Below are 72,089 nucleotides of genomic sequence, written 5' to 3' on the forward strand. Positions count from 1 at the left end.
TCTGAGTGCTTGACTTCTTGGTGATGCCGGCTTCCGGATGTTTAGCCATCTCTCACTCATAGCTTGACACTTGGATTCCGAGAAGGATGGGTCGATATGCTTAACTCAATTTGAATTCCTAGCATATGTTGAGTAAAGAAGGATGCTCGGATTTTTCTTCACGGACACACTACTAGAGAAAAGCTTACTAGTGGCGTTGGTTTTTTACATACTAGTAGCGCGGCCACCCACGCTACTGCTAGGGCGCTACAGCTATTATTTAATAGTAGCGCGTTTCTGAACAAGCGCTGCAGCTAAAATACTTATTAGTAGCGCTGCTTCCTCCACCAGCGCTACTACTATCATCACGTAGTAGTAGCGCCCTATTTTCTCCCCACGCTACAAGTAGGCAAATAGAAATAAAAATAAAAAAAGCAGTCAGGTGCAATATTCATGGAAATCAAGACAAGTCCAGTGCAAATAAACTAAGTTCACAGAACCATCTCACAAACATTAACGACAGTACCACATTTAATATAACCACACAATCTCACAAACTCATATAGTAGCCAACAATGCATGGATAGATCATAGTTGATAAGTCTACTAGGTAGTCATACTAGCATATATATGGTTCAACAGCCACACGCATGCATATGAAGTTCTAGATGATGTCAATGACGACCATCATCCTCAAGCCTGGGTGGTGGGTGTTCCTTATAGTAATTAGGATTGCCTGTCCAACATGAAGATTCTTGCCGACGAGGAAGCTCTTCCACCCAACCGAGTTGAAGTGTGTGCGACCGTTCGTGTCCATGCCGTACGCACAAGTGGTGACGGAGCCCCTTGCGGTAAGGCGTATTCCAGCAGAGCCTTCTTCATCAGGCTTGATACCACAACTCTCAGATAGGCTCTTTGGCAATTTCTGAATAAGAAAAACATATCAATTAATAAGTAGCCTCACACATTCTACACGAAGCATATATATCATCGGACTCTACACTAAGTATATATATCATCGGACTCTACACTAAGTATAACAATAAAGCATATAAGATTCACTAAGCATATATATCATCGGACTCTACACTAAGTATAACAATAAAGCATATAAGATTCACTAAGCATATAAGATTCACTAAGCATATATATCATCGGACTCTACACTAAGTATAACAATAAAGCATATAAGATTCACTAAGCATATATATCATCGGACTCTACACTAAGTATAACAATAAAGCATATAAGATTCACTAAGCATAGATTCACTAAGCATATAAGATTCAGTAAGCATATAAGATTCACTAAGCATATATATGATCGGACTCTACACTAAAGTATAACAATAAAGCATATAAGATTCACTATGCATATATATCATCAGACTCTACACTAAGTATGACAATAAAGCATATCATCAAATTACTCTAAAAACTATGGTAAATGCAACATACCATCATATGCCGATCAACCATGGTACTTGTCAGGCGGGTCACGAATGGCACCCCGACGAAGTCAGCACGTGGTGGAATGATGTCCCATAGGTTGCACACCTCCTCCTCGCTCAACTTCATTCTTTGAGCTACGATGGCATCACCGAGTGGGTCGTCATCATCCTCATCATCCTCATCATCCTCATAATCTTCTGATTTGTTGATATAAATCACGACCAGCTTGGGTCTTTCAGCTCTGAAGGAGAAGCTGATCAACTCACCACCGGTGATACACATGTTGTCGATGAAACGGACCCATCCATCTCCTCCCACCCGCGTCATCTTTCGTCCTTTCTCGATCTCCATAGTGTAGGGGCCCCCAGGAGCCTCAAATGTCACAGAGTCTCTAGTCAGATTGTTGAATTCTGACCTCACATTGCATGGGACAATCTGTGTACAAAAAGCAAAATGATATATACACGATGCATTAATGCCAATAACACTAAAAACAAAATAGTAGTTACTAGTTTCATATAACTTATTACCGCCGCATGAAGAAAACTAGACTCTTAGATGCCAAACAGCGTGCCAGTTGCAAGGCTGCTGGCGCACCTTGACTTGCACCGTCGACATGGTGGTGGTGGTGGTGGTGGCGCCATTTCCCTAAAACAATATGATTAAAGGATTAGCGATCCAAAAAGTAAAGATAAAGTTTTCATAGCTAGAGTTCACATGGCAAGCAAAATAACAACTAAAAAGTAAACATAAAGCTAGCAATCTAGTAAACTAATGTCCCCAACTCTTCAGATGAAGCGTCGCTATCAGCATGAAATTTGCACTAAACACAAGGTTAAACAATACTAGTAGCTCAATAATCTAGAGATGTAACAAACAAATATATGGCAAAACATAACAATACTTTGATCTCATCTCATCTTCGTTAATCACAACAAAGCACACTAAATAAACTACCCCCTTCTCATATCAGTAATCCTAAATCTTGATGATTTCTGAGTATAGCACTTACAAATTAACTATTTTTCTATGATAGGAACATGAGCTTGTAGCTTTGTCTCTCACATGAACAGCACCTAGTGGCCAAGCCCATACTTTTTTGGCCATGAACATCACCTCAAAAAAATCTACATTTGTTAACCAAACTGAACACTAACCCATCTGACCATCAATATTCATTAGGGTTAATTTGAGAAACAACAAGGAAAACACTTGATACAACCCGAACCGAGCACTTACACTCCTATAGAAGCAATATCCATAACATCACATCAGAAAAGTCCAAACCGCCCAACCACAAAGCAAAAAATCAAACATGAGCCAGCCCAATCCAATGCCAAATCGGCAACACCATGGTAACAATAAGCACACATCAAACAACCAACCCAAACCCCAACATGAAAACCACCAAAATCCTTTACTCTCTCCCCTATGAGCCAGCACGTAAAGAGAGGAAAAGGCGCCAATCATGTCAGCAACAACCAACCAAAATCCTCTACTCTCTCCCCTATGTGATACTAATTAACAGTAGGATCTAGAGATGCATATGTGATACTAATTAACCGTAGGATCGATTGGAGCCATGCATCGAAGCGGGGAGCCACCGTGCAATCCCTAAATCCCAAAACATGGCGAGCCGCCGCGGCAAATCGATTGGAGCCCCTACGACGAACCCTAACTGAGAGATCGAGAGGAGCTACTGTGGCGCGCGCAGGGAGGAGGAGATCGAGAGGGGGACTTACGGGGCTGGAGCGTTGGAGGAGGTGAGAGGCGACTGCGCGTGGTGGCGGCGCACAGCACCGTCGACGGGGGTGAGGCGGCCGGGGACGAACCCTAACCACGGCGGCGGCGGCGTCGGGTGGAGGGGGTCGATTGTGAGAGGGGGGTACGGGGGTGCTCGATCGGGCCGGTTTTCTTTAGCTATAGTAGTAGCGCTGGTTGGAGCACCACGCTACTGCTAAGCCCACCAGCTGTAGCGCCCTTTCAGAACAAACGCTACAGCTAAGTGGGCTACAGATGCTGCCCTACGGCCCATGTAACAGTAGCGCTGCCCAAGCAAACAAACGTTGTTGTTATATGTTAGTAGTAGTGTGTTTTCTACACAGCGCTACTGGTAATTACTAGTAGCGTGGGGTCACAAAAACTCACTATTGGTAAACTTCTATCTACAAGCATTTTCCTAGTAGTGACACACACAAAATATGGTGTTTACACAGTGGGATCAGCATATAATTTTCTAAGAACACTAATTTTCTGGAGAGACAGAAGGACAGATGGCAAGGCGGCTACTTCAGATAGAAAGATCACGGAGAAACATTGGAGGAAACTACTTGCAGTTCACTGCCCAAATAAAAATGAACTTAATTTTGTGGAGGTTGGACCATAATTGTCTCTCAATGGGTGCTCAACTCCAACTGAGATCAATCCCCACAAGGTATGATTGCTATTTCTGCAATAAGGAGGAAACCACTAAACATTGCTTTTTGTAGTGCTATTATATATGTTAAAAATCTGGAAAGAACTTAAGATTATGGTATTTGCCTGGAAAGTTTTGATCACATTAGGCAATGGGTTTTAGAGTGGATACAAAATGGTAAATATTTTCACTCTGGCATTATGGTAGTGGCAATATGGCATGTATGCAAAAATAGAAATTTATGTCATAATGGCGAGGCTTTAATTCATCTTCTTCATGTAGTGGGAAAGATCAAAGCTTATGTTGAACTTATCAATCTACACTCTTTCAGTTCGGTCATTTCCATTGGACGTGAGACCTTCAAGTCGAACCAAAACTTATCTCTGCCGCCGGATGGGTCAGTGCTCGTCAATATAGATGAAGTGATATTCTCCCAATCCTCAAGAGCGGGCTTTGGTGTAGTGATACATGGTCACCAAGGAAGAGTGCAGGTAGCAAACAAAGGTTACTTTGAACGAGTTCAAATTTCTAAAGTAGCAGAAGCCATGGCACTTCATCAAGCCTCCTTGCCGATAACTCTGGCATACAAAACATCATGGTAGCATCAGATTGCCTATCGCTGATCAACAAAATCAAGCGTCTAGGTTTTGATAGGTCCCCTATTGGAGCCACGGGCCACAAAGTTTGTAGCTTGTACTTTCATCTAGGTCAATCGTTCTTGTAATGAGGCAGCACATGTTCAGGCTAAATCGCCAGAGCATGATGTTTGGTCCTGTTGGCTATGTAATCAAGAGCATTATCCATAATGAACTAGTTATTAACGAATAAAAGGATGCAGCTACCCATTACCTAAAAAACTCCATTTATAAGCATGCAAATTTGCCGGCAACTAATCATGCATGTGAAGAAATCCAACATAAATACTATATAAAAGTAAAGCAAATTAAAGTTCCTTTTAAATAAATCCAATGAAAGATATTAGCTATTATGAGGATTAATAGCCTAAATATCCAAGTGGTGAGAAAAACAAGTGAGAAAAGAGAGAGTGAATGGAAAAAACCGAAAGATGGGTTTATTCCGATCAACATCAACATTGCTTTTGACTATGAGTTGTGCACATGCGGTATTGGAGTGGTGGCTTGAGATGAGATGGGAAGGTTCAAGGTTGACTGCATTGAAGAAGATACTTATTCCATTGACGTTGTGACAATGGAAGCTCAAGCCATACAAAGAGGACTAGCTTTGCTGAATGAATTGGGGTTTAACAAGATCATCATCCAGTCAGATTTCCTCCAAGCAATTGAAACTCTCGAAGAAGGGAATTGTCTGCCACAACAGTCACTCCTTATTTCACCGATATTTGTATGTAGGCATCTACCTTTGCTAAAGTTGACTTTAGCTTTTTTAATAGAGATGCTAATTATGTTGCTCGTTATTTAGATAGGGAGGCTTAGAACAACCCAAATGTTTAGGTTGACGACCCCCAGGTTTCTTGCTAAAGCTTCTTGCATAGGGATGCTAATTATGGTGGTGTTCCGTTTGATGGCAAGGCTAGGTTGGCTGAGGATAGCCACGTTTCGTTGTTTTGGTTTGGTGGGATTGGCTGTGGTTGATAACCACTTTTTATTGTTTGGTTGGAAGGATGAGAATTGGATAGGTTGTCATGATGACCTCTTCACCATGAGAAGATGAGATTACCCATACGCATGCATTTTTAGCACATTTTTGTGGTATCTCATTATACCATATTCTTGTACTCGTTTTTTTTACCATCCGTAAACTAGTATACAAATAATTGTTCATAGGAAACCGTAAAATAATAATAATAGTTGTTGTACTATATGAACTACTTTGAAACACAAAATTGGTGCCAGAAATAGCTCAATCGCACAGCATATCACATAGATTGTGACAATCAGAAGCTTTTCTAGCTTTTCCAAACCAAAATTGCACATATGAACCACATTCAGAAAATTAACTACATTAAATTTTATAAAGTACATATGACAACCGTTTTTAAGGGAGCTCTCCATGTACCTTGAAAATGCTGAGAAAGAGACATGAGTTAGTATATGATCTAAAGTTGCAAATAGAATTCCTTGAGAAAAGTTGACAGTAAAAACCAAAATAGACTAAATATAGCATGAGCGATCCTAAAAATCCCTCAAAGGAGATAATAAAGAACCCAAAGCAGATGTTATCCTACTGCAAGGGTGGTCTTAAGTTCTGCTCCTTTTTTCTGGAATTGATTTCTTTTAAAGATTACTTCCGGATTTAGGTGTTTTTAGTGAGTCCCCATAAAGCTCCCAGACGGTGTATTTTGTTTAAATGAGGTCCTCAATAACGGGACATGAATATAGTGAATAAAGCCATTGCGATCCCCATAAAAGGAGTAGTGGCCCAAGATTATTCTCGGTTAGCTACTAGTATTACTTCCCAATCCATCGAAAACGTCAATTTACGGGTTACAAAAGGAAATTTCCGAGCTCGACAGCACCCCTAAGTGATGTGAGCTAACAGCTCAAATACAACTCCTTTTTTCGAAGCATGCAGGAGAACTACGTGTAATCAGTATAGGAATAGAGAGAGAAAAAAGTACAAAGTCTTAAAAAACATACAGAAAAAACGACCAAAAACAAAAGGAAGACCAGGGGCGCAACACACAGAACTATACAGACAAGGCTTCAAAGCACTTAGTTGCCTTAAACCACTCAAAAGCATCACCCCTGATGAAGTTGGCCAGTGTATCAATCGAGGCCGACTTGTCCTCAGAGACTCTTATTACGCTCTTTCCAAACGGACCAAGCAACCAATACGATAGCAGTAGCAGTTCGTACAACGGAGAACATTGCAAAGGGGGATTGGAAAGAAGGGGAGGAAGGGCGCCACCCCGGTGGGTATTCAGTGGGGTGGGGGGGGGGGGAGGATTAGGGAAGGGGTCTGCATTTTCGTAGGAACTGCACTCATGTAGACGTTTCTCAACTTCTCACATACGGTGGAGAAGCGTCATGCCCCGATAATCGCCATCGGAGGCGAGGTCGAGCGCAGACGGCCTGTTCCACTTTGCGGCAGTGATCAACCTCGACCTCAACCCCGCGGCAATAAACCTGTTGCCGGCGTTGGACGGCAGAACATTGGCGCTGATCCTTCTTGTGGCGGCCCACGGCGGGCTGAAGATTCCCCACGAAATTGAGCGGAGGATAATGTCGCCGGGAACGTTCCTTGGTGTGCGCCACAATGAGAGTATGGAGTCACAATGCACAAATGCCACCTGATTGTTTTTGCAGTAAATATAGTGCTGTTTGTAAGAAGTCATGTGTATCTCTTGCGCAACTTCTTACAAAAAGCAACGGAGATAGTACTAGAACCGATTTGTAACTGTATATACTCTGCCTCAAGCCATACCCTGCTTTTTGTCACATTTGCATATCTGGTACGAACAAAGGTTCCGTAAACAGAAAATGTCTATTCATATTTTATTTGTAAATCATTTGGTAGATTATCACAGCTATTCTCCAGTAACATATCTGAAAGTAAGCACCAAGCTGCACAACAGTCAGCACCGCAAACATTGCGTATCTCGTAGTAAATTCCAACTTGGTTTGCGAACAAATTGCTAGATTATCACAAATATTTGAAAAATAAGCACAGAACTGTTCCTGTTTGTAAGACGAAGCCATGTAGCTCTTACACAACTTACAAAAACAAAGAAGATGGTAGAACCAATTTGTATATCTCCGATTTGTACCACTTACACAAAAACAAAAACAAAGAAGATGGTATATATCACCCTGCTTCTAGTCACATTGCATATCTGATAAAAACAAAGGTTCCAAAAATAGAAATTATCTAGTAATATTTGATTTGTGAATCTAATTTGGTAGATTATCACAACTATTCACCCATGACATATCTGAAAATAAGCACCGAGCCGCACAACAGTCAGCACCGCAAACAAGCCTGCGTCCGTCTCAAAAGGAAAGCCTGATGATTCCATCCAGTACATAATGCTCCAAGTTGCTGCTCCATACCTCCAGACGTCAAGGTTTCATCTCCCAGCGGCATCAATATCAGATATCTGAATTAGAAATGCAGGCATCAGTCATATCTGAATCAACATTAAGAAAAATACTGAGTGCTTTAAGCAATATAATTTATTAGTACAAATATAGTAAGAAATGCAATCAATTGGAAATGACAATGAACACAGTACAAACATGCAAAGGTACAGGGCAATATAACTTCAAAAAAAGTAGCTAATCCAAGTCTAATCCGGCATGATAGAACATTGTTTTCCTTTATTCTTACGATGGTCTCAAAAATAATGACGAGTATATCCCCAAGATGAGAAACATATGACCTGAGTTTATGCCTGGCTAACATACTACACTTATCAAACAAAGACTGAGCTATCCACATCTGCTGTCCCTCCTCCATCTCTGCTCCGTCGCCTCTGTCACGGCCTAACCCACACTACACCTTCCACGGCGACCTGTATGGAAGGTGGTGGTGCTGAGCCCCGTGCGCTGGAGACAGCGACAAGAGCTCCACAAGCAGTAGCAGTGTGATGCCACCGACGCTAGCAACAATACCTGCAGGGTCGGCTTGGATGGTTCCCATCACCTCCGTGGCCCTTCCTGTTCACCATCCTCCATCCATCCCCACCAGACCAGGAGGAGGAGCAGTGTGACAGCCACTCCGCTGCCCGGTCTGAGCCGGCAAGCAGAGAGAGCTCTTCCAGCGCCATGATGAGAAGTAGCTCCACAGACGCCGGCAGCGACACCGCTAATCTGACTTGAACCGCTTCGGTTTCTGTCACCTCCCTCTCCTTTTCCTGCCTGCCCGCCTCCCTGGCGCCATCCCCACAACCGCCTCGCTCGTCTGCCCATAATATGCCAGGGTTTGAGTCTTGCAACAATGGCCCTCTGTGTGATCGTCGAGATCAGGGATCAGAGAGAGCACCTTTTAGTTGTTCGAACAGGGGCTAAACCACTCACAGCTTCTTGCGGCTTCCTAATGACACGAGCAGTTAACCAAATTCAGGCCACACATAGGTGTAATACCCCACTCCTGCTTTTTGTGTGTTTGATGGATGGTGTACAAATGAACTACAAGCTTGAGCTGAGTACTCACAGCTAGTTTTGGTAGTGCTCGGGTGGGCTTCTAGCTGCCCCAGGCACCCTTCTCTTCCTCTCTCTAGATTCTTCTCTAAAAGCTAGCCATCAAGTTCTTGGGATCCTGCACCTCGACATGGCTCAAGACAATCGATAACTCTTTGACGGTGTAAGTGACTCCGGCCGAGGCTCAAACGGAGGGTCATTGGCTTGGCGGTCTTGGAGCAGGCTCGCAAAAAGCAGCGTGCAAGATTGGCCAACATCAAAGAGGGGGACGCAAACACAAAAAAATTCAACGAAGGATCAACGGAAGGCGTCGCAAAAACTACATCCATAGGATCAAGCACAACCATGGGTGGATCAACGAGCATGAAGGAAAAGAGAAGGTGATTCATGACCACTTCGCCTAGGCCAACCGTGGGTGGATCACCGAGCATGAAGGAGAAGAGAAGGTGATTCATGACCACTTCGCCGATGCCATGGGGAAGGAGAATTCACGGCATCATGATTTTAATTGGGATGAGCTAGGCCTCAAGCTGCATAACTTGGACTCCCTCGCGGAGCCCATTTCTTCGGAGGAGGTCCAAGAGGCCATCAATCTTATGCCGAGCGATAAGGCTCCCGGGCCGGATGGATTCACCGGGATATTCTTCAAGTCTTGTTGGGACATCATAAAAGAGGATGTCACACATGTGATCTCGCTCTTCAGCAACCTCCACACCAACAACCTTCATTGGCACAACTCAGCTAACATTGTGCTTATTCTGAAAAAGGAGGGCGTCGAGGAATCACCGACTTCCGGCGTATTAGACTCATCCACGCCATCACTAAGATTGTCGCCAAAATCTTAGCAATGCGGCTTGCCCCACACATGAACAAGTTAGTCTCCAACGCCCAAAGTACCTTCATAAAGACGAGGAGCATTCCTGACAATTTCATGTACGTGAAAAATCTTGCGCAACGCCTCCACAAGAGCAAAACCCCGTCCCTCCTCCTCAAGATGGACATTCCGAAGGCCTTCGACTCCCGCCAAGTGGGAATATATCATTGACATCACACAACACCGTGGACTCCCAAGCACTTTCCGGAATTGGATCACCACTCTTGTGCACCTCCTCTTCGAGGGTGCTCCTCAACAGCATCCCCGAAAATCATATCACACATGGTCACGACCTTCGTCAAGGGGACCCCTCCCCCCCTACTTTTTCTCATCGCCATCGACCCTCTTCAGAAAATCCTCGATATGGCCATCATCAAAACTTCCCTCTACGCCGACAATGCGGCTATGTTCATCGCCCCCATCAAGAAAGACATAGACAATCTCTCCCTCTTGCTTAATGCATTTGGCGACATCACGAGCCTCCACATGAACTTTCAGAAAATCTCAGTGGTTCCAATTCAGTGTGGCCACATCCCCCATGATGATATTCTCCAAAGCTTGTCGGCTTCGATGAAATATTTGGGTCTACCCCTCTTGGTCTGGCAACTCAAAGTCAGGGATTTTCAGTTCCTTGTGGACAAGATGGCTGTCGAGCTTGTCCCCTGGGATGGCCAAAGTATCATCGCCATTAGACGTGTTGCTCTTGTCAAGTCCGTGCTCTTCTCGCAAGCCATCTACTTTATTACCCCGCTCATCGTCCACCCAAGCATCCTACATAATGTCAACAAGCTTGATAGGGCCTTCCTTTGGGCGGGAACAGACAAGACCATCGGTGCAAAGTGCAAGGTTAATTGGGACACAGTTTGCCGACCATTCGAGTATGAACTCGGCATTCTTAATTCGGTGAAAATTGCGAGAGCTCTTCGTCTGCGGTGGCTTCGGTACTAGCTGAAGGAGTCCACCAAGTTGCGGGTTGGATCCGGCAACCCTTGCGACGAGATGGATATGAACCTTTTCTATGCCTCCTCCACCATCATAGTGGGCAACGACGCGTGCACCCCTTTTTGGGATGCCCCTTGGGTGCGTGACCGCAAGCCAAAAGACATCGCACCCCTCATTTATGAAGCGTCCTCCCAAAAATATGGAAGCTTCGTGAATAAATGATGACGCTTGGGTTCGTAAAATCAAGGTCACCACCAACTTCACCTTCGCGCATCTGCGACAATTCATTGTGCTTTGGACCACCATTCGTGGCTACGTAAGATCAAGGTCACCACCAACTTCACCTTCGTGCATCTGCGGCAATTCATTGTGCTTTGGACCACCATTCGTGGCTACACCCTCAAGGATAATGCCAAAGATGACATCATCTGGTAGCATACCGAGAGCATGATCTACACGGCCAAGTCCGCTTACTTGGCACAATTCTTTGGCCTTCTCCGCTCCCCCATGGAATAGGCGGTTTGGAAGGCTTGAGCTCCACCGAAGGTCAAATTGTTTGCATGGTTGGCCATGCAAAATAGGGTTTAGACCGCTGACCGGTTGGCCAAGCAGGGATGACCTGACTATGGACTTTGCCATCTATGCAAGCGCAAGCAGGAATCCATTGAGCATCTCATGTTCAAGTGCAGATACTCCATGAGGCTCTAGGGCATGATCAAGGAATGGCTTCAACTTGAAAGCATTGACACTACCACTGGCACTCGGCGAGTTCCATCAAAGATTGTGGACAACTCTTTGCAACTCTACCATTCCAAACCGGAAGGCAATGGCTTCTCTCACACTTCTCACCTCTTGGACAATCTAGAACAAATGGAACACCCGTATCTTCCAACTCAAGAGCTCACCACTGGCGGTTCTCCTCGCGAGTATTAAGTCGGAGGTTCTAACTTGGGTAGCCGTAGGTGCAAAATATTTGGGTGTAATCACGGCGCAAGAGTCTATTGATTCCGTGCTCTCACACCTTGGTGTTGTAACAAAAACCTCAACTCTATTACCTCTTAATTAATGAATGAGGCAAGTCTTCTGGCTCCTTTCAAAAAACAAAGTTCTTGGGATCGCTCCCCTTCTGCAAGCCATGGTCTTGCCCTTATATAGAGTTCTAGAGGACCTACAATGGCTCCTTAACTACAAAGGTAAAAGGTTACGGTAGCCTTCGTTGCTCATGCGTCCACCGCTGAGTTCACCAAGAGTGGCAGGTAAACAATTGCCTGAATCCCATTTCTCTCTGATCGAGAGATACACCTGGTCGCGGTCGCCGTTCTAGGCTCCACCCGTCAGCATCTGATGATCGACAGAGGCTGCAGCTCTTGACAAGGCGCTAGGGCCTTGGTCAAAAAGTGGCCATGTGAAGTCGTGACAATATGCTCAACTGCCCCCCTTATCGCGCAGGGAATCATGATACCACCTTGTGAAAGAGTCCTCATTCCCTTAAAATGCGTAGCCTACGATGGGCTACGGTCGATAGCCTGCCTGGCATTTAATGCCCGATCGGCCATGCCCCAATTCGCGTTGCCTGACCCAACAACTTGAGCCCAGGGTAACCATGCTCAGAGGCTTTGGCCGTGTTCAAGAGCCTGGTGGTGTTCGGGAACGGATCGAGGTGCCACTGCTCTTTTAGTTGTGCCACGTGTCGAGCTTAGAGTATATCTTCTACTCTTTTTGGATGATTTATGATTTGCTTGATTGGCTCATAGCAAGACTGAACGAAACCAAGCTTCTCCAACATAGGCCACAACTTAACATATTTAAGTTGGGGAAATATTTTATTGAGAGGCCCATTTAGGTGTCCCGGGAACCCAGTTTTCCAATACACCGTTAGTTTAGGATATGAATTCTGGAATTGGGAGGATTCAAGAGGCTTGGGTATTTTGCCATCAAGGGATTTCGTACAATCGAATTTTTCGGATGCTTTGAATTTTGGTTGTCATTTGTTTGTTCAAGAGCTTCCGGGGTCGACATTTTGTGGGATAATTAGGAAACATACATTATTGCCGTGATCAAAATGTACGAGCTATAGAGTCATACATAGCATGGAAATATGTTTGCTCTATCCTTCATTTTTGAGTCAGATAATATGAATAGGAACAGAATTGATTGGCCAGCTGGGAAAGCCTTGCACATGAGACGGACAAGTGCAAGGAGGCGGAACAGAGTAGTCAAATTATAAACAAAAATGATGGCGAATTCTTGAGGATCCTATTTCCGCGTCACCATACTAGCATGTGTCTCGCTGTAGATTAAGGAATCATGGAATTAATTGATACTTCTATTTGCATACAACAAAACCTGTATAGCATAGAGCAGTAAGATTATTTTACCTAAATATATGCTTGCAACGATTTCAGCACTCGTGGAGTAGAGTGTGCTAATGCATGCATAATTTTTCTAGCCTAGCTAAACACACTTCTATTTGCATACAACAGAACATATATTTTTTCTGATCTAGCTTTTAGCTAGAGGCCATGTTCGAAGTAATGTTCTGTTGGAAAGGCAATTAAGGAGCTTGATGCAGGTTATTAGGAATATTGTTTTATCTACTTATAAATTAGAGAGATGAACCACAAATTTATCATTTCATCATTGTTTGAACTTTTTTGGCTAATGCTATTCTCTTGCATAAAAGGGTAATCAATTTCGTTTCTTATTGTGTTTGAATACTTCTATATCATGCTGTGTCCAATCATTTCAGTATGGTATCACTGTATCAGTGTGCCATAGTCATGCAAGAAGAAAACTGCATGGAAGTTTTCTCAATAAGGTTGAATATGTAGAAAGAAATGTTTAGAAAATTACCATGATTTCGAAGTTCAAAGGCTTGGTTCTGATGTGGTTTGATGCATTTTCAGCTCATTAAGGATTCTCTGGGTAGAGTTTACTTACCTTTTATGTGGGCATACACATGCTACCTATTATAATTGTAGGCGGTCTCTAATTTTATTATTTTTGAAATGTCTTTACTACGTTCTCTCAGCAGTATTTTTGGCATGCAATATTAGCTACAAGTGTCGTCACAAAAAGAAAAGGGCTACAAGTGGTAGTTTACTTTTCTGCAGCAACGGAAATTGAAGGAAATGCAGTCATTTGCTGCACGAGTAATATTTTTCTGAAACATTGCTAAGTTACTAAAACTTGAATGGAATGTTTCCAGGTATATGTGATGTAATACATCAGAAAGACATGGATGAAAGTTCCCATTCAAGATTCATATTTTTTCCCTTCCCCTGCCAACACTTAATTCTTAATTCAACCCATGAAAACAATCTACTTATTTTCCCTTTGGTCTGCCAGTTTTTTTTCTTTTAGGTCTATGAAAGTCCTTATCCCACCTGATCGATTTCCATTAAGCCAGCTCACTGATGGCAAAAAGAACTGTACAATTACAGGGAATGTGGTGGGGAGGGAGGCGCAACTCCAGAAGTCAGGAACACCAAAGACAAAAGAGACGAAAATGAAGGTAGCGGAACAAATTTTCATTAGAAATCACCGTCTTAGTTAGGCACGTGTCCTTTTGTTCTTTTTCTTACCGCCTTAAAAACAACACATATGAATAAATTAGCGTGTGAATTGAAACTTTGTTTTCTGTCTACAGATAATTATGGAAAGCATGTTCCATATCATGCTTCATCTTTCTTGTGATATTCTGTTCCGCATGAACACCAACGAATATTAGGATGCTTCAGACTTGGACAAGAGCATAGTTGTGCACATTCTCTTTGTGCTAAAGTTCCATATGTTCATTTGCTTAGATTTGTGATAATAATATTATTCAGCGCAGCTCACATAGTATGGCAGACCACTTGTGTAGAGAAGCAGCAACATAAGAATTGTGCTAAGCAACATGGATATGCAAATAAGGAATGCTTTTGTTGTTCTCTTTCGTACCTATACAATTATGCAAGCGAGCTAAGCTGCTAAACCTCTTTGGCTCTGTGTCAGTGTGCCCATGTCTGTGCGTGTAGTTGGTGTTTCTCAATAAAAAAAATGTCTAGCTACTTGCCCCGCCATAAGCTACCAGCCCCAACGATAGCCGGCGTGGCGAAACGCACCTACCCATCTAGTACTTCTTGATCTCCTATGTTCCACGACTTTTCAATTGCATGAATAACAGCTTGCTGAAACAATTATTAATGACATAGCAGACTACTAATACCTGCATAATATATTAGTATCGCAAAGTCCTATGGAGTGCAAAGTACAAGTATGAAAATAGAGAGGAAGGTTACCATGTCGAAGAGTTGGTAAAGACAAGGATGGTGGGAAACCGGCAAACAGATGAGCACCCTTGTTATTGCGCTTTGATGCAAGGAACAACTCAAGCTGTAAAGTCTTCAGATTCAACGAAACCAAATGGAATGGATATTGGTCGTCTTCTCCAAGCCCTTGTAGGAGTAAGTATCCCCCCGCTACGCCCATGAATATATAGCCGCCATTATTTACGGGTAAATTGAACGTTGCCTCTGACAGCCACTGGTTTGCACCAACTCCATCATTTTGCAACACATAATACCTGAGTTCAGTTGTGAAATGCTCATTAATAAACATCTTAATCCTTCCATTCGCTGCCTCCAAAATGGCAACCTGTGCTTCATTTTCACCGGTGCCATCTGGGAGGTCCACAACTGAGAAACCCATGCTGCGTGTGTCGAGCATGAGCAACTTGCTTGCCGGAGAAAGCACCCAACAGAAGTAGCCGTGTGCATAGTGGCGTATTACTGACCGCCGGTATGACTCTGGCTGGTTACCTGATCCTGTGAGCAAACTGATCCAATTGTCAAATGTAACAGCACGCCATTGTTCAGCACCTGAACCTGAAGAGAAGATGAGGAGGACCAGCTTGGTTTTGCACTGCACCAAGCAAATAACTCTGAAAGACAAGCCGTCCTCATCCTCGGCCGCCGGAGGAGCAAGGAAGGGCTCGAAACGCAGCACGTCGGGTGGCTGCACCAAGGCGGCTAGGTCGTCGGGGATGGAAGGTAGCAGGATGTAGCGCCGGGACAGGGGGTCACAGACAGCCAGGTCCCTGACAAAGACGTGGCAGTCGAAATTGGTGCCCTCTGGGACGCCGGAAAAGAGGGCGCGGCCGTCCCGCAAGTCGCGCCTACGCCAGCGCGCGGGGTTGGGGAGGAAGGCGCATGAGAAGTCGGCGGCGGCGGCGTCGTCAAGCCCGGAGAAAGCGGCCGCGGCGGCCGCGGAGGGGTGCGGCGGCTGGGCCAGTTGCAGCAGCGGCCGGTCCCAGCGGGGCCGGGGAAGGGGAGAGACGATGCCCAGTAGAGACGGCGGGTAGCGAGTGCGGAACCGGCGGAGGAAGCGGTGATTCGTGACGAGGCGGCGGATGGAGACTCGGGCCATGGAGGCGCGGACGAGGTCGCCGGCGTCGGAGAGGCAGAGGAGGATTTCCTCGAGCATCTCGTTTGGTAGGGTGAGCAGCGTCGTCGGCGGGATGTCGCCTGGAAGGCAGCGAAGCGCCGACGACGCCATTGGGATCGATCTGGACTTCTGGAGTATGGATTGGGAGGGGGAAATGGGGTTTCCGTTTCCTTGCTCTTTCTTGCTCTCTCCTGGTCCTGGGGACTCGGGAGTGTGGACTGAAAGAATTGGGCCGCTGGTTCTGGAAACGGTGCGACTGTTTCCCGAAAAATACACTTTGTTTCAGCCGGTCTTTGCAAAATTGCTTTCGTTGGAAAAAATAGTGAAGACAAAAAATAGTTTGCAATTTTTTTCTACATCCTCTGTGTATTGCAAAATTTCCGTCCGCAACAACATCCATGTTAAAAAAGTGAAGACAAAAAAAATCTTCAACATCACCTATGTTGCAAAAGGTTTCTGCAAATGAATTCCATTGCAAAGGGCTCTGCAACACTATCCTTGTTGCAATGGTGAAGACCATGCTAGACGTTGGATGACATCAGATATCATGGCTGCCGAGGCGACGAATATTTTAAAAATATCAGCTAGCCGACATTTTAAAAATATCAGCTAGCCGACATTTAGCATATGCCCCGAAAGCTATCCACGATGCCATGCGCAAAATTTCCATGATTCATGGCCATGCTGTAAACTTTCCGTGATTATCGTTACGTTGCGCCAAGGAGCAAGCGGGGGAACGTGCACTCTTCATTATCTCTTGATCACAAAATGAAGCTCGGTTGTACAAAAATTAAGCATGCCTTAAGTTCTGTTTTCACGTACTCCCTTCGTCACAAAATTCTTGTCATATCTAGACTAATTTAAAACAAGAATTTTAGGACGGAGGGAATATATGATTAAGTTAATTGTCTGTATCACATATGCAGAGGCCGGAAAGATCGCCTTTTCAAAAGAGATGTGCACATGAATGAGTGTATGTAAATGTTTATGTTTGTATTGTGTTGGGTTAAGTATAATATCCATATTCAATCATTTCTTTTATACGTGGGTATCAAAAACAAAATTTGATCATAAATTAAGCATGTCTAAATTATATTCCCTTTTTTTGCGGGGAAAATTATGTTCCCTTTTACCCACAAAAAAAATATTCCCCCTAGAAAATGCGTTCAAAATTGTGGTTAAGATTAAGCTCAACTATAAAGTTAAAAACTGACGAATGAAGCTCAACTATAAAGTTAAAAAATGACGAATATAAAGTTGGACATGGTAATGTCTCATGTCCAACTCTAATAATTTTCCTATGATCATGCCTTATGCATGATCACAAAGGCACCACGGAAAACTATAAGTACAATGCTTAACTCAAACTATAATTCTTAGCATACTTCGAGTACAGAAGGATGCTCGGGATTTTGCTTCATGGCCCCACACAAAAGACGATGTTTACACAGAAAGGTCGGCATATAATTTTGTGAGCACTGATTTTTCAGAGAGACAGAAATGGCAAGGGGACTACTTCAGATTAGAAGGTCATGGAGAAAAAAAATGGAGGAAGCTATTATGGGCAATTCAATGCCCAAATAAAATGAAAGTAATTTTGTGGAGGTTGTCCCATAATTTTCCCCCAACAGGTGTTCAACTACAAGTGAGATCAACCCCCTCAAGGTATGATTGTCGTTTCTGCAGTAGGGAGGAAACCATTGAACATTGCGTTTTTGCGATGTCACTATGTTAAAGAAATCTAGAAATAGTTAAGAAAGATTATGGTTTTTGCCTGGAAAGTTTTACTCACATTAGGCAACGGATTTTGGAATGGCCACAAAACCCTACATATTTTCACTCTATGATTAAGGCAGTGGCAATATGGCACATATGAAAAATAGAAATGCCTGTCGTAATGGTGAGGCTTTAATTCATCATCTTCGTGTAGTGGGAAAGATCAAAGCTTATGTTGAATTTACCAATATGCATTCTTCCAGTTTGACCACTTCCATTAGATGTCAAGCCTTGAGGTCAAACCAAAAATGGTCTCCATCGCGGATGGGGCGATGCTTGTCAATGTGGATGCAGTAATATTCTCCCAATCTGCAAGAGCGAGCTTCCGTGTGGTGACACGTGATCACCGGGGAAGAATGCATGAAACAAACAAAGGTTACTTTGAGCGAGTTCAAATTCGTGAAGTAGTAGAAGCCATGGCACTTCGTCAAATCTTAATCCTTGCCAATAACACTAGCATGCGGAAGATCATGGTAGCATCAGATTGCCTATGGTTGATCAACAAGGTCAAGGGTCTAGGTTTTGATAGGTCCCCTATTGGAGCCATAGTCCATGATATTAGGAAATGGGCCACACGGTTTGTCTCTTGTACTTTTATCCATGCCAGACGTTCTGTTAACAAGGCAGCACGTGTTCTGGCTAAATCTATAGAGCATGTTGTTTGGTAGTTATGAATGGATAAAGGGGTGTAGCTGCCCATTACCTAAAAAAACTCAATTTATAAGCATGTAGGCAGTTTTTTTCTTTTTGCAAAATTGTCGGCAGTATATAAAAGTAAAGCAAATGGTTTCTTTTAAGTAAATTCTATGAAAAATATTAGCTATTTATTAGGATTAATAGACTAAATATTCAGATGTTGAGGAAAACAAGTGAAAAAAGAAAGAGTGAATGGACAAAATCAAAAGAAGGGTTTATTGCAATCAATGTCGACACTACTTTGGACTATGAGTTGTGCACATGTTGTATTGGAGAGGTGGCTCAAGATGAGATGGGCAGGTTCAAGGTTGATTGCAATGAAGAAGTTACTTATGTCATTGACGCGTTGGGACAATAGAAGCTCTAGCCATACGACATGGACTAGCTTTGCCAAATGAATTCGGGTTTAACAATCCAGTCAAGTTGCTTCCAAGCAACAAAGACTCTCCAAGGGGAGGAGGGTCCACAACGGTCGCTCCTTATTTTGGGGGAGGTCTCCGATTAACGTTGGTGTGACAGTTGTTTTGCTACAGTTTTTGTAAAGATAGATTGGAGTAAGTGTTGGGTGTATATCTTGCTGATTTTGACCGGTCTGCTAGATTTTTTATTGCCGCCGAAACCGATGCTTCAGGAAGTCACACAAGCTGCTTGATCCAACCATGACATATCAACAAAGGAGCCTCATCCAGAGCGTAATACATAAGACGCGCTAGTGAGGTATAATGAGACTTGAAACCCCACATGCCTAGGAGGGGCCCCGTTAATGAGTGCAGCGACAATGTGTTGCCCTAGGTTGGCTTGGCCACCCCTAGAGCCTTATAATTCACTACAGTCGGTTATGATGAACAACAAAGTACAAGAAGCAAGAAACTAGGGTAAGTGATAAATAATACTCACAAAGTAGTAATGGATGTGTTTGATCGATTGTGTGTTGCTGTAATGCTTCCTATATTTACGGGGAAACTAATTTATTTATTTTTGCAATAAAGGGTTTTAGAATCCTATCTCGGCCCTTAGATCTTGCGTGATTCAGATGAGTGCACCCAGAGCCTATGAATTCCTCCGGATGGGCTCTGGCCCAAGTCAACATGTTTCTATATTGGCTAGGAGGGCGTCCGAAACCATCTCGTTTGGTCTTGGAAATGGTTGCGCATATCTAGGTTGGTCCGGAGAGCGTAGATGGTTTCACACTTTTAGATTGCCCCGAATGGCGTCCTGAGTTTCTAGGTGAACTCAGGGCGAGCTATCATCTTGTCCTAATTCGCCAGAGGGCGCCTGGAGCCTCCACACGAGATCCAGGCAAGGTGTTGTCAACAAATTGTTTAGGTACCAATTATCAAGCTGTATCCGTTAGTTGATCAAATATATATATATATATATATATATATATATATATATATATATATATATATGCAACTTGATTTAAAAGAAAAGATTGATCTGTAACTAATTAATTTGTGTCTTTAGTTTGTAATGTCTAATATGTCCTTGTTTCCATTATGTTTTGCTTCCTTGACGACATCAGCAAGGTGGCGATGATGATGCGCTAGAATAAGGTCCCTCCGGCCTGTCGCTACCTCAACTATGTCGATCCGGCGCTGACGAATGGTTAGGTCATTGTTTCCATTAGGTGTTGCTTCACTGACGATATTGGGAAGGTGTTGTTGACGATGATATGTTGGAATAAGGTCTCTCCAACCTCTCCCTGCCTCGATGATGTTCGATCCGAAGCTAATAAATGGCTTGTGAGTGAAGGGGCTACCAGATCTGTTAGCCCTTTTTGGATCTTGGCAGTTGGTGTATCAATCAAGAGAAGTAACTGTATGGTGTTTGGTGTGGCGACTTCAACCTTTTTTTCTATTTGCTTTGCGGCATAGTCGGGTATCTCCAACCCTTGAACCGATGGTGAAGGATCACAAATTTGTGTTGCGTGGGACATGCCCTAGCAGACGTTCCTTCAACTGTTATTAGAGATCTCGTTTCTAGTAATGAGTGGCTATTGTGTTCTCTAAAGTCTTGTATGAGCGTTTGCACGTGCCTCTTTCCATTACTGTCGGTTTAATATAATTTTCAAGCTTCATTGGACGGTGCATAGTCGAGCAACAAAGAACGACCAGTATGGTTTCCATTGTAATTTTATTTTGTTGGTGATCATTTGATATCTTGTTGTCTTTTCATCTTCATTGTATTAGTCTTTTGTTTTCAATAACTATATACTCCAGTTATAGGGGATGGCAAGTTTCGAACGCAGCGAGCCGTTGGAGGCGACTTCGGGTGTAGCGGGCGGCGCCCTCCCTCCTCCCGTAGATCTCGCCGCTGCGGGCGCGTGGATTCAGGTTCAGCGCAGCGCCGGTGTCTCTCTGGTGCGCGCATCCGAGGCAGGTGTCGCCCCGCCGGCAAAGGGTGTGTGTGGTGGACGGTTCTGGGCGCTAGCGAAGGCTGACTCCGACGAGGAGGATGGGATCCCCTCACTGCGGCTCGGTGTCCCCTCGTCGGGTGCGACTGTGGGCGACTTCATGCTGCAGGCGGCGGCGTCAGGAGCTGGCCAGGAAGGGTGGCGAAGGCGTTTTGCTTCGGGTGCCGGTGGTTCTCGGGCGACCACGGCACGACTTTGGTGGCCGCCGTCGTCCTCGGGTTCGGGCCAGCAAGGAGCTGGTTCACCGACGGCGCCGGTTGCGTCGGGTATTGCCCCCCTCCCCCCTCCCCCCCCACCAGGGCTACGCGGGAGGAGTGGCCTGCGCTTCCCTCCCTGTCCCCTCCGGCACTGGAGACGGCGGTGAGGTCGGTGGTGACGGCGGCGACGGTGCTAGGGCTGGCGCAGGAGTGTGTCGAGTCCTCCCTATAGTGTTCCATGGGTCGGGCCGCATTTCCTGGTGGTGGGCCGGCCTCTGGTTCTGGGCCCATGCTCGACTCGGGGGTTGTCGTGGTCGGTGGGGCTGGGATTGGTGGAGCTGGACCAGGCCTCTCCTTGGCTCCTGCTCCTCGGCCTACCCTATCGTTGGCCCGTGTGCCTTTGGCCCGTGAGCCTGCTGCGCCCCGCTATTTATGGCTCCGACGGGGCACCCGTGACCCCTCACTAGGGTTTTCTGCTACCCCAAGTGAGGTGCGGCGCCTTGATCGTTCCGCCAAATCTCTCCACCCCTCTCCTCCCCCTCCACCTCTCCTCCAGTCCTTTGCTGCGGTGACGGCCATGGGAGACCAGCGGGCGGAGAAGCGGCCAATGGAGCCCCCGATCCCTGCGGGTGAGCGGCGACGCGAGAAGGATCTGCGCGACAAGGCCAAGCACGAGCTCCGTGCCAGGTCGTCAGGCAGGGGCGAGGGCGACGGATCTGGGCAAGGCCTGGGCAACGGCGGCGGCGGCAACGGGTACGGCTACGGTGGCGACTTTAGTCATGGTCAAGGTTTCGGTCCCTGCGGGCGCGAGGGGGATTAGGGTCCTCCTCCGCCGTGGTGGGGGCAACAGCAAGAACGGAAGAAGAAGCGGAAGCAGGGCCAGTGACGCCGCGAGCTCGAGCGGAAGCCGTAGGAGCATCCCCTCTGTGGTGGGGGCCATGGGGACCCCTTGGCCAAGAAGCCGCGGGCGTCGGCTAAGCCGCTAGCGGTGGCCCTGCCCGACGCGCCCCGGGGATCGGCAGCGGCGCCCATCACAGTCGAAGAAGAGATCGGGTCCGAGTGTTTCAAGTGTGGGTGGACAGGTCATTTCCAGGAAAAATGCACCTTCCCCCCCTCTCTGTGTGATCTGCAAGCAGGAAAGACATGCCTCTGCTTATTGCCCGACCCACGGCAAGCATCTCCACTTGCAGATCATGGGCAACGCCATTCCCGATGAAGGTTTTTTTTGCTTGGAATTTGAAGACGTGGACGAGGACGACGACCCTGCTTTGAAGGCGGTCAACGGCGCCATCCTTACGGCGGAGCCAGGGAGGCTCTCGCTCTGCATGCTCAAGCAAGAGCTAAAGCATATGGTGGCCGGGGACTGGGATTGGCAGATAGTGCAGGTAGGCGACAATGATTTCTCGGTGGTTTTCCCCTTTGCTGATCTGCTGCAAATGGCGAAATCCAGCGGCAAGCTTTTCCTGTTCATCAATGACATCACGGTGCTAGTCCATGACTCTCTCCTTGAAGAAATTGTGCCCTTCTCGATGCCGGTGGTGTGGCTCCGTCTTCATGGCATACCTAAGAAGCACCGACGCGTGGACCGGCTCATGGAGGGGATCAAGATGCTTGGGAGGCCCATTGTGGTGGACGAGCTCTCCCTCATCCGGATGGGGCCGGTGAGGATGAAGTTTGGTTGCAAGGCTCCCGATAAGATGAATGGTTTTGTTCAAGTTTGGTTCAATCACGAGGGTTACGACATCAAGGTCGAGGTGGAGAGGCGGCCCAAGCACCCGGGGGACGGGCCAGCGGCGCCAAGCCCCAATGATGCACCCCCTCGACCCTCTGACAAGCGCGACGGCCTAGGGGGGCATTTAGCACTCCCTAACGGCCAGGCCAAGGATGTGGGGATGGCGTGTCGCGATGAGGATCCTGACGAGAGCATGCCGGACACGTCGATCGACACGAAGACTTGGGACTAGCTGGGACTCTGTGCTCAAGATCCACTTGTGGACAAGAAGACACTGGAGCCAGGGGCCCCCGCAGTGCGCGACGCGGCTGGGAGCAGCCCTCCGGCGGCCCGTGTGCTAGCTAGGGCCTTTGATCAATATCGTTCTAACATTAAAGCGGGTCCGGCTCCCCAGTCAGCCGCGGTGCAGTTGCTGGCGACCAGATCTGCTCCCACCCCTGCCCCGGCCTCGCCCGGCCTGCAAGGTTCGGACGATGGGTGTGTGCTTGACGACCCTCCTCTTCACACCCCCCAGTCCGGACGGCACAGCTCGGGCGGCTCTGGGCATTGATAACCCACAAGTGTAGGGGATCGCCACAGCTTTCGAGGGTAGAGTATTCAACCCAAATTTATTGATTCGACACAAGGGGAGCCAAAGAATATTCTTAAGTATTAGCAGTTGAGTTGTCAATTCAACCACACCTGGATAACTTAGTATCTGCAGCAAAGTATTTAGTAGCAAAGTAGTATGATAGTAATGGTAATAGTGGCAAAAGTAAAGATAATAGTTTTGTAGTAGTTGTAACAATAGCAACGGAAAAGTAAATAAGCGAAACACAAGATGTGAAAAGCTCGTAGGCATTGGATCAGTGATGGATAATTATGTCGGATGTGATTCCTCATGTAATAGCTATAACATAGGGTGACACAGAACTAGCTCCAGTTCATCAATGTAATGTAGGCATGTATTCCGAATATAGTCATACGTGCTTATGGAAAAGAACTTGCATGACATCTTTTGTCCTACCCTCCCGTGGCAGCGAGGTCCTAGTGGAAACTAAGGGATATTAAGGCCTCCTTTTAATAGAGAACCGGAACAAAGCATTAGCCCATAGTGAATACATGAACTCCTCAAACTACGGTCATCACCGAGAAGTATCCCGATTATTGTCACTTCGGGGTTGTCGGATCATAACACATAATAGGTGACTATAGACTTGCAAGATAGGATCAAGAACACACATATATTCATGAAAACATAATAGGTTCAGATCTGAAATCATGGCACTCGGACCCTAGTGACAAGCATTAAGCATAGCAAAGTCATAGCAACATCAATATCAGAACATAGTGGATACTAGGAATCAAATCCTAACAAAACTAACTTGATTACATGGTAAATCCCATCCAACCCATCACCGTCCAGCAAGCCTACGATGGAATTACTCACGCACGGCGGTGAGTATCATGAAATTGGTGATGGAGGATGGTTCATGATGATGACGACGACGAATCCCCCTCTCCGGGGCCCCGAACGGACTCCAGATCAGCCCTCCCGAGAGAGATTAGGGCTTGGCGGCGGCTCCGTATTGTAAAACGCAATGAAACTTTCTCCCTGGTTTTTTTCTCCGTGAAACAGAATATATGGAGTTGGAGTTGAGTTCGGTGGAGCGTCAGGGGGCCCACGAGACAGGGGGGCTAGCCCAGGGGCGAGGGCGCGCCCCCACCCTCGTGGACAGGGTGTGGGCCCCCTGGCCTTGATTCTTTCGCTAGTATTTTTTATATTTTCCAAAACTTATCTCCGTGGATTTTCAGGTCATTCCAAGAACTTTTGTTTTCTGCACAATAAACAACATCATGGCAGTTCTGCTGAAAACAACGTCAGTCCGGGTTAGTTTCACTCAAATCATGCAAGTTAGAGTCCAAAACAAGGGCAAAAGTGTTTGGAAAAGTAGATACGTTGGAGACGTATCAACTCCCCCAAGCTTAAACCTTTGCTTGTCCTCAAGCAATTCAGTTGATAAATAGAAAGTGATAAAGAAAAACTTTTACAAACTCTATTTGCTCTTGTTGTTGTAAACATGTAAAGCCAGCATTCAAGTTTTCAGCAAGTATTATGAACTAACCATACTCACAATAACACTTAGGTCTCACAATTACTCATATCAATGGCATAATCAGCCAGCGAGCGATAATAATAAAACTCGGATGACAACACTTTCTCGAAATAATCATAATATGATATAACAAGATGGTATCTCGCTAGCCCTTTCTGAGACCGCAAAACATAAATGCAGAGCACCTTTAAAGATCAAGGACTGACTAAACATTGTAATTCATGGTAAAAGAGATCCAGTCAAGTCATACCCAATATAAATCAATAGTAATGAATGCAAATGACAGTGTGCTCTCAAGCGGGTGCTTTTTAATAAGAAGGTGATGACTCAACATAAAAGTAAATAGATAGGCCCTTCGTAGAGGGAAGCAGGTATTTGTAGAGGGCCAGAGCTCGATTTTAAAATAGAGAGGAATAACATTTTGAGCGGCATACTTTCACTGTCAACGCAACAACTATGAGATGGTGATATCTTCCATACTACATGCATTATAGGCAGTTCCCAAATAAAATGGTAAAAGTTTATACTCCCCCACCACCAACAAGCATCAGTCCATGGCTTGCTCGAAACGAGTGCCTCCAACTAACAACAGCCCTGGGGGAGTTTTGTTTAATCATATTGATTTGCTTTGATCTTTTTGGATCATGGGACTGGGCATCTCGGTTACCGGCCCTTTCTCGTGAATGAGGAGCGGAGTCCACTCCTCTTGAGAATAACCCACCTAGCATGGAAGATATAGGCAGCCCTAGTTGAAACATGAGCTGCTCGAGCATACAAAACAGAATTTCATTTGAAGGTTTGGAGTTTGGCACATACGAATTTACTTGGAACGGCAGGTAAATACCGCATATAGGAAGGTATGGTGGACTCATATGGAACAACTTTGGGGTTTAAGGAGTTTGGATGCACACGCAGTATTCCCGCTTAGTACAGGTGAAGGCTAGCAGAAGACTGGGAAGCGACCAACTAAGAGAGCGACAACAGTCATAATCATGCATTAAAATTAATTCACACCGAGTACAAGCATGAGTAGGATATAATCTACCATGAACATAAATATCAGGAAGGCTATGTTGATTTGTTTCAACTATATGCGTGAACATGTGCCAAGTCGAGTCACTCAATTCATTCAAAGGAGGATACCATCCCATCATACCACATCACAATCATTTTAATAGCATGTTGGCACACAAGGTAAACCATTATAACTCATAGCTAATCAAGCATGGCACAAGCAACTATAATCTCTAAATGTCATTGCAAATATGTTTACTTCATAATAAGCTGAATCAGGAATGATGGACTCATCATATTTACAAAAACAAGAGAGGTCGAGTTCATACCAGCTTTTCTCATCTCAATCAGTCCATAATATATCGTCATTATTGCCTTTCACTTGCACGACCGAACAGTATGTATAATAATAATAGTGCACGTGCATTGGACTAAGCTGGAATCTGCAAGCATTCAACTCAAGAGAGAAGACAAAATAATATGGGCTCCAAGTTAAATAAACAATCATGCATATGAGAGCCACTAAGCATTTTCAATATGGTCTTCTACTCTCGACCCCAAAGGAAAGGAAAGAAAATAAAACTATTTACACGGGAAAGCTCCCAACAAGTAAGAAGAAGAACGAGAAATCTTTTTGGGTTTTCATTTTAATTTCTACTACAAGCATGGAAATTAAACTAACTAACTTTTTTTGGTTTTTCTTAAAGTTTATCAAACACACAAGAAGAAGGCTAGAAAAAGAAAATTAAAGTAGCATGGATAATACAATGAAAGAGTATGAGCACCGACAACTAGAATAGTGTGTGAATATGAATGTAAAGTCGGTGAGAAATGCGTACTCGCCCAAGCTTAGGCTTTTGGCCTAATTTGGTCTATTGCCACGGGTAGCCTGGGTGATATCCGTAGTTGTAACCGGGGTCGTATTGAGATGTAGCAGCAAATGCCTCCTGAGCTGCGGCATGTTGGCGAGCCGCCTCCGCTCTCCCCTCGTGTTCAGCTACCTCCTCCCTGGTAACAACATATCTTCCTTTTTCCTGGTAATCAAAAAGGAAAGGAGCAGGAAGAGTAACATGGACAGAGCTATGTCTGTCAAAGATTAGTCGATACTGGAGGAATTGTTCATTCCTCCTAAGAAAATGATGTTTGACCATAGCGTCATAACCTAAATAAGCAGGAGGCAACACCATATCCCCCTCTCATGGGGCTATACCAAGATAATTAGGCACACGGGTCGCATAAATTCCTCCAAATAAATCTCCAACCCTACCATTGTTATGCAACCTTCGTGCAACATTGCCCCCAAGTTATAATCTTTATAACCTAACACGACACTCTTGAGGACACAAAGATCAGGGACACACATATGACATGCTTCATCTTTACCGTTAATGCATCTACCAATGAAGAGAGCAAAATAATGTACAACAGGGAAGTGAATGCTCCCTATGGTAGTTTGTGCTATATCCCTAGATTCTCCCACAGTAATACTAGCAAGAAAGTCTCTAAATTCAGATTTGTGGGGATCATTAACATTGCTCCACTGCGGAAGTTTGCAAGCAGTTGTAAAATCCTCTAAGTCCATGGTATAAGATCTATCATAAATATCAAATAGGACACTCTGAGAATTACATGAAGATTTATATTTAAACCTTTTCACAAATGAATCAGTCAATTGATAATACTGAGGACACTTATCTTGTAAGAAGTCCTCAAGATCGGCATTACGCACATATGCATCAAATTCATCCTTAAAGCCTGATTTGACCATAAAATCGTGTGATGGCCACTCACAAGCTCGTACTTCTGCGTCCCTCGATAGTTCATCGTCTTGCTCATGCATAGCAAGCCTGGGTCCTTTCTTTATTGAGGAACCACCTTGATACATTCTCCTAGACATATTTCTTTTTCTGAAAAATTTCTAAAATTTTAGTAACTTCAAAATAAAAGTGAATAGAACTAAACAAGATTGGTAGCAACTACTCCTACTAGTGCCTAGAGCCTATATCATGCATTAGAATTTATTGGGACCTCATAAATTTGACATGCGGGCTCAAGAACAGGGTCAATTATGCAGCAAAAATTTGTAATGAATAAAGCACTAGAACAAAAACTAATTGGACCAATGGAGGAGTCACATACCAAGCAACAATCTCCCAAAGCAGTTTTGTGAATGGAGCTTTTAGCAAGGAGATCGAAAATCGTAGCAAAATGAGCTAGAACTCGTGCTTGAGCTGGATGGGGATTTTTTTGGGAAGAAGATGGAGTGTGTGGGTGCAGGAATAAGTTGAGGGGGCCCACCGTGGGCCCACAAGACAGGAGGCGCGCCCAGGGGGTGTGGGCGTGCCCTCCACCCTCGTGGCCAGGTGCTTGCCCGTCCTGCAGTGTTTTCAGTGCCTAAAATCCTCAAATATTCCATAAAAAATCATACTAAATTTGCAGGGCATTTGGAGCACTTTTATTTTCGGGATATTTTTTATTACACGGATAATTCAGAAAACAGACAGATAATACTATTTTTGCTTTATTTATTCTAAATAACATAAAGTAAAAAGGGGGTACAGAAGGTTGTGCCTTCTAGTTTCATCCTTCTCATGATCATCAAAATGAATCCACTAACAAGGCTGATCAAGTCTTGTTAACAAACTCATTCCGAATAACACGGAACCGGAGAAATTTCGAATAACACTAAGTTACCTCAGCAGGGATATGAACATCCCCAACAATAAGAATATCATACTTTTTCTTGACAGTAGGAAGAGGAAATTCAAAACCTCCAATAATGATAGTTGGAACTTTTTCAATAGAATTGATGCTATGGACTTGAGGTTGTTTCCTCGGAAAGTGTACCGTATGCTCATTACCATTAACATGACAAGTGACATTGCCTTTGTTGCAATCAATAACAGCCCTTGCAGTATTCAAAAAGGGTCTACCAAGGATAATCGACATACTATCGTCCTCAGAAATATCAAGAATAACAAAGTCCGTTAAGATAGTGACATTTGCAACCACAACAGGCACATCCTCGCAAATACCGACAGGTATAGCAGTTGATTGATCAGCCATTTGCAAAGATATTTCAGTAGGTGTCAATTTATTCAATTCAAGTCTACGATATAAAGAGAGAGGCATAACACTAACACCGGCTCCAAGATCACATAAAGCAGTTTTAACATAATTTCTTTTAATGGGGCATGGTATAGTTGGTACCCCAGGGTCTCCAAGTTTCTTTGGTATTCCACCCTTAAAAGTATAATTAGCAAGCATGGTGGAAATTTCAGCTTCTGGTGTCTTTCATTTATTTGTAATGATATCCTTCATATACTTAGCATAAGGATTTACTTTAAGCATATCAGTTAAGCGCATACATAAGAAGATAGGTCTAATCATTTCAGCAAAGCGCTCAAAATCCTCATCATCCTTTGTCTTGGATGGTTTAGGGGGAAAGGGCATGGGTTTCTGAACCCATGGTTCTCTTTCTCTACCGTGCTTCCTAGCAAAAAAATGTCTCTTATCATAATGTTGATTCTTTGATTGTGGGTTATCAAGATCAACAGCAGGTTCAATCTCTACATCATTATTTTTGCTAGGTTGAGCATCAACATGAACATTATCATTAACATTATCACTAGGTTCATGTTCATCACCTGATTGTGTTTCAGCATCAGAAATAGAAATATTATTGGGGTTCTCAGGTGTGTCTACGACAGGTTCACTAGAAGCGTGCAGAGTCCTATCGTTTTTCTTTTTCTTCTTTTTAGAAGAACTAGGTGCCTCTAAATTATTTCTCTGAGAATCTTGCTCAATTCTCTTAGGGTGGCCTTCAGGATACAAAGGTTCCTGAGTCATTCTACCAGTTCTAGTAGCCACTCTAACAGCAAAGTCATGTTTATTATTTAATTCATCGAGAAAATCACTTTGAGCTTTAAGTACTTGCTCAGCTTGAGTGGTAACCATAGAAGCATATCTGCTAATGAGTTTAAGTTCACCTTTAACTCTAGCCATATAATCACTCAAGCGTCCTATCTCGAAAGCATTATTCTTTAATTCTCTACCAACATAGGCATTAAAACTTTCTTGTCTAGCCATAAAGTCATCAAATTCATCTAAGCATGGGCTATGAAATTTAGTAGAGGGAATTTCAACTTTATCATATCTATAGAGACACTTTACCTTTACTACCTGTGTCGGGTTATCAAGACAATGTGTTTCTTCGACAGGCGGTATATTAAGACCATGTATTTCTTCAATAGGTGGTAAATTCTTAACATCTTCAGCTTTAATACCTTTTTTCTTTCATTGATTTCTTTGCCTCTTGCATATCTTCAGGACTGAGAAATAGAACACCTCTCTTCTTAGGAGTGGGTTTAGGAATAGGCTCAGGAGTTGGCTCAATTGGCTCAGGAATTGGCTCAGGAAGAGTCCAATTATTTTCATTAGTCAACATATTATTCAATAGTAATTCAGCTTCGTCGACTGTTCTTTCCCTGAAAACACAACCAACACAACTATCCAAGTGGTCCTTGGAAGCATCAGTTAGTCCATTATAAAAGATATCAAGTATTTCATTTTTCTTAAGAGGATGATCAGGCAAAGCATTGAGTAATCGGAGAAGCCTCCCCCAAGCTTGTGGGAGACTCTCTTCTTTGATTTGTACAAAATTATATATTTCCCGCAAGGCAGCTTGTTTCTTATGAGCTGGGAAATATTTAGCAGAGAAGTAATAAACCATATCCTAGGGACTACACACACAACCAGGATCAAGAGAATTAAACCAAGTCTTAGCATCACCCTTTAATGAGAACGAAAACATCTTAAGGATATAATAATAACGAGACTTCTCATCATTAGTAAACAGGGTGGCTATATCATTTAACTTGGTAAGATGTGCCACAACAGTTTCAGATTCAAGGCCATAAAAAGGATCAGATTCAACTAAAGTAATTATTTCAGGATCAACAGAGAATTCATAATCCTTATCAGTAACACAGATAGATGAAGTAGCAAAAGCAGGGTCAGGTTTCATTCTAGCATTAAGAGATTGCTGCTTCCATTTAGCTAATAATTTCTTAAGATCATATCTATCTTTGCAAGCAAAGATAGCTCTAGCAGCTTCCTCATTCATAACATAACCCTCAGGAACAACAAGCAATTCATAATCAGGGGGAGAACTTTCATCATCACTATCATCAGTAATATGATCTTTAGTAATTTCATTCCCCCTAACTCTAGCAAGTTGTTCATCAAGAAATTCACCTAATGGAAAAGTAGTATCACGCACAGAAGTAATTTCATCATAAGTATCATGCATAGCAGAAGTGGCATCATCAATAACATGCGACATATCAGAATTCATAGCAGTAGCAGGTTTAGGTGTCACAAGCTTACTCAAAACAGAAGGAGAATCTAGTGTAGAGCTAGAAGACAGTTCCTTACCTCCCCTCGTAGTTGAGGGAAAAATCTTGGTTCTTTCGTCTTTCAAGTTCCTCACAGTGATCAATAGATATAAATCCCAAGTGACTCAAAGAATAGAGCTATGCTCCCCGGCAACGGCGCCAGAAATTAGTCTTGATAACCCACAAGTGTAGGGGATCGCGACAGCTTTCGAGGGTAGAGTATTCAACCCAAATTTATTGATTCGACACAAGGGGAGCCAAAGAATATTCTTAAGTATTAGCAGTTGAGTTGTCACTTCAACCACACCTGGATAACTTAGTATCTGCAGCAAAGTATTTAGTAGCAAAGTAGTATGATAGTAATGGTAATAGTGGCAAAAGTAAAGATAATAGTTTTGTAGTAGTTGTAACAATAGCAACGGAAAATTAAATAAGCGAAACACAAGATGTGAAAAGCTCGTAGGCATTGGATCAGTGATGGATAATTATGTCGGATGCGACCTCATGTAATAGCTATAACATAGGGTGACACAGAACTAGCTCCAGTTTATCAATGTAATGTAGGCATGTATTTCGAATATAGTCATACGTGCTTATGGAAAAGAACTTGCATGACATCTTTTGTCCTACCCTCCCGTGGCAGCGGGGTCCTAGTGGAAACTAAGGGATATTAAGGCCTCCTTTTAATAGAGAACCAGAACAAAGCATTAGCACATAGTGAATACATGAACTCCTCAAACTACGGTCATCACTGAGAAGTATCCCGATTATTGTCACTTCGGGGTTGTCAGATCATAACACATAATAGGTGACTATAGACTTGCAAGATAGGATCAAGAACACACATATATTCATGAAAACATAATAGGTTCAGATCTGAAATCATGGCACTCGGGCCCTAGTGACAAGCATTAAGCATAGCAAAGTCATAGCAACATCAATCTCAGAACATAGTGGATACTAGGGATCAAACCCTAACAAAACTAACTTGATTACATGGTAAATCTCATCCAACCCATCACCGTCCAGCAAGCCTACAATGGAATTACTCACGCACGGCGGTGAGCATCATGAAATTGGTGATGGAGGATGGTTGATGATGATGACGGCGACGAATCCCCCTCTCCGGTGCCCCGAACAGACTCCAGATCAGCCCTCCCAAGAGAGATTAGGGCTTGGCGGTGGCTCCGTATCGTAAAACGCGATGAAACTTTCTCCCTGATTTTTTTCTCCGTGATACAGAATATATGGAGTTGGAGTTGAGGTCGGTGGAGCGTCAGGGGGCCCACGAGACAGGGGGCACGCCCAGGGGGGAGGGCGTACCCCCACCCTCGTGGAAAGGGTGTGGGCTCCCTGGCCTTGATTCTTTCGCCAGTATTTTTTATATTTTCCAAAACTTATCTCCGTGGATTTTCAGGTCATTCCGAGAACTTCTGCTTTCTGCACAATAAACAACATCATGGCAGTTCTGTTGAAAACAGCGTCAGTCCGGGTTAGTGTCATTCAAATCATGCAAGTTAGAGTCCAAAACAAGAGCAAAAGTGTTTGGAAAAGTAGATACGTTGAAGACGTATCAGGCATGCTCCCAAGAAGACTGCGAGCCGAAAGTGAAGGAAATATGCCCTAGAGGCAATAATAAAGTTATTATTTATTTCCTTATTTCATGATAAATTTTTAATATTCATGCTAGAATTGTATTAACCGGAAACTTAGTACATGTGTGAATACATAGACAAAACATATTGTCCCTAGATCATTAATCAAAGATGGTTATGTTTCCTAACCATAGACATGTATTGTCATTTGATGAACGGGATCACATCATTAGGAGAATGATGTGATGGACATGACCCATCCATTAGCTTAGCATTATGATCATTACAGTTTCATTGTTATTGATTTCCTCATGACTTATACATGTTCCTCAGACTATGAGATTATGCAACTCCCGAATACCGGAGGAACACTTTGTGTGCTACCAAACGTCACAACATAAAAGGTGATTATAAAGGTGCTCTGCGGGTGTCTCCGAAGGTGTTTGTTGGGTTGGCATAGATCGAGATTAGGATTTGTCACTCCGTGTTTCGGAGAGGTATCTCTGGGCCCTCTCGGTAATGCTCATCACTACAAGCCTTGCAAGCAATGTGACTAATGAGTTAGTAACAGGATGAAGTATTACGGAACGAGTAAAGAGACTTGCCGGTAACGATATTGAACTAGGTATGATGATACTGACGATCGAATCTCGGGCAAGTAACATACTGATGACAAAGGGAACAACGTATGTTGTTATGTGGTTTGACTGATAAAGAACTTCGTAGATTATGTAGGAGCCAATATGAGATGTGTCTCGGTCATGTCTACATTGTTCTCGAACCTGCAGGGTCCACATGCTTAACGTTTGATGATGATATGTATTATGAGTTATGTGTTTTTGATGACCGAAGATTGTTCGGAGTCCCGGATGAGATCACGGACATGACGAGGAGTCTCGAAATGGTCAAGACATAAATATTGATATGTTGGACGGCTATATTCGGACATGGAAGTGTTCCGGGAAGTTTCGGGTAAAACCGGAGTGCCGGAGGGGTTACCGGAACCCCCCGGGGGAACTAATGGGCCATCGTCGGCCTTAGTGGAGAGAGAGGAGGGCTGCAGGAGGGCTGCCCTCCCTCTTTGGTCCGAATTGGACTAGGGGAAGGGGGCGGCGCCCCCCTTGCCTACTCCCTCTCCCTATCCTTCCTTCCCCCTCTTCCTTGAAGTGGAATCCTACTAGGACTAGGAAGTCCTAGTAGGACTCCTCCTCTTGGGCGTGCCCCCTAGGGTCAGCTGGCCTCCCCCTTGCTCCTTTATATACGGGGGTAGGGGGCACCCTAGAACACACATATTTCTCTTAACCATGTGCGGTGCCCCCTCCACAGTTACACACCTCGATCATACTGATACGTCTCCATCGTATCTACTTTTCCAAACACTTTTGCCCTTGTTTTGGACTCTAACTTGCATGACTTGAATGGAACTAACCTGGACTGACGCTATTTTCAGCAGAATTGCCATGGTGTTATTTTTGTGCAGAAATAAGAGTTCTCGGAATGACCTAAAACTCCACGGAGAATACTTTTGGAATTAATAAAAAGTACTCGCGAAAGAATCAAGGCCAGGGGCCCACACCCTCTCCACGAGGGTGGTGGGCGCGCCCCCCTGCCTCGTGGGCCCCCTGGTGCTCCATCGACCTCAACTCCAACTCTATATATTCATGTTCGGGGAGAAAAAAATCAGAGAGAAGGATTCATCGCGTTGTACGATACGGAGCCGCCGCCAAGCCCTAATCTCTCTCGGGAGGGCTGATCTGGAGTCCATTCGGGGCTCCGGAGAGGGGAATTCATCGCCATCGTCATTATCAACCATCCTCCATCACCAATTTCATGATGCTCACCGACGTGCGTGAGTAATTCCATCATAGGCTCGTTGGACGGTGATGGGTTGGATGAGATTTACCATGTAATCGAGTTAGTTTTGTTAGGGTTTAGTATCCATTATGTTCTAAGATTGATGTTGCTATGACTTTGCTACGCTTAATACTTGTCACTAGGGCCCGAGTGCCATGATTTCAGATCTGAACCTATTATGTTTTCATGAATATATGTGAGTTCTTGATCCTATCTTGCAAGTTAATAGTCACCTACTATGTGTTATGATCCGGCAACCCCGAAGTGACAATAATCGGGACCACTCCTGGTGATGACCGTAGTTTGAGGAGTTCATGTATTCACTAAGTGTTAATGCTTTGGTCCGGTACTCTATTAAAAGGAGGCATTAATATCCCTTAGTTTCCAATAGGACCCCGCTGCCACAGGAGGGTAGGACAAAAGATGTTATGCAAGTTCTTTTCCATAAGCATGTATGACTATGTGGCACCCCGGCTCAGAGCAACCGGTTTACCATGCATTGCCAGCCCAGAGACCTTGTCTTCTGGCAACACACAACAACTTGGTACAGAAAACAACCGCTTTATTGATGCTAGCGGATCAGAGTTTATATTACAACAGTTGTCGAGGCCAAGCGGCACACAGGGTGCGGCTGAACAATATGTACATTATTTAGTGAACATAAAGGGGCCTCGATCCTGACAACTATGCGGCAGCAGAACAACGTCATAGCGGAACTCCATAGCACAGGGACACCGATGTGGACACGATCTAGACTCGGACAACACTCCTTTTCACAGGACTTCCCTGAAATCTGGCATGACACGCCAGGTTAGTACATTGAATGTACTTGCAAGCTCACAACAAGCATAAACATAATGACAAACAATATCATGACAATTAACCAATTTATAACAATGCAACAATATATCCAACATGGTGTGACCATGCTCTTGTGATAATCGTCCCTTGGACTGGCTTACCAAATGTGATCGTTCCTGGATGACAACCGTGCCAACCCAGAGACATCTCGTGATCCTTCCAGTGATCACCACCACGACCAATAATTGGCCTCAAACTGTGATCCTTACGGCGATCACAACCACGACCAATAATTGGCCTGTGATCCTTACAGCGATCACAACCACGACCACTATTTGGCTCGTGATCCTTACGGCGACCACAACCACGACCAACATCTGGTCCAAATCAACACGATGGCCTTCCCGCCACCAACACAATGCAAACTTCATACTTAGTGTGCAAGATTCATTAATTGTTGACCCATGGTGTGACCTACTTTTGAGCGTGTCCTTAACCGTGGACTCGGCTATCGATAGATTAATACACTCTGCAGAGGTAGCGCACTGGACCCACACCACGGAACCAATGGCCTCGCACTCCCATTCGGGTGGACCAACGGCATTCCGTGAAGGAAATATGCCCTAGAGGCAATAATAAAGTTATTATTTATTTCCTTATTTCATGATAAATGTTTATTATTCATGCTAGAATTGTATTAACCGGAAACATGATACATGTGTGAATACATAGACAAACATATAGTCACTAGTATGCCTCTACTTGACTAGCTCATTAATCAAAGATGGTTATGTTTCCTAAACATAGACATGTGTTGTCATTTGATTAATGGGATCACATCATTAGGAGAATAATGTGATTGACATGACCCATTCCGTTAGCCTAGCACTTGATCGTTTAGTATGTTGCTATTGCTTTCTTCATGACTTATACATGTTCCTGTAACTATGAGATTATGCAACTCCCGTTTACCGGAGGAACACTTTGGGTACTACCAAACGTCACAACGTAACTGGGTGATTATAAAGGAGTACTACAGGTGTCCCCAAAGGTACATGTTGGGTTGACGTATTTCGAGATTAGGTTTTGTCACTCCGATTGTCGGAGAGGTTTCTCTCGGCCCTCTCGGTAATGCACATCACTATAAGCCTTGCAAGCAATGTGACCAATGAGTTGGTTACGGGATGATGCATTACGTAACGAGTAAAGAGACTTGCCGGTAACGAGATTGAACTAGGTATTGGATACCGACGATCAAATCTCGGGCAAGTAACATACCGATGACAAAGGGAACAAAGTATGTTGTTATGCGGTTTGACCGATAAAGATCTTCGTGGAATATGTAGGAGCCAATATGGGCATCCAGGTTCCGCTATTGGTTATTAACCAAGAATAGTTCTAGGTCATGTCTACATAGTTCTCGAACCCGTAGGGTCCGCACGCTTAAGGTTTCGATGACAGTTATATTATGAGTTTATGAGTTTTGATGTACCGAAGGAGTTCAGAGCCCCGTATGAGATCGGGGACATGACGAGGAGTCTCGAAATGGTCGAGACGTAAAGATCGATATATTGGACGACTATATTCGGAGTTCGGAAAGGTTCCGAGTGATTCGAGTATTTTTCGGAGTACCGGAGAGTTACGAGAATTCGCCGGGGAGTATATGGGCCTTATTGGGCCATACGGGAATAGTGGAGAGAGGCCAAAAGGAAGGAGGCCTGCACCCCCCTTTCCTTCTTCCTCTCCCCGTCTTTCCCCTTCTCCTACTCCAACAAGGGAGGTGGAATCCTACTAGGACTAGGGAGTCCTAGTAGGACTCCACACTTGGCGCGCCCCCTCCTAGGGCCGGCCACCTCCCCCTTGCTCCTTTATATACGGGGGCAGGGGGCACCCCATGACAAACAAGTTGTTCTACGGATCGTTCCTTAGCCGTGTGCGGTGCCCCCCTCCACCATATTCCACCTTGGTCATATCGTCGCGGAGTTTAGGCGAAGCCCTGCGCCGGTAGAACATCATCATCGTCACCACGCCGTCGTGCCGAAGGAACTCATCCCCGAAGCTTTGCTGGATCGGAGCCCGGGGATCGTCATCGAGTTGAACGTGTGCTGAACTCGGAGGTGCCGTACGTTCGGTGCTTGGATCGGTCGGATCGTGAAGACGTGCGACTACATCAACCGCGTTGTCATAACGCTTCCGCTTACGATCTACGAGGGTACGTGGACGAACACTCTTCCCTCTCGTTGCTATGCCATCACCATGATATTGCGTGTGCGTAGGAAAAAATTTGAAAGAGAAAAATTCGATGTAGGTCACATAACTTGAGTTGAGTGACACTTTAGTACCACTACTTCAAAATACCCGAACTACGGTCCATGTACTTGCGCAAGGGGTTCACTTTGGTCCGTATGTACAATTTCGTCTACGTATTTGCTGACTTGGCCAAGTCAGCGGCCGCCAGCTCGGCTTTGACCGCCACCTGATCGTGCCTAGGATGAATACTAGTCCATTCGGGTTTTTTTTTGTAAAAACGCAGAACAATGCGGGAGCGCGTCTGAGTTCCTTCGCTCCCTCGGCCTCGGCCTCGACGACCTCGCCGCCTACCCGCTCGCCCTCGGCTGCAGCGTCCGCAAGAACATGGTCCCCGTCCTCGACTACCTCGGCAAGATCGGCGTCCGCCGCGACGAGCTCCCGCACCTGCTCCACCGTCACCCGCAGGTGCTCCACGCCAGCATCATTGTCGACCTTGCGCCCGTCGTTAAGTACCTCCAGGGGATGAACGTCAAGCCCGGCGACGTGCCGCGCGTGCTCGAGCGCTACCTCGGCTGCATGCTCGAGGGCACCATGAGCACCTCCGTCGCCTACCTCGTCGGCATCGGCATCGCCAGGCGCCACGCTGAGCTGCTCACAAGAGATCTTTATTCAGCCGGCGCTGCCGCCAAGACGCCATGGCGATTGGCGAAGCCCCACTGAACGGAGCGCACGCAGGCGACGGCGCGTGCGGCGGCACAAGTCCGGTAGCGCATTGCTCTCTCCGCGCGCGCACGCACACCACGACCTGAATATAGTAGCACAGCTGGTGCTAATTGAAGGGACCATGCATGCTAAATTATTATAGGCAGTGTTGATTATTCATATGTGTCTTTCATTTCCAGATTGTAGGTGGATGTTGGTATGTTCTTGCGATTCAGCGTGTTGCCTCCTGCCTACAATCGGAATGCGAGATAAACAACAACTGCAATTTGATGTTACTGGCTTGCTCCAAGGAGATGTGCTTTCACTTCCCTTGGTCATCAGACATGACTGCATTAGCATGCGATACGAACTTAACTTCTTTCAGTCAACAAAATGTGCCGGCCTGTCTAAGTGGCAATGGCGCCTTTGCTTATGGGATCTACAAGGGAGCCCTTCCTGTTATCTCCAGCAATTCACTTGCTGTCAAAATCCTCTATCCCATATTCTGGGGTCTCATGACCCTCAGGTAATTTATATAGTATTATGTTAAATAGTAATATCATCTATTTCTGACATAGGAAATGTTTTCCTCCGTGAAACTTGAATATCTGAATGTTCAGTAGTCGGCTCGGCTGTCATTCTATCTGAAATATGCACATTCCTGACAGATTTATATGCCAGGAATTTGCTCAGTTTCTTAGTTCAGAAAAACAATGGTTCTATTATATGGTTGTTGTATGCACGTGTAGCTTTATTAGTTGTTCCCTTATGAAGACAAAAGATAATTAATACTGTATATTGCTCTACCACCACCTCTGCTCGCTTATTGTCTCACACAGTTCGTCTGAATCTATTGGCAGTATTTTTGGCAATGATCTTGAGCCGACGAGCAATTGGCTTGAGGTGATATTCAGCATCATCAATGTACTCAGTGGGCTGATGCTCTTCACGCTACTGATCGGAAACATACAGGTGTGAAGTGCCGCCAATCTTTAGCAATCGTTCAGTTCATTTTTACTGCAGCTAGCTAGCTTCAGTTACTTCAGTATCAGTGAAAAGTAGTGGTGCATTTTTGCTGCAGGTATTCTTGCACGCCGTGCTGGCGAGGAAGCGGAAGATGCAGCTGCGGTTCCCGGACATGGAGTGGTGGATGAGGCGGCGGCAGCTGCCGTCCCGGCTGCGGCAGCGGGTCCGCAAGTACGAGCGCGAGCGGTGGGCGGCCATCACCGGCGACGAGGAGATGGAGATGATCAAGGACCTGCCGGAGGGCCTCCGGCGGGACATCAAGCGGTACCTCTGCCTGGAGCTGGTGAAGCAGGTGCCCCTGTTCCACGGCATGGACGAGTTGATCCTGGACAACATCTGCGACCGGCTGCGCCCCCTGGTGTTCTGCGGCGGCGAGAAGGTGATCCGGGAGGGCGACCCGGTGCAGCGCATGGTGTTCATCCTGCAGGGGAGGCTGCGGAGCACGCAGCCGCTGACCAAGGGCGTGGTGGCGGAGTGCGTGTTGGGCGCGAGGAGCATCCTGAGCGACGAGCTGCTGTCGTGGTGCCTGCGGCGGCCGTTCATGGACCGGCTGCCGGCGTCGTCCGCCACGTTCGAGTGCTGGAGGCCGCGCATGCCTTCTGCCTCGACGCGCCGGACCTGCGGTACATCACCGAGCACTTCCGGTACAAGTTCGCCAACGACAAGCTCAAGCGCACCGCGCGCTACTACTCGTCCAACTGGCGGACGTGGGCGGCCGTCAACGTGCAGCTCGCGTGGCGGCGGTACAGGGCGAGGGTGATGGCGACGGCGGTGCTCCCGCCGCCGCCGGCCGGCGCGGCAGGGCCCGAGGACGGGGACCGCCGGCTGCGCCATTACGCGGCCATGTTCATGTCGCTCAGGCCGCACGACCACCTCGAGTAGGCTGGGGACCGATCGGGTGACTAGAAGGGTGCGTGACTGCGTGGCAGTGTGGGGATGGATGCAGAGGGACCATGGATCGATCTGCCGGCTGTATGCCGTTTTACAAAAAAAAACGAATGAACTAGTATTCACCCTAGGCACGACCAGGTGGCGGTCAAAGCCGAGCTGGCGGCTGTTGACTCGGCCAAGTCAGCAAATACGTAGACGAAATCGTACATACGGACCAAAGTGAACCCCTTGCGCAAGTATGTGGACCGTAGTTCGGGTATTTTGAAGTAGTGGTACTAAAGTGTCACCCGGCTCAAGTTTAGTGACCTAGAGCGAATTTTTCTCTTTTTGAAATTACTACGTTCCCCAACAGTGGCATCTGAGACTAGGTTTTATGTGTTGATGTTATATGCACGAGTAGAACACAAGTGAGTTGTGGGCGATACAAGTCATACTGCTTACCAGCATGTCATACTTTGGTTCGGCGGTATTGTTGGATGAAGCGGCCCGGACCGACATTACGCGTACGCTTACGCGAGACTGGTTTCACCGTTACGAGCACTTGTGCTTAAAGGTGGCTGACGGGTGTCTGTCTCTCTCACTTTAGCTGAATCGAGTGTGGCTACGCCCGGTCCTTGCGAAGGTTAAAACAGCACTAACTTGACGAACTATCGTTGTGGTTTTGATGCGTAGGTAAGAACGGTTCTTGCTAAGCCCGTAGCAGCCACGTAAAATTTGCAACAACAAAGTAGAGGACGTCTAACTTGTTTTTGCAGGGCATGTTGTGATGTGATATGGTCAAGACGTGATACTATATTTTATTGTATGAGATGATCATGTTTTGTAACCGAAGTTATCGGCAACTGGCAGGAGCCATATGGTTGTCGCTTTATTATATGAAATGCAAACGCCCTGTAATTGCTTTACTTTATCACTAAGCGGTAGCGATAGTCGTAGAAGCAATAGATGGCGTAACGACAACGATGCTACGATGGAGATCAAGGTGTCGCGCCGGTGACGATGGTGATCACGACGGTGCTTCAGAGATGGAGATCACAAGCACAAGATGATGATGGCCATATCATATCACTTATATTGATTGCATGTGATGTTTATCCTTTATGCATCTTATCTTGCTTTGATTGACGGTAGCATTTTAAGATGATCTCTCACTAAAATTATCAAGAAGTGTTCTCCCTGAGTATGCACCATTGCCAAAGTTCGTCGTGCCCAGACACCACGTGATGATCGGGTGTGATAAGCTCTACGTCCATCTACAACGGGTGCAAGACAGTTTTGCACATGCGGAATACTCAGGTTAAACTTGACAAGCCTAGCATATGCAGATATGGCCTCGGAACATGGAGACCAAAAGGTCGAGCGTGAATTATATAGTAGATATGATCAACATAGTGATGTTCACCATTGAAAACTACTCCATCTCACGTGATGATCGGTTATGGTTTAGTTGATTTGGATCACGTAATCACTTAGATGACTAGAGAGATGTCTATCTAAGTGGGAGTTCTTAAGTAATATGATTAATTGAACTTAAATTTATCATGAACTTAGTCCTGGTAGTATTTTGCAAATTATGTTGTAGATCAATAGCTCGCGTTGTTGCTTCCCTATGTTTTTATATATGTTCCTAGAGAAAATTGTATTGAAAAATGTTAGTAGCAATGATGCGGACTTGGTCCATGATCTGAGGTTTATCCTCATTGCTGCACAGAAGAATTATGTCCTTGATACACTGCTAGGTGACAGACCTATTGCAGGAGCAGATGCAGACGTTATGAATGTTTGGCTAGCTCAGTATGATGACTACTTGATAGTTTAGTGCACGATGATTTACGGCTTAGAATCGGGACTTCAAAGACGTTTTGAACGTCATGGACCATATGAGATGTTCCAGGAGTTGAAGTTAATATTTCAAGCAAATACCCGAGTTGAGAGATATGAAGTCTCCAACAAGTTCTATAGCTAAAAGATGGAGGAGAATCACTCAACTAGTGAGCATGTGCTCAGATTGTCTGGGTACTTCAATCGCTTGAATCAAGTGGGAGTTAATCTTCCAGATAAGATAGTGATTGACATAATTCTCTAGTCACCATCACCAAGTTAGTAGAACTTTGTGATGAACTATAGTATGCAAGGGATGACGAAAACGATTCCCGAGCTCTTCGTGATGTTAAAATCGACGAAGGTAGAAATCAAGAAAGAGCATCAAGTGTTGATGATTGACAAGACCACTAGTTTCAAGAAAAGGGCAAAGGGAAAGAAAGGGAACTTCAAGTAGAATGACAAGCAAGTTGTCGTTCCCGCGAAGAAGCCCAAAGCTGGACCAAAGCCTGAAACTGAGTGATTATACGGCAAAGGAAATGGTCACTAGAAGCGGAAATGCCTTGAATATTTGGTGGATAAGAAGGATGGCAAAGTGAACAAGGGTATATTTGATATACATGTTATTGATGTGTACCTTACTAGTGTTTATAGTAACCCCTGAGTATTTGATACTTGTTCGGTTGCTAAGATTAGTGACTCGAAACAGGAGTTACAGAATAAACAGAGACTAGTTGAGGGTGAAGTGACGATGAGTGTTGGAAGTGGTTCCAAGATTGATATGATCATCATCGCACACTCCCTATACTTTCGGGATTAGTGTTGAACCTAAATAAATGTTATTTGGTGTTTGCGTTGAGCATGAATATGATTTGATCATGTTTATTGCAATGCGGTTATTCATTTAAGTTAGAGAATAATTGTTGTTCTGTTTACATGAATAGAACCTTCTATGGTCATACACACCAACAAAAATGGTTTGTTGGATCTCGATCGTAGTAATACACATATTCATAATATTGAAGCCAAAAAGATGCAAAGTTAATAATGATAGTGCAACTTATTTGTGGCACTGCCGTTTGGGTCATATCGGTGTAAAGCGCATGAAGAAACTCCATAAAGATGGATTTTCGGAATCACTTGGTTATGAATCATTTGATGCTTGCGAACCGTGCCTTTTGGGCAAGATGACTAAAACTCCGTTCTCCGGAACAATGGAACAAGCTACTGACTTATTGGAAATAATACATACCGATGTATGCGATCCAATGAGTGTTGATGCTCGTGGCAAGTATCGTTATTTTCTGACCTTCACAAGATGATTTGAGCAGATATGGGTATATCTACTTGATGAAACATAAGTCTGAAATAGTTGAAAGGTTCAAAGAATTTCAGAGTGAAGTGGAAAAATCATCGTAACAAGAAAATAAAGTTTCTGCGATTTGATCGCGGAGACAAATATTTGAGTTACGAGTTTGGTCTTCAATTAAAACAACATGGAATAGTTTCACAGCTCACGCCACCTGGAACACCACAACGTTATTGTGTGTCCAAACGTCGTAACCGCACTTTATTGGATATGGTGTGATCTATGATGTCTCTTATCGGTTTTACCACTATCATTTTGGGGTTATGCATTAAAGACAGCTGCATTCACTTTAAATAGGGCACCATCGAAATCCGTTGAGACGACACCTTATGAACTGTGGTTTGGCAAGAAACCAAAGTTGTCGTTTCTTAAAGTTTGGAGTTGCAATGCTTATATGAAAAAGTTTTTTCAACCTGATAAGCTCGAACCCAAATCGGAGAAGTGCTCCTTCACAGAATACCCAAAGGAAACTATTGGGTACACCTTCTATCACAGATCCGAAGGCAAGTTATTCGTTGCTAAGATGGATCCTTTCTAGAGAAGGAGTTTCTCTCGAAAGAAGTGAGTGGGAGGAAAGTAGAACTTGATGAGGTAACTGTACCTGCTCCCTTATTGGAAAGTAGTTCATCACAGAAATCTGTTCCTGTGACTACTACACCAATTAGTGAGGAAGTTAATGATGATGATCATGAAACTTCAGATTAAGTTACTACAGAACCTCGTAGGTCTTCCAGAGTAAGATCCGCACCAGAGTGGTACGGTAATCCTGTTCTGGAAGTCATGTTACTGGACCATGATGAACCTACGAACTATGAGGAAGCGATGATGAGCCCAGATTCCACGAAATGGCTTGAGGCCATAAAATCTGAGATATGATCCATGTATGAGAACAAAGTATGGACTTTGATTGACTTGCTCGATGATCAGCAAGCCATGTTAAATAAATGGATCTTCAAGAGGAAGACGGACATTGATAGTAGTGTTACTATCTACTAAGCTCGACTTGTTGCGAAATGTTTTCAACAAGTTCAAGGTGTTGAATACGATGAGATTTTCTCACTCGTATCAAAGCTTAAGTCTGTCTGAATCATGTTAGAAATTGCCACATTTTATGAAATCTGGCAAATGGATGTCAAAACTGCATTCCTTAATGGATTTATTAAAGAAGAGTTGTATATGATGCAACCAGAAAGTTTTTGTCAATCCTAAAAATGCTAACAAAGTGTGCAAGCTCCAGCAATCCATCAATGGACTGGTGCAAGCATCTCGGAGTTGGAATATACGCTTTGATGAGTTGATCAAAGCATATGGTTTTATACAGACTTTTGAAGAAGCTTGTATTTACAAGAAAGTGAGTGGGAGCTCTGTAACATTTCTAATATTATATGTGGATGACATATTGTTAATTGGAAATGATATGGAAATTCTGGATAGCATGAAAGGATACTTGAATAAGAGTTTTTCAAAGCAAGACCTCGGTGAAGCTACTTACACATTGAGCATCAAGATCTATATAGATAGATCAAGACGCTTGATAAGCTTTTTCAATGAGTACATACCTTGATAAATTTTTGAAATAGTTCAAAATGGAACAGTCAAAGAAGGAGTTCTTGCCAGTGTTACAAGGAGTGAAGTTGAGTAAGACTCAAGACCCGACCATTGCAGAAAATAGAAAGAGAATGAAAAGTCATTCCCTATGCCTGAGTCATAGGTTCTATAAAGTATGCTATGCTGTGAACCAGACCTATTGTATACCTTGCTCTGTGTTTGGCAAAGGAATACAATTTTGATCTAATAAGTATATCACTGGACATGGGTCAAGAATATCCTTAGTGAGGACTAAGGAGATGTTTCTTGATTATGGAGGTGATAAAAGAGCCCGTCGTAAAAGTTACAACGATGCAAGCTTTTACACCAATCCAGATGACTCTAAGGCTCAATCTGGATACATATTGAAAGTGGGAGCAATTAGCTAGAGTAGCTCCGTGCAGAGCATTGTGGACATAGAATATTTGCGAAATACATACGGCTCTGAATATGACAGACCCGTTGACTAAGCTTCTCTCACGAGCAAAACATGATCATACCTTAGTACTCTTTTGGGTGTTAATCACATAGCGATGTGAACTAGATTATTGACTCTAGTTAACCCTTTGGGTGTTGATCACATGATGATGTGAACTATGGGTATTAATCACATGCAGATGTGAATATTGATGTTAAATCACATGGCGATGTGAACTAGATTATTGACTCTAGTGCAAGTGGGAGACTGAAGGAAATATGCCCTAGAGGCAATAATAAAGTTATTATTTATTTCCTTATTTCATGATAAATGTTTATTATTCATGCTAGAATTGTATTAACCGGAAACATGATACATGTGTGAATACATAGACAAACATATAGTCACTAGTATGCCTCTACTTGACTAGCTCATTAATCAAAGATGGTTATGTTTCCTAACCATAGACATTTGTTGTCATTTGATTAATGAGATCACATCATTAGGAGAATAATGTGATTGACATGACCCATTCCGTTAGCCTAGCACTTGATCGTTTAGTATGTTGCTATTGCTTTCTTCATGACTTATACATGTTCCTGTAACTATGAGATTATGCAACTCCCGTTTACCGGAGGAACACTTTGGGTACTACCAAACGTCACAACGTAACTGGGTGATTATAAAGGAGTACTACAGGTGTCTCCAAAGGTACATGTTGGGTTGGCATATTTCGAGATTAGGTTTTGTCACTCCGATTGTCGGAGAGGTATCTCTGGGCCCTCTCGGTAATGCACATCACTATAAGCCTTGCAAGCAATGTGACCAATGAGTTGGTTACGGGATGATGCATTACGTAATGAGTAAAGAGACTTGCCGGTAACGAGATTGAACTAGGTATTGGATACCGACGATCAAATCTCGGGCAAGTAACATACCGATGACAAAGGGAACAAAGTATGTTGTTATGCGGTTTGACCGATAAAGATCTTCGTAGAATATGTAGGAGCCAATATGGGCATCCAGATTCCGCTATTGGTTATTGACCAAGAATAGTTCTAGGTCATGTCTACATAGTTCTCGAACCCGTAGGGTCCGCACGCTTAAGGTTTCGATGACAGTTATATTATGAGTTTATGAGTTTTGATGTACCGAAGGAGTTCGGAGTCCCGGATGAGATCAGGGACATGACGAGGAGTCTCGAAATGGTCGAGACGTAAAGATCGATATATTGGATGACTATATTCGGAGTTCGGAAAGGTTCCGAGTGATTCGAGTATTTTTTGGAGTACCGGAGAGTTACGTGAATTCGCCGGGGAGTATATGGGCCTTATTGGGCCATACGGGAATAGTGGAGAGAGGCCAAAAGGAAGGAGGCCTGCGCTCCCCTCTGGTCCGAATTGGACAAGGGGCGCAGCCCCCCTTTCCTTCTTCCTCTCCCCCTCTTTCCCCTTCTCCTACTCCAACAAGGGAGGTGGAATCCTACTAGGACTAGGGAGTCCTAGTAGGACTCCACACTTGGCGCGCCCCCTCCTAGGGCCGGCCACCTCCCCCCTTGCTCCTTTATATACGGGGGCAGGGGGCACCCCATGACAAACAAGTTGATCTATGGATCGTTCCTTAGCCGTGTGCGGTGCCCCCCTCCACCATATTCCACCTCGGTCATGTCGTCGCGGAGTTTAGGCGAAGCCCTGCGCCGGTAGAACATCATCATCGTCACCACGTCGTCGTGCTGACGGAACTCATCCCCGAAGCTTTGCTGGATCGGAGCCCGGGGATCGTCATCGAGCTGAACGTGTGCTGAACTCGGAGGTGCCGAACGTTCGGTGCTTGGATCGGTCGGATCGTGAAGACGTACGACTACATCAACCGCGTTGTCATAACGCTTCCGCTTACGGTCTACGAGGGTACGTGGACGAACACTCTTCCCTCTCGTTGCTATGCCATCACCATGATATTGCGTGTGCATAGGAATCTTTTTGAAATTACTACGTTCTCCAACATTCCGATGGAACCCCTCCATTGCCATGACACTCTCCCGGCCACTCGGACTCACTCCACATCGGGCTAGACCTGGGTGGCCCCGTGTCTACCAAAGACACAACGACCATCGTCGTGGCCAAACGATCCCACATGGGGACCCGGTACCAAAAACTTAACAACGGGCACACAAGGTTATGCCTGCTTACCGGGCTAGGGTACAACACACCCATAACCTTCCCTAGTTGGAGGCACCGACCAGAGGCATGACAATGAAACGAATAAAGGCCGTCCCATACCGGCAAATGTGGTTGTACTGGGAAAGACTCGATTCAACAGCACCATGACCCGGTCAACAACATATTCAAGTTGAGTTATTATCAGGTTCAACTTAAAGTGAAAATAACCGGCGTCATAATGCCATGACATGCATCACTAACATATGCATCACACATGAACGGAAATAACTGAGTCAACTATATCCACACTGAGCATTACCAACTCATGACACTTCTCTGGTCATGATCAAACCTCACTTCAACCAGAATCTTTTCTAGCAAATTTATCATTTTTACTCATGCAAGAAAATAACTCCACTAATTATTTATGTCCATAGCCATATTATCTTTTCATCACCCGAAACTAAATTCTTGTTAGTTTACCAACTAAGTTCACTTCAAACTTTCTGTAAATCAAGCATATTCACTTTAACAAGCATCTAACAGAATATAATTAACATATTAATAATTTAAATGCATGGATAATCATTTGTTCAAGTATAAAATCACAAATATTGTAGTGGCACTATGAAAATGTTGATGTGGCTTGCCTTAGTGCAGATGAGGTTCACAATCCTCCTGGTGATCCTCAAGATAAGCCTGACCTTCTGAAAATAATTAAAAACACAAAAATAAATCATCAAGAAACCTTCTAAAATTCACCAGAAAATCTAGACAGCAGGGAAAAATCCCATCTTTGGCGAGCTGCTAGATTTTTGGACAAAGAACACAATGCAAACAGAATCAAATCATTTGGACTTGTGGTTAAAAAACTTTTGGCCGTTTGAAGTTCTCTGGATTTAAATGAAATTTGAATTAAAAATAAACAGACTGGGGGGGTGACGTCGAAGGCGTAAAAGCCTAGGGCGCCACCACTCATACCGCTTCACGTGCGTATAGAGTGGCTGACTAGCGGGCCCCGCTAGTCAGGTGAGGTGGAGGGGAGAGGGAAACAGAGAGCGGTGAGGCTTCACCGGAGTGCACGCCGACGGCGAGGGCTCTTGGGCCAAAACGAGAGGGAGGGATTGAGAGAGGAGACAGAGGTGCACCCGCCCGTACCCATAGAGTGGCTAGGGGTGGTCGAACAACGCCGGAAATAGCCTCTCCAGCAGAGGCAGAGAGCAGTGGTCACCGGAGACAAAGACGACGGCGACTAGGGGCAACTCCAGGGGCTCCAACTGGGCGGAACGGCACCACCGGAGAGTGGCGGAGGCCCTGGAAGGGTTGACCTAGCCTGGGAGGGGCTGGAGCTGTGGGGACGACCCGAGGGGATCGCCGGCAAGCTCGAGCTCGGGGACGGCAGCCCGCGGCCTGCCCGGCCGGGCTACGGCTTTCTACAAGCTTGTGGAGTGTGTGGGAGTGGGTGAGGGTGCTCGAGGAGGCTGGGGGTGGCCGTATTTATAGGCGAGTGGTGAGGGCGGTTCGGGCTCTGCCGTTGGACACCTGTCCATGCGCTCGGCGATGAATGGCGTCAGTGAGAGAGGGGGAAGAAGATGTAGCTCACGCGGGGACTGTAGGCGGACGGGGACGAGCACAGGGGCGAGAGGAAGACGACGAGCACATTGCGCCGCGCACTGTGGCGTTGGCCGGACCATGCCCGTGCCCGCTGCGGCGAGCTCGGCGAGTGCCATGACAGAGTTAAGTGAGTAGAGACAGTGATGGTGGCGCGGTTTGCCACGCTCGGGCAGGCGGGGCAGCGAGCACGCGCGTAACAGAGCGCTCGGCGGCACTCAGAGCGCGTGTTTTGCATGCCAGCACGCATGGACGAATGCGGTCACCGCGTGAACTATGACCTCAGGCCGACCTAAGCCCAAACTTCATGTCTGGCATGTAGTCCGTGGTAGTTTTGAGTGTTACCACGCTTGGGTTTGGGTTCAGGTGCAGTAGAAATGAGTTTACGCTCCAGGTAAGTTTCTGGACAGTAACCTTGAAGGTTTACTGAGGTCAAACCACTGGGAGTTGAGGGTTGGGCTTTGGAGGCTAGCCAACATTAACTAAGGTGAAGATGCACAAGAAAAACCAGCTACAATGGAGCAAGTAAAATGGTAGTTGCTATAGAAACTACCATTTCTGTCCAAAAATGAAAATATTTTCTGTAGCCAAAATATTCCAAAAAGTGATGAAATATTTTTGCTCAGAAAGGTGCCCTAGGGTTAAAAGAATAATTGGGATTTTTCTCTGGATTTTATGGGCAAGAAAAATTGGGGTTGCTTTGGAGCACATTGAGCTAGCTAGGATTTGGGGGGGGGGATGAATATTTTTCATTAAAGAAAAATATTCCAAATGATATTATGAGGTGAACCAGAGATGGAGTGATGGTTTGAGAGGGAGATGAAGCACTTGGGTGAAAGTCAAGGGGTACCTAAGTGGTTAAGTCCAAATGAAAGGATTCAAAAACTCCAAACTCAAATTCAAACCAACTGAAAACCAGGCAAAGAAGAGCGGGCAAAAACCAGGCTGTCACAAACCTCCCCCACTTAGAATGAATCTCGTCCTCGAGATTCGGTTGCTTGGGAAAACCATTCTGGATAATGTGCCCTTAGAAATTCTTCTGAGTCACATGTTGATTCTGACTCTGTGTGATGCTTCCATTGGACTTTGTAAAACTTCCTTGCTTTACTATGAGTGAATCTTTCCATTTGATCCAAGATTTTAACTGGCCTCTCTTCGTAGGTTAAATCCTTGGCCAGCTCTATTTCCGTAATATCAGTCTTTTTCTCAGGCGGCGATATACATCGCCGTAACTGTGAAACATCAAACACGTTGTGCATGTCTGACAATTCAGGGGGTAGCTCCAACTGATATGCAACAGTACCCACTCGTGACATAACGGGAAATGGACCAATAAATCTGGGTGCCAACTTTCCACGAGTCTGAAATCTCTTGACTCCTTTCATTGGCGTGACTCGAAGGTATATATGTTCTCCGGGTTCAAAACTAATCTGTCGGTGCTTTGCATCATAATAACTCTTCTGTCGAGATTTGGCCAATTGCAATCTGTCTCTGATTTCCTTAACTTGATTCTCGGCTTCCAGCATGAGATCCGTTTTGAAAATACGGCTATCTCCAGTTTGAGACCAATTTAAAGGAGTGCGACACTTACGGCCATACAAAGCCTCATACGGTGACATCTTTAAACTAGTCTAGAAGCTATTGTTATATGAGAACTCAGCATAGGGCAAACAGTCTTCCCATTTCGGCCCTTGGGCCAAAGCATAGGCTCACAACATATCTTCGAGTATTTGGTTTACCCGCTCTATCTGTCCATCAATCTGAGGATGATAAGCGGTACTGTATTTCAATGCTGTCCCCAAGGCTTGATGGAGACGGGACCAAAAAGCAGAGGTAAAAAGTGAACCTCAGTCAGAAGTGATGGTTCGGGGGACTCCATGCAGACTAACTATTCTGGATACATACAGTTGTGCAAGTTCATCTGTTTGATATGTGGTCCTGATCGGGATAAAGTGGGCCACCTTGGTTAATGTATCCACTATGACCCAGATTACATCATTGCCCCGTCGAGTCTTAGATAGTCCTGTTATGAAATCCATACAAACATCATCCCATTTCCATTGTGACACTGGTAGCGGTTGGAGAAGTCCGGCTGGCTTCTGATGCTCTGCCTTCACGTTGTTGCATATATCACAACAGGCCACGAAATAGGCAATGTCTTTCTTCATTCCATCCCACCAGAATGTTTGTCGAAGGTCTTCATACATTTCGTACCTCCAGGGTGAATTGAATACGAGGATTCGTGGGCTTCTGACAGGATCTTCTGCTTTAAATCCGCTTGATTGGGCACACAAATCCTTCCCCGGAATCGGAGGGTACCGAACTGATGCTTCGAGAAATCGAAAGTCTGACTTGCTACCATATGCTTGGCACGTTTCTGTAGATTGGTGTCATCCAACTGGACCTTGCGGATCTCTTCCTCAAGTGTGGGGGTAACTTCCAAAATATTAGCAAGGCCAGTATCTACTATGACCAGGTTGAGCTGAGCAATCTCTTCTTGGAGTTCAGGAGGCAAGGATTCCAATATGACATTTAGGCTGACGGGCTTTCGACTGAGCGCATCAGCAACCACACTGGCCTTACCCGGGTGGTAATTTATTCCAAGGTCATAATCCTTGACTAACTCAAGCCATCTTTGTTGACGGAGATTTAAATTTGGCTGAGTAAATATATACTTGAGACTTTTGTGGTCTATAAAAATTTGGCACCTCTTCCCAATGAGATAGTGTCTCCAAATTTTTAAAGTATGAACCACCATGGCCAACTCCAAATCATGAGTAGGATAATTTCCCTCATGGGGTTGTAGCTGTCGTGAGGCATAAGCTACTACCTTGCCGTGTTGCATAAGTACGCATCCAAGTCCTTGCTTGGAAGCGTCGCAAAACACATCAAAACTGCGGTAGATATCTGGAAGAGTCAATACCGGTGCAGTTGTCAGCCGTTTCTTTAACTCATTGAAACTTTTCTCACAGTCCTCAGTCCATTCAAACTTCTTATCCTTTTTGAGCAGCTCAGTCATGGGTTTAGCAATCTTAGAAAATCCTTCAATGAAACGACGGTAATATCCGGCTAATCCAAGAAAACTCCGGATCTGAGATACGGTTGTGGGTGGCAACCAATCGAGTACATCCTTTACTTTGCTCGGGTCCACGGCTATACCTTCGGCAGATAGCACATGTCCAAGAAATCCAACTTGCTTCAGCTAAATCTCACATTTACTGAATTTGGCGTATAACTGATGTTCACGGAGTCATTGTAACACTGCTCGGAGGTGTTCTTTGTGCTCTTCTTCAATTCTTGAGTAAATAAGTATATCATCGATGAATACTACCATGAACTTATCGAGGAAGTCCATGAATACTTTATTCATCATATGCATGAAGAAGGCAGGGGCATTGGTGAGACCAAAAGACATAACTATATATTCATAAAGACCGTATCGAGTGGTGAATGCGGTTTTAGGAATATCCTCCTTTTTAATCTTGAGCTGATGGTATCCAGTCCGTAAATCAATCTTGGAGAATACCTTGGCCCCACTGAGCTGATCAAACAGGTCATCAATTCTTGGTAGTGGATATTTGTTTTTGATTGTGACGTCATTCAGTTGACGGTAATCCACACACATGCGGACGCTGCCATCCTTTTTGTCCACGAAGATAGCAGGTGATCCCTATGGTGAAGAGCTGGGACGGATATATCCTTTCTGGAGCATTTCATCAAGCTGTTTCTTTAGCTCCACTAGTTCTAATGAAGGCATTCGGTAATACTTCTTGTGTATTGATGTGGTCCCAGGAACAAGATCTATTGCAAACTCAAGCTCTCAATCAGATGGCATGCCTGGTAGTTCTTCTGGAAATACATCAGGAAACTCACTGACCACTGGAATTAATTCCAATTCAGCCACTGCGGTGAAGACCATATCTTTCGTGGGTATGCTTCTGCGAGCATAGAATTTTGTAGTCTGCCCTTCTTGGCTGGTCAAAGTGACTTCTCGGGTCGCACAATTTATGCATACTTGATCTGAGTCAGCCAATTCATACCCAAGATAACATCCAACTTATCAGACCCAATAAGTATCAAGGAAGTTTGAAAATAGACTCCATTGACGTTGACTTCCAGATTACGACAGACTAGATTGCTTCTGATTAGGGATCCTGGGGTTTGTACCAGCATATTCTTGCCCAAAAGTGAACAAGGAAATTTGTTTTGGGCAACAAAACTCCGAGAAATAAAGAGTGGGAAGCCCTAGAGTCAAATAAAATCACGGCAGGTATGTTATTAACAGAAAACATACCAATGACGACTTCGGGGTTCTCTTGGGCTTCATCGGCGGAGATGTGATGAACGTATCCCGTGATGTTTTGCTGGCTTGGGCATGCCTCCATAAAATGGACTTGTGGCCTAAACATAGCATTCGACCTGTTGTTCTTGGGTCACTGTTTGGCATAATGTCCAGTTTGCCCACAACTGAAGCAAGAATTGCTGCGCAGATGCTCCACTTGCACTGGGTTGGTTACGACATTCTTGACTTGAGTGGTGGTCTTGTTAACATTCTGTTGCCAATTGGGCTTGTATTCCACCTGAGTCTGTTGCCAGGTACGAGCCTTTTGCACTGGTTGTACCTCCTTCCTTGGCTCAAACTTGCACTTGTGATCATTGTTAGTAGACTTAATATCCGATACAAGCTTGTGCTCCCGTTCAGCAATGAAAGCCTTCTTCACCAGGGTTTGGAAATCTGGGAAATCGAACATGTTGAGAGTACACCGGAGTTGCGGGTTTAATCCACCAAGAAATATGTCAATCTTTCCTTCTTCAGTGGCCATGTCGTATAGGGAGTAACGTGACAGATGATTGAATTTTTGCAAATATTCACCCACAGACTGATTTCCTTGGAGGAGCGCAAGAAATTCACGCTGCTTAGTCTTCATAATTCCTGTAGGGATGTCATATTTTCGGAATCGTTCCTTGAATCTTGACCAGGTGACTTCTTCATCAGCAGATCATGTGGCTTTTTCATTCTCCAACCATATGGCAGCAGCGCCTTCAAGATAATGAGTTGCAAATGGAACCTTATCTCCTTCTTCAATACGAGCAATCTCAAGCTTCTTCTCCATAGTTCGCAACCAATCATCTGCATCCAAGGGGTCTATAGCCTGACTGAAACTGGGAGGCTTGGTCCTTTGAAAATCTGACAGTTTGGAGTGATGACCGGGCTGATTTCCATTCTGTCCAACCACAGGTTGAACACTTCTTAATATTTCAATAAGATCATTATTCCATCTTTCCTCAAACATACACAGAATTTGCTCGGTGGAGGGCGGATTTGGTGGTGGAGGCGATGGTGGAACATACGGCTCGGGTGAGTGTCCTGCCTGTTGTGTGGAACGACGAACAGGAGAACCCTCGCGAACGTTGCTACTGATGCCTCCCCACATCATCCTATTATGATTTTTCCCAAGGCAATGCAACCGAGATGAGAAGCATTCAAAATAAATTGGGGGAAAGCCAGCAACAAAAGCCCGAGAAAAACCGAAATGACGAAGAAAATACGGCGAATAAAATAGAGTTCCAACATAATTATACATAGACTCATACATGAAAGATAACAACATGCCACGTTCAACTACTCTCATACATGAAATGAAACATCATGACTCGTACGACTCCATACACCATCCTGACGACTGTGAATACTCAGAAGCTCTACTGCTCTGCTGGTGCTGCGGGGTCCTCTCCTGAAGCAGACTCGGATCCTGAACTGACATGGTTAACTGAGACCTCCGGGTTAAAGGTGACACGACAGCACTGCCTCGAGGGCTCTCCCTCCAGGGCAGGTGGAGGGTGAAGCATCGGGGCTACGGGAGTGGCGAGAAATGAAACCCACTCAGCAGGAGCACTAAGTGGACTCACGGTCGCGGTGCCCGAGCTACTCAGAGGAGTAACCGGTGAAACAGGGGAACTAGAACTGGCGGAAATATAGGGAGTAAATCCCACAGAAGCTGGAGTAGTGACTGATCTAGTAGAGACTAAAGCAGTACGGGCACGAGTTAGCTCTCGAGCCAGCTCGTAGATCATAAGATAGCTAGCAGTGATATTACGAGAAAGGTGGCTAGCAACACTATCAGACTCCGGATCAATGATAGGGAAACGGACACGACCATTATCGTGCAGAGAAGGATAGTAGTACAAACCTGGGTGGTTCTACATCCGGACCTCGTTGTAGCGAAGCTCAACAAGTACCTCGAATGCAGCAAACTGGACAGCCTGAGAAGCGGTAGAAGCGTAACCGCTCAGAGAGGTATGAGTGTAAGTGCTGGAATCGGAACTGGTGCGTAGAGTAACCACGGCGGGATACTCATACATTGAGTCAGCTAGACGCTCCCGGTACACACAATAGGCTGGGTCGTCACCGAGGGGGAATAGCCGACGCCACACGTTACGAAGGAGATGCGGCGACGTGTACAACATTAGCTGCAACTGGCACGGATACGGCACCGGAGCCATCTACACTCACAACCATTAGCAGGTTAGCATAAAAATAAAATCAGTGTATGCAATGCAACAACCAACTACAAATGCTACCGGCACTCAACTACAACTCGTATCTAGCGTCCAGTTAACTCGTCATAATCTAGCGTGGCCTGCAGTCAGCGCGGCTCTGATACCAAGCATTGTGGCACCCCGGCTCAAAGCAACCGGTTTACCATGCATTGCCAGCCCAGAGACCTTGTCTTCTGGCAACACACAACAACTTGGTACAGAAAACAACCGCTTTACTGATGCTAGCGGATCAGAGTTTATATTACAACAGTTGTCGAGGCCAAGCGGCACACACGGTGTGGCTGAACAATATGTACATTATTTAGGGAACATAAAGGGGCCTCGATCCTGACAACTATGCGGCGGCGGAACAACGTCGTAGCAGAACTCCATAGCACAGGGACACCGATGTGGACACGATCTAGACTCGGACAGCACTCCTTTCCACGGGACTTTCCTAAAATCTGGCATGACACGCCAGGTCAGTACATTGAATGTACTTGCAAGCTCACAACAAGCATAAACATAATGACAAACAATATCATGACAATTAACCAATTTATAACATGTTGTGACCATGCTCTTGTGATAATCGTGCCTCGGACTGGCTTACCAAACGTGATCGTTCCTGGATCACAACCGTGCCAACCCAGAGACATCTCGTGATCCTTCCGGCGATCACCACCACGAACAATAATTGGCCTCAAATCGTGATCCTTACAGAGATCACAACCACGACCAATAATTTGCTCGTGATGCTTATGGCGATCACAACCACGACCAATATTTTCGCCCGTGATCCTTACGGCGATCACAGCCACGACCAACATCTGGTCCAAATCAACACGATGGCCTTCCCACCACCAACTCAATGCAAACTTCATACTTAGTGTGCAAGATTCATTAAATGTTGACCCATGGTGTGACCTACTTTCGAGCGTGTCCTTAACCGTGGACTCGGCTATCGATAGATTAATACACTCTGCAGAGGTAGCACACTGGACCCACACCACGGAACCTATGGCCTCGCACTCCCATTTGGGTGGACCAACGGCATTCCGACGGAACCCCTCCATTTCCATGACACTGTCCCGGCCACTCGGAGTCACTCCCCATCGGACTAGTCCTGGGTGGCCCCGTGTTTACCAAAGACACAACAACCATCGTCGTGGCCAAACGATCCCACACGGGGGCTGATACGTCTCCAACGTATCTACTTTTCCAAACACTTTTGCCCTTGTTTTGGACTCTAACTTGCATGATTTGAATGAAACTAACCCGGACTGACGCTGTTTTCAGCAGAACTGCCATGATGTTGTTTTATGTGTAGAAAAGAAAAGTCCTCAGAATGTCCTGGAAATCCACGGAGGCACTTTTTGGAATTAATAAGAATTTTTGGTGAAAGAATCAATGCCAGGGGGGCCATAGGCTGTCCACGAGACAGGGGCGCCCCCCCTAGGGCGCGACCTCCTATCTCGTGGCCCCCCTGGACCTCCACCGACGTCAACTCCAACTCCATATATTCATGTTCGGGGAGAAAAAAATCAGAGAGAAAGTTTCATCGCGTTTTACGACACGGAGCCTCCGCCAAGCCCTAATCTCTCTCGGGAGGGCTGATCTGGAGTCCGTTCGGGGTTTCGGAGAGGGGGATTCGTCGCCGTCGTCATCATCAACCATCCTCCGTCATCAATTTCATGATGCTCACCGCCGTGCGTGAGTAATTCCATCGTAGGCTTGTTGAAGGTGATCGGTTGGATGAGATTTACCATGTAATCAAGTTAGTTTTGTTAGGGTTTGATCCCTAGTATCCACTATGTTCTGAGACTGATGTTGCTATGACTTTGCTATGATTAATGCTTGTCACTAGGGCCCGAGTGCCATGATTTCAGATCTGAACCTATTATGTTTTCATGAATATATGTGTGTTCTTGATCCTATCTTGCAAGTCTATAGTCACCTATTATGTGTTATGATCCGACAACCCCGAAGTGACAATAATCGGGATACTTCTCGGTGATGACCGTAGTTTGAGGAGTTCATGTATTCACTATGTGCTAATGCTTTGTTCCGGTTCTCTATTAAAAGGAGGCCTTAATATCCCTTAGTTTCCGCTAGGACCCCGCTTCCACGGGAGGGTAGGACAAAAGATGTCATGCAAGTTCTTTTCCATAAGCACGTATGACTATTTACGGAATACATGCCTACATTACATTGATGAATTGGAGCTAGTTCTATATCACCCTATGTTATAACTATTGCATGAGGAATTGCATCCGGCATAATTATCCATCACTGATAAATTGCCTACGAGCTTTTCTTATATTGTTCTTCGCTTATTTACTTTTCCGTTGCTACTGTTACAACTACTACAAAAACCCAAAAACATTTATCTTTACTTTTGCTACCGTTACCTTTATTATCATACCACTTTTGCTACTAAACACTTTGCTGCAGATACTAAGTTATCCAGGTGTGGTTGAATTGACAACTCAACTGCTAATACTCAAGAATATTCTTTGGCTCCCCTTGTGTCGAATCAATAAATTTGGGTTGAATACTCTACCCTCGAAAGCTGTTGTGATCCCCTATACTTGTGGGTTATCAAGACTAATTTCTGGCGCCGTTGCCGGGGAGCATAGCTCTATTCTCTAAGTCACTTGGGATTTATATCTGTTGATCACTATGAAGAACTTGAAAGACGATCGAACTACTATTTTGCCCTCAACTACGAGGGGAGGTAAGGAACTGCCATCTAGCTCTGCACTAGATTCTCCTTCCGTTATTAGTAGGCTTGCGACACCTAAACCTACTACTGCTATGAATTCTGATATGTCGCATGTTATTGATGATGCCACTTCTGCTATGCATGATGAAACTACTTCTGTGCGTGATACTACTTTGCCATTAGGTGAATTTCTAGATGAACAACTTGCTAGAGTTAGGGGGAATGAAAATATTGAAGATCCTATTACTGATGATAGTGATGATGAAGGTTCCCCCAATGATTATGTATTACCTGTTGTTCCTAAGGGTTATGTTATGAATGAAAAAGCTGCTATGGAAATCCTTGCTTGCAATGATAGAAATGATCTTAAGAAATTATTAGCTAAATGGAAGCAGCAGTCTCTTAATGCTAGAATGAAACCCGATCCTGCTTTTGCTACTTCACCTATCTGTGTTACTGATAAGGATTATGAATTCTCTATTGATCCTGATATTATTACTTTAGTTGAATCTGATCCTTTTTATGGCCTTGAATCTGAAACTGTTGTGGCACATCTTACCAAGTTGAATGATATAGCCACCCTGTTTACTAATGATGAGAAGTCTCGCTATTTATATATCCTTAAGATATTTCCGTTCTCATTAAAGGGTGATGCTAAGACTTGGTATAATTCTCTTGCTCCTGGTTGTGTGCGTAGTCCCCAGGATATGATTTATTACTTCTCTGCTAAATATTTCCCTGCTCATAAGAAACAAGCTGCCTTGCGGGAAATATATAATTTTGTGCAAATCAAAGAAGAGAGTCTCCCACAAGCTTGGGGGAGGCTTCTCCGGTTACTTAATGCTTTGCCTGATCATCCTCTTAAGAAAAATGAAATACTTGATATCTTTTATAATGGACTAACCGATGCTTCCAAGGACTACTTGGATAGTTGTGCTGGTTGTGTTTTCAGGGAAAGAACAGTCGACGAAGCTGAAATACTATTGAATAATATGTTGACTAATGAAAATAATTGGACTCTTCCCGAGCCAATTCCTGAAGTAATTCCTGAACCAATTGAGCCAACTCCTGAGCCTATTCCTAAACCCACTCCGAAGAAGAGAGGTGTTTTATTTCTCAGTCCTGAAGATATGCAAGAGGCAAAGAAATCAATGAAAGAAAAAGGTATTAAAGCTGAAGATGTTAAGAATTTACCTCCTATTGAAGAAATACATGGTCTTAATTTACCGCCTGAAGAACCACATTGTCTTGATAACCCGACACAGGTAGTAAAGGTAAATTCTCTCTATAGATATGATAAAGTTGAAATACCCTCTACTAAATTTCATAGCCCATGCTTAGATGAATTTGATGACTTTATGGCTAGACAAGAAAGTTTTAATGCTTATGTTGGTAGAGAGTTAAAGAATAATGCTTTCGAGATAGGACGCGTAGGTGATAATCTGGCTAGAGTTAAAGATGAACTTCACCGCGTTAGCAAATATGCTTCTATGGTTGCTACTCAAGCTGAGCAAGTACTTAAAGCTCAAAATGATTTGCTTGATGAATTAAATAATAAAAATGACTTTGCTGTTAGAGTGGCTACTAGAACTGGTAGAATGACTCAGGAACCTTTGTATCCTGAAGGCCACCCTAAGAGAATCGAGCAAGATTCTCAGAGAAATAATTTAGAGGCACCTAGTTCTTCTAAAAAGAAGAAAAGAAAAATGATAGGACTTTGCATGCTTCTAGTGAACCTACTGTAGACACACCTGAGAATCCCAATGATATTTCTATTTCTGATGCTGAAACACAATCAGGTGATGAACATGAACCTAGTGATAATGTTAATGATAATGTTCATGTTGATGCTCAACCTAGCAAAAACAATGATGTAGAGATTGAACCTGCTGTTGATCTTGATAACCCACAATCAAAGAATCAACGTTATGATAAGAGAGATTTTGTTGCTAGGAAGCACGGTAAAGAAAGAGAACCATGGGTTCAGAAACCCATGCCCTTTCCTCCTAAACCATCCAAGTCAAAGGATGATGAGGATTTTGAGCGCTTTGCTGAAATGATTAGACCTATTTTCTTACGTATGCGCTTAACTGATATGCTTAAAGTAAATCCTTATGCTAAGTATATGAAGGATATCATCACAAATAAAAGAAAGATACCGGAAGCTGAAATTTCCACCATGCTTGCTAATTACACTTTTAAGGGTGGAATACCAAAGAAACTTGGAGATCCGGGTGTACCAACTATACCATGCTCTATTAAAAGAAATTATGTTAGAACTGCTTTATGTGATCTTGGAGCCGGTGTTAGTGTTATGCCTCTCTCTTTATATCATAGACTTGAATTGAATAAGTTGACACCTACTGAAATATCTTTGCAAATGGCTGATAAATCAACTGCTATACCTGTCGGTATTTGTGAGGATGTGCCTGTTGTGGTTGCAAATGTCACTATCTTAACGGACTTTGTTATTCTTGATATTCCTGAGGACGATAGTATGTCTATTATCCTTGGTAGACCTTTTCTTAATACTGCAGGGGCTGTTATTGATTGCAACAAAGGCAATGTCACTTTTCATGTTAATGGTAATGAGCATACGGTACACTTTCCGAGGAAACAATCTCAAGTTCATAGCATCAATTCTATTGAAAAAGTTCCAACTATCATTTTTGGAGGTTTTGAATTTCCTCTCCCTACTGTCAAGAAAAAGTATGATATTCTTATTGTTGGGGATTTTCATATCCCCGTTGAGGTAACTTAGTGTTATTCGAAATTTCTCCGGTTCCGTGTTATTCGGAATGAGTTTGTTAACAAGACTTGATCAACCTTGTTAGTGGATTCATTTTGATGATCACGAGATGGATGAAACTAGAAGGCACAACCTTCTGTACCCTCCTTTTACTTTCTGTTATTTAGAATAAATAAAGCAAAAATAGTATTATCCGTCTGTTTTTTGAATTATCCGTGCATTAAAAAATAGTCCAAAAATAGAAGTGCTTAAAATGCCCTGCCAATTTAGTATGATTTTTTCTGGAATATTTGAGGATTTTAGGCACTGAAAACACTCCAAGAGGGGCAAGCACCAGGCCACGAGAGAGGAGGGCGCTCCCCCTGTAGGGTGCGCCCCCCTGTCTCGTGGGCCCTTGGTGGCTCCCCTCCACTTATGCCAGCACCCATACACTTCATCTTCTACCCAAAAAATCCTCATCCATCTCAAGCACGAGTTCTAGCTCGTTTTGCTGCGATTTTCGACCTCTTAGCTCAAAGCTCCATTCGCAAAACTGCTTTGGGAGATTGTTGCTTGGTATGTGACTCCTCCATTGGTCCAATTAGTTTTTGTTCTAGTGCTTTATTCTTTGCAAATTTTTGCTGCATAGGTGACCATGTTCTTGAGCTTGCATGTTAAATTTTTGAGGTCCCAAGCAATTCCAATGCATTATATAGGCTCTAGGCACTTGTAGGAGTAGTTGCTATCAATCTTGTTTAGTTTTATTCACTTTTATTTTGAAGTTACTAAAATTTCAGAAATTTTCAGAAAATGTTAAGGAGGCTCTTTAAAGGCTCTTCTAGCCAAAGCTCTCAGGAAAAACAAGCCAAAGAGAAGGAAAAAGCCAAGTATAATCTTCCTCGCTTAGCGGAAGTATGGTCATGTGAATGGCCATGTGAGGATTTCTTGAAAGAAGCTGGAATTCATGAAGATTTTTATTCTTTGATCGAGACTGCAGGCCTCACCGGTTTCATGAACGACCGAATCGATCAGTATCTCTTACTCACCAATACTTTCGTGCAAAACTTTTATTATTATCCTAAGAAATCACTGCCTGCAGTATCATTTCATTTATATGATGAATTCAAAGAAATGTCTTTACGTCATTTTTGCGCGGTATGTAGGATACCTTATGAGGGAGAATTAGATGAACCCCATCGTGAAGATGTGGGTGGCTTTGTTAATACTATTGCTGTAGAGGAGCCAAAGAAGGGCTCCGAGGCAAAGGTCTCTAGCATACACTTTCCTGTTTTACGCTATTTTGCTATATTTGCTAGTAGATGCTTGATTGGTCATGGAAATAGTGGAAATTTGAGCGTTCCAGATATTATTATTCTTCAACATGCTTTGCTAGGAGACAATACTTTTAGTATGGGTGTCGTCGTTGCTAAACGACTAGCCCTGAATCGTACAAAAGGCCCCATATTTGGAGGTATCTATGTTGCACGTCTTGCTGAACATTTTCAGATACCCATTAGGAACCATGAGGAGGAGGAGAAAAAATTACCTCCTCACATTTTAGATTACAAGAGCATGGTAGCACACAAGTTTATTGTTGACAACGAAGAGAAGATGCTCTTGTATAGACTTAGATTCAATAAGAAACACTTTGAGTTTATTATTTTTCCTGTGCCGCTGTTGTTTGATTTGCTTGCAGAAAATTGTCTTGTCACGCCAGAAGCGGTGAACAATCACCAAGCTCAAGCTTTTACTCCAGAACCTGAACCTGAGCCGGAACCTGAGCTGGACCCTTATCGTGCATCATCTATCCAGTGGGATCCGGAGATGACCAGCCAGTGGTATCCTGATTACACCTCCCACTACACCGGGGAGAGTAGCGGCGGTCCTTGGTATTAGACCAACTTAGGCCAAAAGCCTAAGCTTGGGGGAGTACGTATTTCTCACCGACTTTACATTCATGTTCACACACTAATCGTTGGTGCTCATACTCTTTCATTGTATTATCAATGTTAGTTTAAATTTATTTTTCTAGTTTTCTTCTTGTGTGTTTGATAAACTTTAAGAAAAGGCCAAAAAAATAGTTAGTTTAATTTCCATGTCTGTAGTAGAAATTAAAATGAAAACCCAAAAAGATTTCTCGTTCTTCTTTTACTTGTTGGGAGCTTTCCCTGTAAATAGTTTTATTTTCTTTTCTTTCTTTTGGGGGTGGAGAAGACCATATTGAAAATGCTTAGTGGCTCTTATATGCATGATTGTCTATTTAACTTAGAGCCCATATTACTTTGTCTTCTCTCTTGAGTTGAATGCTTGCAGATTCCAGCTTAGTCCAATGCACGTGCACTCTTATTATTATACACATCGTTCGGTCGTGCAAGTGAAAGGCAATAATGATGATATATGATGGACTTATTGGGATGAGAAAAGCTGGTATGAACTCTACCTCTCTTGTTTTTGTAAATATGATGAGTTCATCGTTCCCGAGTCAGCTATTATGAAGTAAACGTATTTGCAATGACATTTAGAGATTATAGTTGCTTGTGCCATGCTTGATTAGCTATGAGTTATAATGGTTTACCTTGCGTGCCAACATGCTATTAGAATGATTATGATGTGATATGATGGGATGGTATCCTCCTTTGAATGAATTGAGTGACTCGACTTGGCACATGTTCACGCATGTAGTTGAATCAAATCAACATAGCCTTCATGATATTTATGTTCATGGTGGATTATATCCTACTCATGCTTGTACTCGGTGTGAATTAATTTTAATGCATGTTTACGACTGTTGTCGCTCTCTCAGTTGGTCGCTTCCGAGTCTTTTGCTAGCCTTCACCTGTACTAAGCGGGAATACTGCTTGTGCATCCAAACTCCTTAAACCCCAAAATTGTTCCATATGAGTCCACTATACCTTCCTTTATGCGGTATTTACCTGCCGTTCCAAGTAAATTTGTATGTGCCAAACTCCAGACCTTCAAATGAAATTCTGTTTTGTATGCTCGAGCAGCTCATGTTTCAACTAGGGCTGCCTATATCTTCCATGCTAGGTGGGTTATTCTCAAGAGGAGTGGACTCCGCTCCTCATTCACGAGAAAGGGTCGGTAACCGGGATCCCGGTCCCATGATCCAAAAAGATCAAAGCAAATCAAAATAATTAAACAAAACTCCCCCAGGGCTGTTGTATGTTGGAGGCACTCGTTGTTTCGAGCAAGCCATGGATTGATGCTTGTTGGTGGTTAGGGGAGTATAAACCATTACCATTTTGTTTGGGAACTGCCTATAATGCATGTAGTATGGAAGATACATCCATCTCATAATTGTTGCGTTGACAGCAAAGTATGCCGCTCAAAATGTTATTCAATCTCTATTTTAAAATCGAGCTCTGGCACCTCTACAAATCACTGCTTCCCTCTATGAAGGGCCTATCTATTTATTTTTATGTTGAGTCATCATCCTTCTTATTAAAAGCACCCGCTGGAGAGCACACTGTCGTTTGCATTCATTATTATTGGTTTATATTGGGTATGACTTGACTGGATCTCTTTTACCATGAATTACAATGTTTAGTCAGTCCTTGATCTTTAAAGGTGCTCTGCATTTATGTTTTGCGGTCTCAGAAAGGGCTAGCGAGATACCATTTTGTTATATCGTGTTATGATTATTTTGAGAAAGTGTTGTCATCCGAGTTTTATTATTATGGCTCGCTAGCTGATTATGCTATAGATATGAGTAATTGTGAGACCTATGTGTTATTGTGAGTATGGTTAGTTCATAATATTTGCTGAAACTGGAATGCTGGCTTTTCATGTTTACAACAACAAGAGCAAACAGAGTTTGTAAAAGTTTTTCTTTATCACTTTCAGTTTATCAACTGTATTGCTTGAGGACAAGCAAATGTTTAAGCTTGGGGGAGTTGATACGTCTCCAACGTATCTACTTTTCCAAACACCTTTTCCCTTGTTTTGGACTCTAACTTGCATGATTTGAATGAAACTAACCCGGACTAACGCTGTTTTCAGCAGAACTGCCGTGATGTTGTTTTATGTGTAGAAAAGAAAAGTTCTCGGAATGTCCTGGAAATCCACGAAGGCACTTTTTGGAATTAATAAGAATTTTTGGCGAAAGAATCAATGACAGGGGGCCCACAGGCTGTCCACGAGACAGGGGGCGCCCCCCCCTAGGGCGCGGCCTCCTATCTTGTGGGCACCCTGGACCTCCATCGACGTCAACTCCAACTCCATGTATTCACGTTCAGGGAGAAAAAAATCAGAGAGAAAGTTTCATCGCGTTTTACGACATGGAGCCGCCACCAAGCCCTAATCTCTCTCGGGAGGGCTGATCTGGAGTCCGTTCAGGGTTCCGGAGAGGGGGATTCGTCGCCGTCGTCATCATCAACCATCCTCCATCACCAATTTCATGATGCTCACCGCCGTGCGTGAGTAATTCCATCGTAGGCTTGCTGGACGGTGATGGGTTGGATGAGATTTACCATGTAATCAAGTTAGTTTTGTTAGGGTTTGATCCCTAGTATCCACTATGTTCTGAGATTGATGTTGCTATGACTTTGCTATGCTTAATGCTTGTCACTAGGGCCCGAGTGCCATGATTTTAGATCTGAACCTATTATGTTTTCATGAATATATGTGTGTTCTTGATCCTATCTTGCAAGTCTATAGTCACCTATTATGTGTTATGATCCGACAACCTCGAAGTGACAATAATCGGGACACTTCTCGGTGATGACCGTAGTTTGAGGAGTTCATGTATTCACTATGTGTTAATGCTTTGTACTGGTTCTCTATTAAAAGGAGGCCTTAATATCCCTTAGTTTCCGCTAGGACCCCGCTTCCACGGGAGGGTAGGACAAAAGGTGTCATGCAAGTTCTTTTCCATAAGCATGCATGACTATTTACGGAATACATGCCTACATTACATTGATGAATTGGAGCTAGTTCTATATCACCCTATGTTATAACTATTGCATGAGGAATCGCATCCGGCATAATTATCCATCACTGATCCATTGCCTACGAGCTTTTCATATATTGCTCTTCGCTTATTTACTTTTTCGTTGCTACTGTTACAACTACTACAAAAACCCAAAAACATTTATCTTTACTTTGCTACTGTTACTATTATTATCATACCACTTTTGCTACTAAACACTTTGCTACAGATACTAAGTTATCCAGGTGTGGTTGAATTGACAACTCAACTGCTAATACTCAAGAATATTCTTTGGCTCCCCTTGTGTCGAATCAATAAATTTGGGTTGAATACTCTACACTCGAAAGATGTTGCGATCCCCTATACTTGTGGGTTATCAGGGGCCCGGTACCAAAAAATTAACAATGGGCACACAAGGTTATGCCTTCTTACCGGGCCATGGTACAGCACGCCCATAACCTTCCCTAGTTGGAGGCACCGACCAGAGGCATGATAATGAAACGAATAAAGGCCGACCCATACCGGCAAATGTGGTTGCACTGGGAAAGACTCGATTCAGCGGCACCATGACCCGGTCAATAACATATTCAAGTTGAGTTATTATCAGGTTCAACTTAAAGTGAAAATAACCGATGTCATAATGCCATGACATGCATCACTAACATATGCATCACATATCAACGGAAATAACTGAGTCAACTATATCCACACTAAGCATTACCAACTCATGACACTTCTCTGGTCATGATCAAACCTCACTTCAACCAGAATCTTTTCTACCAAATTTATCATTTTTACTCATGCAAGAAAATAACTCCACTAATTATTTATGTCCATAGCCATATTATCTTTTCATCACCCAAAACTAAATTCTTGTCAGTTTACCAACTAAGTTCACTTCAAACTTTCTGTAAATCAAGCATATTCACTTTAACAAGCATCTAACAGAATATAATTAACATATTAATAATTTAAATGCATGGATAATCATTTGTTCAAGTAGAAAATCACAAATATTGTAGTGGCACTATGAAAATGTTGTTGTGGCTTGCCTTAGTGCAGATGAGGTTCACAATCCTCATGGTGATCCTCAAGACAAGCCTGACCTTCTGAAAATAATTAAAAACACAAAAATAAATCATCAAGAAACCTTCTGAAATTCACCAGAAAATCTAGACAGCAGGGAAAAATCCCATCTTTGGTGAGCTGCTAGATTTTTGGACAAAGAACACAATGCAAATCATTTGGCCTCATGGTTAAAAAGTTTTGGCTGTTTGAAGTTCTCTGGTTTAAATGAAATTTGAATTAAAAATAAATATACTAGGGGGGTGACGTCGAAGGCGTAAAAGCCCAGGGCACCACCACTCGTACCGCTTCACGCGCGTACAGAGTGGCTGACTAGAGGACTCCGCTAGTCAGGTGAGGTGGAGGGGGAGAGGGAAATAGAGAGCGGCGAGGCTTCGCCGGAGCGCGCACCGGCGGCGAGGGCTCTTGGGCCAAAACGAGAGGGAGGGATCGAGAGAGGAGACGGAGGCGCACCTGCCCGTACCCGTAAGTGGCTAGGGGTGGTCGGACGGCATCGGAAACAACCTCTCCAGCAGAGGTAGAGAGCAGCGGTCGCCGGAGACGAAGATGACGGCGACTAGGGGCAACTCCAGGGGCTCCAACCGGGCGGAACGACACAACCGGAGAATGGTGGAGGCCCTGGAAGGGTTGCCCTGGCCTGGGAGGGGCTGGAGCTACGGGGACGACCCGAGGGGATCGTCGGCGAGCTCGATCTCGGGGACGGCAGCCCGCAGCCTGCCCGGCTGGGCTATGACTTTCTACAAGCTTGTGGAGTGTGTGGGAGTGGGTGAGGGTGCTCGAGAAGGCTGGGGGTGGCCGTATTTATAGGCGAGCGGCGAGGGGGGTTCGGGCTCCGCTGTTGGACACCTGTACGCGGCGCCCGACGATGAACGGCGTCAGTGAGAGAGGGGGAAGAAGACGTAGCTCACGCGGGGACTTTTGGCGGACGGGGACGAGCACAGGGGCGAGAGGAAGACGATGAGCACAGTGCACCGCGCACTATGGCATTGGTCGGACCATGCCCGTGCCCGCTGTGGCGAGCTCCGGCATCGGCGAGTGCCAGGGCGGAGTTAAGTGAGTAGAGACGGTTATGGTGGCACGGTTTGGCACGCTCGGGCAGGCGGGGAAGCGAGCACGCGCGTAACAGAGCGCTTGGCAGCACTCAGAGCACGTGTTGCATGCCAGCACGCCTGGACGAACGCGGTCACCGCGTGAATTATGACCTCAGGCCGACCTAAGCCCAAACTTCATGTCTGGCGTGTAGTCCGTGGTAGTTTTGAGTGTTACCATGCTTGGGTTTGGGTTCAGGTGCAGTAGAAATGAGTTTACACTCCAGGTAAGTTTCTGGACAGTAACTTTGAAGGTTTACTGAGGTCAAACCACTGGGAGTTGAGGGCTGGGCTTTGGAGGCTAGCCAACATTTACTAAGTTGTAGATGCACAAGAAAAACCAGCTACAATGGAGCAAGTAAAATGTTAGTTGCTGTAGAAACTACCATTTATGTCCAGAAATGAAAATATTTTCTGTAGCCAAAATATTCCAAAAAGTGATGAAATATTTTTGCTCAGAAAGGTTCCCTAGGGTTCAAAGAATAATTGGGATTTTTGTCAGGATTTTATGGGCAAGAAAAATTGGGGTTGCTTTGGAGCACATTGAGCTAGCTAGGGTTTTGGAGGGGAAATGAATATTTTTCATTAAAGAAAAATATTCCAAATGATTTATGAGGTGAACCAGAGATGGAGTGATGGTTTGAGAGGGAGATGAAGCACTTGGGTGAAAGTCAAGGGGTACCCAAGTGGTTAAGTCAAAATGAAAGGATTCAAAAACTCCAAACTCAAATTCAAACCAACTGAAAACCAGGCAAAGAAGAGGGGGCAAAAACCAGGCTATCATAGACTATATTCGCATTACATGCCTACATTACATTGATGAACTGGAGCTAGTTCCGTGTCACCCTATGTTATAACCGTTGCATGAGGAATCACATCTGACATAATTATCCATCATTGATCCAATGCCTACGAGCTTTTCACATATTGATCTTTGCTTTGTTACTTTTCCGTTGCCACTGTTACAATTACTACAAAACTGCTACTGTTACTTTTGCTACCATTACTGTTACTTCCATACTACTTTGCTACTAAATACTTTGCTGCAGATATTAAGTTATCCAGGTGTGGTTGAATTGACAACTCAACTGCTAATGCTTGAGAATATTCTTTGGCTCCCCTTGTGTCGAATCAATAAATTTGGGTTGAATACTCTACCCTTGAAAATTGTTGTGTTCCCCTATACTTGTGGGTTATCACATACCATCGTAGTGCTTAGGCGAAGCCCTGCGCCGGTAGCATCATCATCACCATCACCACACCATCGTGCTGACGGAACTCACCCTCATCCTCAACTGGATCAAGAGCACGAGGGACGTCATAGAGCTGAACGTGTGCTGAATGCGGAGGTGCCGTATGTTTGGTACTTGATCGGTTGGATCGCGAAGATGTTCGACTACATCAATCACATTATTGAAACATTTCCGCTTTCGGTCTACGAGGGTACGTGGACACACTCTCCCCTCTCGTTGCTATGCATCACCTAGATAGATCTTGCGTGATCGTAGGAAATTCTTTGAAATTACTGCTTTCCCCAACAGTGGCATCCGAGCCAGGTCTATGTGTAGATGTTATATGCACGAGTAGAACACAAAGAGTTGTGGGCGATAATAGTCATACTGCTTACCACCAACATCTTACTTTGATTTGGCAGTATTGTTGGATGAAGCAGCCCGGACCGACATTACATGACCGCGTTCATGAGATTGGTTCTACCGACGTGCTTTTGCACAAAGGTGGTTGGCGGGTGTCTGTTTCTCCAACTTTAGTTGAATCGAGTTTGACTATGGCCGGTCCTTGTTGAAGGTTAAAACAACACACTTGACGAAAAATCTTTGTGGTTTTGATGCGTAGGTAAGAACGGTTCTTGCTAGAAGCCCGTAGCAGCCACGTAATATTTGCAACAACAAAGTAGAGGACATCTAACTTGTTTTTGCAGGGCTTGCTGTGATGTGATATGGTCAAGGCATGATGTGATATAAATTGTTGTATGAGATGATCATGTTTTGTAACAGAGTTATCGGCAACTGGCAGGAGCCATATGGTTGTCGCTTTATTGTATGCAATGCAATCGCCATGTAATTGCTTTACTTTATCACTAGCGGTAGCGATAGTCGTAGTAGCAATAGTTGGTGAGGCGACAACGATGCTACGATGGAGATCAAGGTGTCAAGCCGGTGACGATGGAGATCATGACGATGCTTCGATGATGGAGATCATGAGCACAAGATGATGATGGCCATATCATGTCACATATTTTGATTGCATGTGATGTTTATCTTTTATATTCTTATTTTGCTTAGTTCGACGGTAGCATTATAAGATGATCCCTTACTAAAATTTCAAGGTATAAGTGTTCTCCCTGAGTATGCACCGTTGCGACAGTTCTTTGTGCCGAGACACCACGTGATGATCGGGTGTGATAAGCTCTACGTTCACATACAACAGGTGCAAGACAGTTTTGCACACGCAGAATACTCGGGTTAAACTTGACGAGCCTAGCACATGCAGATATGGCCTCGGAACACTGGAGACCGAAAGGTCGAGCGTGAATCATATAGTAGATATGATCAACATAGTGGTGTTCACCATTGAAAACTACTCCATCTCACGTGATGATCGGACATGGTTTAGTTGATTTGGATCACGTGATCATTTAGATGACTAGAGGGATGTCTATCTAAGTGGGAGTTCTTAAGTAATATGATTAATTGAACTTTAATTTATTGTGAACTTAGTCCTGATAGTATTTTGCAAATTATGTTGTAGATCAATACCTCGCGTTATAGCTTCCCTATGTTTTTTATATGTTCCTAGAGGAAACTAAGTTGAAAGATGATAGTAGCAACGATGCGGGCTGGGTCCGTGATCTGAGGTGTATCCTCATTGCTGCACAGAAGAATTATGTCCTTGATGCACCACTAGGTGACAGACCTATTGCAAGAGTAGATGCAGACGTTATGAATGTTTGGCTAGCTCAATATGATGACTACTTGATAGTTTAGTGCACGATGCTTTACGGCTTAGTACCGGGACTTCAAAAATGTTTTGAACGCCATAGAGCATATGAGATGTTCCAAGAGCTGAAATTGGTATTTTAGACTCATGCCCGTGTCTAGAGGTATGAGACCTCCGACATGTACTTCGCCTAAAAGATGGAGGAGAATTGCTCAGCTTGTGAGCATGTACTCAGAATGTCTGAGTACTACAATCGCTTGAATCAAGTGGGAGTTAATCTTCCAGATAAGATAGTGATTGACAGAGTTATCTAGTCACCATCACCAAGTTACTGGAACTTTGTGATGAACTATAGTATGCAAGGGATGACGAAAACGATTCCCGAGCTCTTCATGATGCT

At 44.4% G+C, this 72,089-nt stretch overlaps 1 protein-coding gene and 1 pseudogene across 1 annotated transcript; one reads left to right on the top strand and one right to left on the bottom strand.

Annotated features, from left to right (window-relative positions):
* Positions 1-7,488: 7,488 nt before the first annotated feature.
* On the bottom strand, positions 7,489-16,453 carry LOC123043830 (uncharacterized). The gene is made up of 2 exons (XM_044466422.1): positions 15,066-16,453; positions 7,489-7,924 (listed from the first exon to the last, which is right to left on the bottom strand). The coding sequence occupies exons 1-2, from the start codon at positions 16,318-16,320 to the stop codon at positions 7,917-7,919; spliced, it is 1,263 nt and encodes a 420-aa protein (XP_044322357.1). The 5' UTR covers positions 16,321-16,453; the 3' UTR covers positions 7,489-7,916.
* A 22,608-nt stretch (positions 16,454-39,061) lies between these two features.
* On the top strand, positions 39,062-40,652 carry LOC123040765 (cyclic nucleotide-gated ion channel 2-like; annotated as a pseudogene).
* The last annotated feature ends 31,437 nt before the right edge of the window (positions 40,653-72,089 follow it).

This window comes from Triticum aestivum, chromosome 2B (genome assembly GCF_018294505.1).
Source record: "Triticum aestivum cultivar Chinese Spring chromosome 2B, IWGSC CS RefSeq v2.1, whole genome shotgun sequence".
Classification (NCBI taxonomy): Eukaryota; Viridiplantae; Streptophyta; class Magnoliopsida; order Poales; family Poaceae; genus Triticum; species Triticum aestivum.

Excerpts from the sequence above, each read along its gene's own strand:
- LOC123043830 (XM_044466422.1), bottom strand. The coding sequence starts at position 16,320 with ATGGCGTCGTCGGCGCTTCGCTGCCTTCCAGGCGACATCCCGCCGACG.